The 72,089-nt window shown below is 39.6% G+C and overlaps 2 protein-coding genes across 2 annotated transcripts; one reads left to right on the forward strand and one right to left on the reverse strand.

The window, feature by feature from the left end:
* The first annotated feature begins 24,888 nt into the window (after window positions 1-24,888).
* On the forward strand, window positions 24,889-25,596 carry LOC125591796. Its single transcript, XM_048766651.1, has one exon. The coding sequence runs from the start codon at window positions 24,889-24,891 to the stop codon at window positions 25,594-25,596; it is 708 nt and encodes a 235-aa protein (XP_048622608.1).
* Window positions 25,597-41,838: 16,242 nt separating this feature from the next.
* On the reverse strand, window positions 41,839-43,609 carry LOC125591797. Its single transcript, XM_048766652.1, has 4 exons — window positions 43,078-43,609; window positions 42,780-42,993; window positions 42,377-42,710; window positions 41,839-42,306 (listed from the first exon to the last, which is right to left on the reverse strand). The coding sequence occupies exons 1-4, from the start codon at window positions 43,607-43,609 to the stop codon at window positions 41,839-41,841; spliced, it is 1,548 nt and encodes a 515-aa protein (XP_048622609.1).
* Between the last annotated feature and the right edge of the window lie 28,480 nt (window positions 43,610-72,089).

Here is a 72,089-nt window from a genome sequence, read left to right on the forward strand (position 1 = left end):
TGCTAGAGCTTTGTTTATGAGAAAAAATGTTTCCATTTAAGTTAAAAAAAAATGTTTGCATCGAAATTATTTGAAATAGTCACTTATTTCGTCGGCTCCGTTTCACTTTTGGTTATTACAAAATTATTGGTTTCAGTTTTGATTAAAAAACTAGTTGATCAAAATAAACTTACTTAGACATGTATCGTAGTAAAAGTCTAAAAACCTTTAATTTATCCAGAGTTCTGAATGATATTAAGATTGACTTTCAGTTATTTGTATTGTTTTAGTTGTATTTCCACAGCACAAATGTATATATGATATATACATTTATAAATACTTATCATATATACATTTTTTTTAATGTTCAAAAAAATGTATATATGATAAGTATTTATAAATGAATACCGAAAGATTCCCTTTTGAATATGTGGGCACGTTTATTTAATAAGGTTAAAGGAATTCAAAGAGTAACAATAAAATTAACGTGTTTTAAAAAAGAAACAATAAAATTAACGTGCATTGAAGTTTTTTTTTTTTTTTTTACAGCAAACAGCTATTCTATTACTCAAACTTGAGGTGGCCTGGGAATCCAGACCGGAATAGAACAACCAACAAAACATAAAGATCTATGGAAAGAAAGTGCATTCCTAGCTAGCGAATTTGCAATCTCATTTTGCGTCATTGGTAAGTAGGTGATCTTGAATTCCGAAAAACACAACCGAAGGGTTTGAATGATTTCCAGCTCCGTTGCAAAGTTGGGCCATGCTTGTGGTTCTTGCATCATTGTGATCAGGTCCTTGCAATCCGTCCCAAATCTCTGGCAGGTCGAATGTTGTATCATGCACTCCATTGCCCATCTTAGCGCTTCCAACTCTGAATGTAAAGGTGTTTCACGCCGCGTTAGATTCCTGGAACCCATAAGTTGAATTTTTCCCGTGCTATCCTTCCAGACCCATCCCATTCCACTAAACTGAGCTGTGGAGGTCCACGAGCCATCCACCATACATATCTCACCCAAGCTTACGGCTTGCTCTTCCACTTCGGGCTGTCCCAGTATGGGAGCAGGTATAGTTTCCCTCGCATTATGTCAAGCTTGACACTCACTTTCTGCATACCTAACTAGCTCCAATGGGTCTCTATCGATGCCTCTAAACAACTTATCATTTCTGGCTTTCCAAATGTACCAAATTATCCAAGGATAAGGGTCCCTATCATCTTCTAGCTCCATTATATTATTCTTCCTCCAGAACAAATAATCCATATTAGCGTAAACACTTGGTATCAGAAAGGTTTGAGAGCTCGATGGTGTAGATGATAAGGCCCATGCTTGTAATGCTGGAGGGCATTCAACGATTGCATGAGTAACAGTTTCCTCTGGCTCACCACATCTTGGGCAGTAGTTCTCACATCGCATATTTCGGCGTATTAGATTCCTCGTTACCGCTACATGTAACGTGCATTGAAGTTAAATGGCACATGCAGTGGCATTTGATTATAATATCAATCGATGTTCACAAAGCTATGCTCTGAGCGGATGATAGTGTAGCGCTTGTAACATATAATCAAAATATCATATGGCACAAGCAGTTTACGAATATGTGTTTTTTTTTGTGTGGTTATTTCCTCGGCCGTGGGGGTTATGTTTCCCATTGCGGAATACAAACTCATAATACTCCAGTCCCTTTAACTACTCATACGATTCATCTTTGTTTTTGACTCAAGAATTTTTCACCCAGTTCACGGCCGTAGTTCGCTACATCTGGGGTGGATCCATGATCCACAGTATCAACTATGAAGTTTCAAAAAACATCTCCGATGTGGTTTACAAGATCATAGACTCTCTCTGTTCCCGAGTATGTAAACCCTAAAGAGTATACAAGAGAATACAAGAGGATTACATGGCTAAGAGCTAAGCTTAGGATTACATATCTATCACTAGCTTACTCTATCTCTCCAAGAGACGCAATGGAAGCTCCCGCCTCCTAGAGGCTCAGCTTGAGCTTGGAGATCCCTGTCGTGATGTCTCCTTCTTTGTATCAGCACTTGACATAATGGGCTTCAACGATTAGGCCCATATGTTGTACGCGTGTAACTTGTGCAAGCCGGCCCAACATTGAACATGTCTGATGGGCTTTGACTAAACCTCACAAAACTCCAACTGTTTGGTCCAAGTCCATAACCCTTACTTTGTGCCGACACCTCTTGATGTTTGAGTAAGCCTGCTCATCTTCTGCATCTCCTTGTCTTCTCTTATTTCTTCTCACCTCTCTCAGCTCCACCTTGAGCCAAGCTTGAAGTTCCTTCATGATCTTCTTTAAACATGCATAAGCTTACACTTATACACCACAACCGCTTAAGTAGATTAAACACTTAAATCCACTTAGCCCCATCAATGAACATAGACATCACGCCTGATGAAAGGTATGCCACAATCCCATTGCCATTCTGAATATCCATCACCTTCATCTATTATCTTGAGTTGCGAACCCAGCTGCTACACTCCAAGTGTCAAGCCCAACTCCTCATTGATGTCGTGTTACTTCATATCTTGTTACTCCTCGTGAACTTATCAACAACACAACCTTGCTGTCAAAATCACGAACCTGTTCAAATGCTTGAACAGAAACCTGAACATCTTTCTGCAAGTTGATTTCTTCTTTGGCCTTTCGATTCCACCCATGTGCACTGAGCCTTGAATCAAATTCCTTGAATACTGTGCAACAACCTTCGAACCACATATGCTTCAGACCTGAAACAACCTCTGATTCTCTACTTGTTTAAAACACTCTAGCCTTGAACACGTTTTGTACCGCTGTTACCCAGAACAGAACCCGCCATCCAACCATCACTGCTGGACAGACTCTCGACACAACCATTGTTCACCCTTAATGTTGTTAACAGAAATTGTTACCACGTAATTCTCCTGGAATCAACTGCAAACCCTTGAAGTCACTCATGCTCCATATCTCTGAAACAATCTTTGACTTACCCTTGATGTTCTTGACCAGATTACACTTGAGCATCACTTTGTACCACTACTATCACAAGTAGGTCACACCGCCTAAAGCCACATGATTAGGAAGACATTCGACACAAATATCATTGCTTCACCATCTGATCGGCAACAACAGAACCCCACTAACCGATTTTGACCCCACTGCTAGTTAAATGAACTGGAGCCTCATATCATCTAATCCATGATACGCCTTGGCTCTCCTCACGAGCTGCTTGTTATATCTTATCTAGAATCCCTGATATCATTCTTTTACTCAGCTGTGAAATCATTATCTCAATACCCTTCTTGTATTAAGATGTCGCCAAACACCGAAACATGTGCATCACCATCAACGACTTGAACACGCCTGTTAGTCATTGAACCCGCCAGTAGCCTGATGAGTACCTGGCCATCGATGAGTATCTGGCCATTTGCTAATGGACTTTCCTGAGGACACTGCCTCAATATTCCATGTGATACGACCATATATCCAGAACCACACTTGTTTTGTTCCCTTAAATGCAATCGGCTTTTCCTTGCATTTAAACCTTCATGAAAACTTCTTTCAGTTCCATGACTTGAGCTTAAGATGAGCCTGCTTGTGGAGAACAAGTCTTACCCTTCATGAGATGGACAAACTGTGAGACAATTCCCTGCAATCCCTGCAATGTCTTCTAACAGTTTCTTACTTTGCTTCATCTCACCATTCTTCATCTTCACTGCTCAATATTTCAGTATCTCTTGATACTTACTTCCCTTCAGTTTAACCAAGTACCTCACCACGTGTTATCTTGCATCATACTCGGCTATGATTTCGTGGTCCTCTGTATCAACCTCACTGCAGTGTACTCATGATACAAATGCCGATTTCACTTGTTTTGCCTACAAGTTACTTTATGTAAGACTCCTCTTACAAATCTCCTTATGATGCGCCTTGTACTTGTTAACTGACCTTGACACTCCTGGCCTTGACATACTGAACATATCAACGACCTTCTTGTCATGGAATAACATTTCCTTTCAGCTCTTACTCTCTTGAGCTGACCATGTTGCTAACCGAAACTTTTATCCTTCAGCTGAACCAATCAAGACATCTTCTAACCAGTGACTCACTCCACCTGGAATCAGATTATATATATATCCCTAATGCATCAATCCTTATATAATCACAGTGGCTCCACCTGAATCAAATAACCCTTTAGAAGTACCATGTCTCTGTCACTAAGTTTCTGCAACTGTTCATTATTCATGTCGGTCTTTCACTGTATCTCTCATCATCCAATTCTGTGATGCTCCTGAGATACTCCCTTACAGCTTCTCTCGTGTCAAAACTCGAACCCATGACGAGTTTCTCAAGCTGTAATCATACATGAACCCTGACTTGTTCAAGCATGAAATTCCGAACCGGTCAAGTCTGCAAATTTCTCCTTTTGCTTATGAGCTTCGATTATTGTCCGAGAGCTCCACCTTGACACTTATGGTCGTGACACCAGACTGGTGTTCCTTACTCCTCTTCTGAGTCTATTCATCTTGAATTTCCGACTTAGGCATCCACGATGATTCCTCTAAGGTATAACTCACACACGCTTCTACTAGCTGTGGTAGCGACTTTCTGCTTCTTGAACAAGTGCTGATGACTGTTGTCTCATACCCTTTATCCTCAGGATTACAACCAGTCGTAACAACCTGTTCAACCCGCTTCCGCCTGCACATTTTTCTCTGCCTTTGACCAGAATCTTCAAGCTAAGTCTAACCTTGAATCGCCTTTTCCCTTTAGGTTATTCATGTCACTCACACGACATCACTAAAGCTACTACATTCTGTTACCACAAATAGCCATTTGCTCCAACATACCCTTGTGTAGGCTTTTACACACTTTGTCATTGCTCTAGTTGCTTCTTCGTGGAGGTACAACCTATTCCTGCCACACTGACTTGTGACTATTCTGGCTTTCTTCTTACAGCCAGAAACTTTCCGTGTCACTCTCACGACCTCACTAAAGCTGCTACATGCTGTTACCAAAAATAGCCATTTGCTCCATCATATACTTGTGTAGGATTTTACACACTTTTCCCTTGCTCTAGTTTCCTATTCGTGGAGGTACACACTGTTTCAGTCACACTAACTTGGTGACTCTTCTGGCTTTCATCTATCTGCCGGAAACCTTTCCTCTTATGCACCCACAAACCTGACTTGAACTGACCCAAAACAAATCACCTTTGTTTTGTCATATTGTTTTCACACGACAACCAACTGTGCAGCTGCAAGATCCGTTGGTCATCTTTCGCTAAGATAACCTGCATTCCTTGTGATCTCTGAAAAAACCTTCAGTCCCTGTGAGATTGATGACCTTTGATTCCATCTCCTTAAGTCTAACTTTGACTTAATGTGAGTCTGTCTTCCCTTGAGATATCCTCCATCCCAAATGACTCAAATCAACCTCCAACACTGCTGATCACAAACACGCCCACCTGTGCAGTCTTCTTGTTGCAGCTTACACTGTCTTCCCTTTCTTGCGTATATCGTTGCATCGCTTGCAAGTCTCTCATCATGATTTCACCAACCTGAAACCACCACGTGCTTTGAGATCATCCTCTGTGAACGTTTCTTCCTTTGTTTTTGGCGCCGTTGTTGCCTACCACAAGCGAACGCCATCTGCTTTCTCTTACGCTACCTGTTCAACGTCATCTTTGGTTTGTCATACTTAATGCGATCGTGACTACAAATCTACTGATTCTTCTTCTCCAGAATTTCCACCTGATGTCGATGCTAACTTGAAGCTCCTGCAGAACCTAAATCACCATTGCCTCAAACCAGAAGCCCATAGACACCAAAGTCCTCATCCTGAGAATTTCCTTTGTAACAATCTGAATGAACACCTTGCCTTGAACATCACCTTGAACCGCTGATGTTGCCAACAGATCCCGCCGCTTAGCTCAACTTGCTAAGAAGACGTTCGATGCAAAGAATCTTTGCTCAACCTCTGCTCAAACAAATCATTACCTCTGCAACCGTGATACCCTGTAGACCCATTTGTTTCCCCCTCATATGCCCTGAGAAGCCAAAACAAACTACTACTGAATCCCATGCAGAAAACCCAAAACATACATGTTTCCATCCTAAATCAATCTCGATTTGACACTGCCACCTGTTCAGCCAAACTCTGCCTTGAACAAGTAAACTCCTTGTTCTCGTAGATCCATCCCAGCAGAAATCTATGTGTTACGCCAAACACATATCTACTTAGAAAACCACACTGCATTCCCTCTGAAAATAGCAGTCTTGTAGTATCTTGTTCTCTGAACTTCTACCCGACTGTAGACTCTCATAATCACACATAGACAAACCCGCATGAGTCGATCTCCTTCAACCCTTCTGCAACACCCTTCACGCTAACTAAAGAATATCATATGAAACAGCCATGAAACACTCATATCATTCAAGGTTCTAAGGCGTCCCCTAGTTCCAAGAATTCCATGAGATACCGAGCTGAAATAACCACATATATTAGAACACCATCTACAACTGATATACCATGTAGAGATAACCCAAGAACACCGTGAAATCTCTCACTGAATCTTCAGACAATCCCATACAAAACCAGTGCGAAACCCCTTGTGTTCCACTATGCTTTCAGTTCCAATAACTTGCAGAATATGAAGAAATCCGAAACTCCAATGCATGTAGTCACACACACCTTGTGCCTTGTGACTGCAGATCGAAGACAACTCTGAAACCTTTCTTTCTTATGCTAGCAGCCTGTCACCATCTTATCTTGTGAGTAACTCGAAGTCCTTCTCACACAGTAGCAGATTCTTGCACCCCTGGAGAACTCTAGAGAAACCCTGATCTCATAACTAGAAATCATCTCAACCGATTCAACTGACTCGTGAATCCTTCCTCCATAAACTTGTGTAGCTGCAGCGAAGAACGTCCAACAGTTTTCCTTCTTCTCTTGTAAACCGAAAGTCTCTTTCACCTGATCTTGTAACTCGGTCTATCCTCTGATTTTTAACTTAATCAGATTTCCACATGTGTAGAACCACATGACCACCAACTTCCATTAAACCTTGCGAGTTTCTTCTGTCTCGCTTGGAAGCTTCTTCATATGTCTCTCCTCCTCGAGACGTGGACTCCATGAATCAATGAGCCTATGCTCTGATACCACTTGTGGGGGTTATGTTTCTCACTTGTTGCAGAATACAAGCTCATAATACCCCTGTCTCTTTCAGTACTCATACGTTTCATCCTTGTTCATGACTCAAGAATTTTTCACCCAGTTCACGGCCGCAGCTCGCTACATCTGGGGTGGATCCATAATCCACAACATCCACTATGAAGTATCGGAAAACACGTCCGATGTGGTTTACAAGATCATAGACTCTCTCTGTTCCTGGGTATGTAAAACCTAGAGAGTATAAAAGAGAATACAAGAGAAGTACATGGCTAAGAGCTAAGCCTAGGATTACATATCTATCACTAGCTTACTCTATCTCTCCAAGAGACGCCATGAAAGCTCCCGCCTCCTAGAGGCTCAGCTTGAGCTTGGAGATCCATGTCGTGATGTCTCCTTCTTTCAGCACTTGACCTAATGGGCTTCAACGATTATGTCCATATGTTGTCCGTGCGTAACTTGTGCAAGCCGGCCCAACATTGAACATATCTAATGGGCTTTGACCAAACCTCACATCGACAATAAACACAAATTGATTCTCATATTTGAAATATCTTAAACCGAATTTACAAAACTTGGTTTTTTTGTGAAATAGATTAAATTAAATTAAATTCAAAAATTAAATTTATTTTATATGCTTTTATGATTTAAAAATAATTATAAATTTGAATTACTTTAGATTCAAACATTAAAAAGTATTGTGCACCAAAAACATTAAAAAAGTATTGTAACTAGAATACATGCCGAGTACGTAAGAATTCCTTTTCGAGACCCTTATGCACCTAAATATATAGTGCATAAAAACATGTTATTTTATAGAGAGAAAAAAAACTAATCTGCTCCTTGATTCGGAAATATAATTTCCCGGTAAACTTTTAAATATAAATATTAGAGCGTTGAATTGAATATATGTGTAACATGATTAGGTTCGTTGTTTGTTTATCACTCATTTGGAGGCCCCCTCGACCTCGAGACACGGTGAATTTAATTATTTCCTTACAACTTGAAAGTAGTTAATTCTTTTATGTTGGTTATCTCATCCATAAGTCACTATATATACATGAACTAATTAAACAAATGCAACAAAACATATTGCCTGCAATGCAAGAATACGAATCCGTACGATTAGGATGGATGTTTATTCGTTGTATCTAACCAATGTGACATTAATAGCAATCACGTATAAATTAATTCAGTTTTACTCTTCACCATATACATATTTTATCAGCGAGAAGAAATAGATGAAAAAGAAAGACCCAAAATCGTTTTTAAAATGAATTTGAAAGAAATATCGTCGCAGAAAGCAAAAGGAAAAAAAAAAACGAATCTTCAAATGACAAAATAATTTTTTTTTGATTATTCAAAACTGGATATAATATTTGGATGGATTTAAGACGGCTTGACCGATGGGAAACGAACTTAAACTCAACTTTTATTGGAATTTGAAATTTGGTCGTTATGTTGTTTTCAAAATTCCAAATATTGTGGGGTGTGTTCACGAGACTATAGCATTGCTAGGAGGCGAATGGAATTAAAGCATGATTGTTTGATCGGGAAACAGTACGGAACGAGAGAACGTTCAGTTTTTAGATGTGGACAAAGCAAAGACTTCTTATTAATGGTCAGAAGAGCGTTTCGTTGGTTACAAGGAAAGGAGATGCGTAAAAGAAGGGTACCGGAACCTAGAAGGCTTTGCCGGAGAGATACAACAAGGCGAGATAACAAAGGTAAAACCCTAATCTAGCCGCCCAGTGAGTATCAGTGATTTCAGATCCTTTTCTCGTTGCGTCTCCTTCTCTTTATATAGTTGACCTCGTGCTCTCCCATGACCTAGTTTGCATCGTCTTCGTGGGCTTCTAACTCGCTGGACCGAAAAGCCCATGCTGTCTCAAGAGGCCGTTAAGTCGGGGACGCTTAGCCGGGAAGTCGACCGAAAGCTTTCCCACGTTACGCCGAGAGACACGCGTTTTGAGCCATCATGCCGAGCCACCGTTTCGTCCTGAGTGAGCTGGACCGTCTGTTCTTCGGGCCTTGAGGGATGTCGAATTCACCCTCTACAGTAAGTCCCCCCAGTTCATCGAGATAAACGTCCTGTTGAACTTGATGAATTTAGAAGGTTAATGGCTTGGAAGAACAGACGGGTCGCCTCGAAGATACATTATCGGATCGGGCATCGCGAGGGACCGTTAAGTATTTCGCTCTGTCGGGCGGTTTGATTAAATCTTAGCCAAACCTGTTTTGGTTTGGTTAGATCCGATTCTGCCCCAACCGCTGGTTCGACTTGGAGTCGGGGCCGGTTATTTTGGGAAGCCGAATCGACGTTTCGATTTCTTAGGCGGCTATAACTGTTCCTAGGCCCACGTAGATATCATGATGACGCCTCTGGGAAGCACCCCATCTCTCCCCTATAAATACTTGCTCGTTTCTCATTCCCTCTATTCTTCTCCGCGTTATCCAGGTACTTTTTCTCTCTTTCCCTCCACTTCTCTCTCTAGGTTGTTGTTGTAACATAGATAGCGATATGTCGCCTGGGGGAGGTTATCTCGCGAACATAAAGGGAAAGAGGTCGCGACCGTATCTCGTCCCTTGAGGGACGCGAGCGAGGTTCCACTCAAGGAGTTCGAATGGGTTCATCACGACGCGATGATGGACACCGGGAGCCTGGATCTGTCTCAAAGGATCCTAGTTTCCGAGTCTGCGCGTTCATTCCGTCAGGAAGTAAGGGGAAACCAAGCCGAGCCGCAGGCTTGCGAGAGAGACGGTTCTGGCGGTGCGAGAGGCGGGGTCCTTCCTGCCGACTATATGCCGACGTGCTACTATCCTGGGGAGATCTTCGAGGAACTGCCGGTGGTAGCTCCCGAGTTTCTGCGCTCTCCAGATGTGAGTGGTCAGGCTTGGGAGAACGTTATGAAGACACAGTCAACTCCTAACAGCGTGAAGAGGCTCCTGAGGGAACGCCGTGGATTTGGGGTGACTTTCTTGATTCCCTCGGCGAGCCAAAGGCCTTGGTCGCCGCCAGTTGGGTATCAATGTGTCTACGAATCCTATTTTCCGGACGATACGAAGCTTTGGTTCCCAATTCCCCGACTAGTCACGGCATACGCGAGGCGCCGAGACGCAGCGATAAGTCAGTTTTTGAACGGTTCGTGGCATATTGCAGTTGCTTTGATGGTTATGGCTGCCGAGATCGATGTCTCGCTGAGCGTTCGTACCTTCGAAGAGTTGATGTCCGTCAGTTCGTTAGAGGACGGCCTTCTATCGATAAAAATGCGGCCAAGCTACAACGTGATAGGGGGGCATCCTAATAAGACGCTCGATTGGCAGAGGTCTTATTTCTTCGTTAAATGCGATGATTCTGCCTTCGAGGACCCTCCAGACGATGACTACCGTGTCTTGTGGAGCACTTTGCTTGGTAGAACACTTTCGTTAACTCGCATTATTTCTTCGCATACTAACTGCCTTCTATTTTTGTTGTCTTTTTTCTTTGCAGCCGACCATCCGACTTCTCGCGAATACCCGGAAGAATTTCTTGCGAACGCTCGTGCTGTCGCGAGACTCGCTCAAGAGCACTGGGGGAATATTTCTTGGGAAAGGGTTCGCCGTTCGATCGATCGTATTTCCAGAAGTAGGTCCATTTTTTTTTTATATGTCCCACTGTGGGCTTTTACTCTCTCCTTGGTGAATGAGTCTTTTCTCTCTATATATCCTTTGCAGGGGATTGGGATTCGAGTTACCTTTCGTCGATTAACAAGACCAAGAGACGTATCTCGCTGTTCACCGATGAAGAGCATAAGAAGATCAACGCAGCAAGGAAGATGAGGGGCCTTCCGGATCTGAGTGCTATGATGGCGGCAGAGCTTGGATTGTCAAGTGCTGAGCCGTTGGTGCCTTCTAACGAGTTGGCGACTGACGAAGCGACCCTCGCGTGTTCTGACCATCACGAATCCTCGCTTGGTGTTGTTGCCGTTGCTCCTAAGAAGAAGAAGAGAGAGCCCATGACGAGCCGCCTGTCAATGATGATCTCGAGACTCATCCGGAGGAAGGCGATCGTTCGGAGGCTGCGGAGCCGTTGATGAAGAAGAGAAAGAAGAAGAAGCAACTATCTTTGGAGGATAACGTCACGGGTCAAGACAGCGAAATTGCCCGCCCTTCTACTCCATCTGACCCGACTGACGGGCTCTCTCTTAACTTGGCCCTAGCGGTAAACCTCGGAATGTCTCGCCCGAGGTTCCGCTGTAGAAGAAAAGGTCGAAGCAAACTGGTGAGCAGGGGACGACCAAGTGCCAGGTTCCCCCCGTTGCTGTTTCATCGAACCTTGGGACGTCGGTCCCCGGTTCATCGACTGGTGGTATTCCGATCGTTAGGAAGACTTTGAGAGTCGAGTTTCCTGACCGTGTTTCGTTTGAGTATGACGGGCCAACTCCTCTCGTCTATGCTCCACACAAATGCACGGAACTGGTTAGTCAGATCAATTGCGGCCCAAAGCCCTTTCCGCCAGTCGCTGACTTGATCTTTAAGAATGAGTATGTTGATGCTGCTCGCACCAAGTTATTGGTAAGACTTTCCTTTGGCTCTTTCGTTTCTTCTCTTACATACTTATTTTGTCTCTTAAGTGCTTTGGTTTTCGTGTCTCGCAGTGTGACGGGGTTTCGAACTTCGTCGTCGAGAAATATGACTCTGCGCTGAAAGAAGCGCTTGCTGAGTAAGAGAAGCTGAAGAAGACAGTGGTGAGTAAGAGCAGACTTCTCCGTCCAAGGAAGGCGGAATGGCAGGAGGAGTTTGAGAGGATGGCCGAGAAGGTAAATCGCGCGGTTGCTCGGAGGAAAGCTCTGAAGAAGAGAGCCAACGCAGCTGAAGAGGAGCTTTCCGTTGCTCGTTCTACTATCGAGGCTCTGGAGCTGCAGAAGACCAATCTTATGGAAGAGATAGGAGCCAAGGCCGCGAAGCATAAGAAAGAACTGGACCGCCTTAGGGACTTGCGTATTTACGAGGTTACGAAGGAGAGGGTGAGGGTCGAGACCGAGATGATTGCAAAATCTAACAAGCATTTCGGGAATCTGCGCGAGTGGTGGACCCGCTGTGGACCTTTCGATACGGCGCGGTTGCTTCAAAGTCAAGCGTTCGGGACTAAGAGCTGCCTCGAGGCTTTAAAGGCTGGTGGCCGCGACATTCCTCAAGAGACTATCGACATGTTCGCAGCTAGAGAAAAACAGTTTGAAGAGGAAGCTTTGAAGCTTGATCCTGGCGAGATCCCGGAGACTGATTTGGTCCTTTCTCCACTTCGCCTCGACTCTCAGTTCGTCGACATGCGAGCTTTCGTGGGTCTCGACCCGCATGGGTCTAACATACGCTTGATCGATCCAAGGACTGTTGGGGTACTCCAAAGTCCCGCTGATCGTCCTGGAACCTCCGCCGCTCCCTCTCATTCCGTGGGAGATGATTCGTCAAAGACTGGCGCGCCTGCTCTTGACTCGCGAGCCGTTGATGAGGGAGTAAAATCTGTTGGGAACCAGGATGGGAACAATGTTCTTGAGATCTCCGATTCTTCCGTTTCTGATTCGGAGGATGGTCAGGGTCGAGGATCGGACAAAGTCGACGCTGGCGAGGAGGTCGACGGGGCGTAGAGTGGGGAGATAATCGAAGATCAAGCGAACCCCTCCGAGAGTCAGCTTGAGGTTCATGGGGGAGAGGCGATAGCTCATGTTGAGAGCGTCGATGCGGATCAACCAGTGCGTATCACCCTTCCCAAACCACCTCTCGACAGCGATGCCATAGCGCAGGAACAGGCTAGGGACGAGGAATGACTCTGTTGTCCTTCTTACTATGAAAGAACCTTGCTTTTTTTCTTTTTCTTTTCTTTATGTATTATGACTCGATCCATTGCGGTCTCTCGTTTGTTAAGACTCTGTCTATTTCTTCTCGTTTATGAATTCCACTTTACTTATATTGCTTCCTGGTCATTCGATAACTCTGGGAGTCGTAGTCCGAGAAGGCGTAGGTTTTACGCTGGTTTTTAGGAAACTCAGTAGACGTTTCGACCGTAAGTGATTATAGAGTATGTGATTCATGCCGTATCGAGACAATGATATAGTCGTTTCTCGACGTTGGCTCGTACGGACTGCGAATTCAACAACTCGTGGTCAGGTGTCGTTGGGTCGTTTATCAAGCTTCCTGGTTTCCTCGAGGTCGTATGCCGATTGGATACGAGTGAAAATAGGATAACTTCAGACCGTGAAAGATATTTTTTTTTAAACGACAACGGTTCCCAACTCGACTTCAAAGTAATTTCTAAGCGTTCGGTTGGCCAAAACCCTACTTAGTAAATTATGAAATGGTTAGGAGTCATCATTTCGGACGTATCAGTGAATACTGTGATACGACCGGATACCCGCGAGTATGTGTCTGATCAGGAAATACTTGGCTGTGGGGTGCGAGTGCCGGTACGTTTGTCTCGAGGTGCCGGGGCGAATCTCATGTAGGCATCGCATGGATTGCGCAACTTCTCGGGGAAGTGTTTTTTTTTGTTACGGCTGGACCCTTTAAGGCTGCCAACGTACCTCCTTTGTAGAGGATCAAGCCATTCGTAGTTCTTTGTTTTCCGAGTAAAAGTGTTCTTTGTTCACTTGCCATTCGTAGTTTTTTTTTTTATTTTTAGCAAGTGAACGTGACCGTTGGTCGTTCAGTTTTGGAAGAGTCGGAGATGCTTTGAGTTCCAGGCTCGTGGCACCGCTTCGCCGGTTGAAGTTTCGAGGTGGTAGACTCCAGGTTTCACGACCTCGATGATCTTGTAGGGTCCTTCCCAGTTGGCTCCGAGTTTTCCGGCTTTCCATTCCCTAGTGTTTTTGAACACCTTCTGGAGGACCAGATTTCCCAATTCGAGGGGGCGGGACTTAACCTTCTTGTTGTAGTAGCTTTCGATCTGGTGCTGATAGTTTTGGATTCGAAGCAATGCTTGGTCGCGTCTTTCTTCTATATCATCCAGTGTGTCGAGGAGCATACCTTGGTTAAGTTCGATGTTCTGCGGCATTTTGGAACGTCGTAAACTCGTCACGTTTACCTCAGCAGGTGCCATTGCTTCGACCCCATGGGCCATCGAGAAGGGGGTGGCTTTCGTTGCTCCGCGAGGTGTTGTTCTATGGGACCAGAGGACCCCATCTAGTTCGTCGGCCCAGCTACCCTTCTTCAAGTCGAGTCGTTTCTTGAGTCCGTCGATGATTGTCTTGTTAGTGGACTCGGCTTGACCGTTGCTCTGCGGGTTTCTCGGTGTGGACATGTTGAGCCGAATTCTCCATCTGTCGCAGAACTCTTTGAAGTTGTGGGAGATAAATTGGGATCCGTTGTCTGTGACTATCTCATATGGGAGCCCGTGCCTATAGATGATGTTTTTCCAGACGAACTTCTGCACCTCCTTGTCGGTAATGCTGGCGTAGGCTTCTGCTTCCACCCATTTAGTGAAGTAATCTGTTAAGACTAGGATGAACCGCTTCTGTCGAGAGCTCCGCATTGGCCCGATGATATCCATTCCCCATCGCATGAAGGGGTATGGCGCCGTCAAGGTATGGAGCAATTCAGTCGGGCTGCGTATGGTTGAAGCGTGTCGCTGGCACTTATCGCATTTCTTGACATAGGATTCGCAATCTGCGTTCATTGTTGGCCAATAGAAACCAAGGCTTTTCACTTTTAGTGCGAGAGCTCGTCTTCCTGAATGATTGCCTGCTGCTCCTTCATGTGTTTCGGCCATGACCAGCCTTGTTTCGTCTCCAAAGATACACCTAAGGAGTACTTTAGTTGCAGTCCATCGATGGAGTGTTCCATCCATGACGACGTAATGCGCACTGCGTCTTTTGAGTCGTCTTGCTTCCCATTTCTCTGTAGGTGGTATCCCGTCGGATAGGTAAGCGATGAATTCCTTTCGCCAATCTTCGAGTTTCCCTACCGTTGTGCGAGGTTCCCCTTTGTTGATGTCCATGGCGTCGGTGATAGATGCTGCAATGGCAAGTTGTTCCGTCGGTGGGCTGAAGCTTAGCTTTTCAAGCCTATGTATTGGGATTGTCCTTTTCACCTGATCGTGTAGCTTACTCCCAAGGGCTGGGAGTGCGTCTGCACATACGTTCTCTCCACGAGAGACTTTCGTTAGCTCGAAGAATTCAAAATCTTGTGTAAGATCTTTGACGAGTTTCAAGTAAGCATCCATTCTGTCGTTCCTCACGTCGTAGTCTCCGATAAATTGACTCACCACGAGTTGGGAGTCACAGTATGCATTGACTCGTCTAGCTTTTACTGCTTTTACGAGACGAAGGCCTACGATGAGAGACTCGTATTCGGCTTCGTTGTTGGACGCCGGAAAATCAAAACTGAACGACTGTCGGATTAGTTCGCCTGTCCGACCTCGGGCTTCGACAGAACTGGAGGTGTCGTTAGGTAATGCTTGAGTTGATTGAAGGCTTACTCGCATTTTTCGTCCCACACGAATCTCTTATTTCCTCGTAGGAGTTCATAGAACGGGAGGTACTTGTCTGTGGATCTTGAGATGAACCTGTTTAGTGCCGCAATCCTTCCGGTTAAACGTTGAACCTCACGGATGTTCTTCGGGCTAGGGAGATCGAGGATTGCCGTTATTTGTTTTGGGTTTGCTTCGATGCCTCGCTGGGTGACAATGTAACCTAGGAACTCTCCAGGCGTGATGCCGAAGGTGCATTTCGCCGGGTTGAGCTTCATCCCGTACTCGTTCAACGTTTTGAAGCAGTCTCGTAAATGGTTGAGATGGACCTTGGAACGAAGTGATTTGACCAGCATATCATCAATGTAAACTTTCATAGTGTTTCCGAGTTTGTCGGCAAACATTCTATTGACCAGACGCTGGAAAGTCGCTCCTGCGTTCTTTAGGCCGAAAGGCATGACCTTGTAGCAATATGTCCCTTAGTCCGTTATAAACACCGTTTTCTCGCGATCGTCCGTATGCATCATGATTTGATTGTACCCGGAAAAAGCGTCCATAAATGTTAGGAGCTCGTTGCCGGCAGTCGACTCCACCAGACGGTCGATATGCGGGAGAGGGTAACTGTCTTTTGGACATGCTTTGTTCAAATCCGTGAAGTCAACACAAATGCGCCATTTCCCGTTTTTCTTTTTAACAACGACGTGATTTGCTAGCCACTACGGGTACCGTACTTCGGAAATGAAACCTGCGTCGAGCAACCTGTCAACTCCCTCATTTACGGCTTTGGACCGTTCGGGTCCGAGCTTCCCCTCTTCTGTCAAATAGGCCTAAACGTCGGATCAACGTTTATTTCGTGAGATGTTATTGCGGGGTCTATACCCTTCATATCAGAAGTTACCCATGCAAAGGTTGAGGCATTCTCTTTGAGGAAATAAATGATTAATGACTGCAGATCGTCGGAGAGATAAGCGCCAATGCGCACGACCTTCGATGGGTCAGCTCCATCGATGGGAACCTCGTGGATTTCTTCCTTCTGAGGGTAGATCTTATGTATTGGTTTGGTGACGGCGTTGACGAGAGAAGGTGATTGTTGTAGCTTGATCGCGGCGATAAGTCGCTCTCTCGCGGCCCGTTGGTCCCCGCGGATCATCTGCGTCGTTCCATCTTTCCCAGGGAACTTAACGCATTGGTGGTAGGTGGAGGGAATGGCTTTCATGGAGTGTAACCAAGGCGTTCCGAGGATTGCGTTGTAGGGCGCCCTAGCCCGGATAACAGAGAACTTAACAGTGCGGGTCACATCACCTGCGTAAACTGGGAGACGAATTGTCCCAATCATCTGTTCCGAGGAGCCATTGAATCCCGTGAGAGTGCGTGAGGAGGGCTTCATGTCGCGCAGGACGACTCCCATCTTATCGAGCGTGTCCCGAAAGATAAGGTCGACTGAGCTGCCTGTGTCGACAAGAACCTTCGTGACCTGGCATTCGCCAATTCCGATATCGATTAGGAGTGGGTCGTTATGTGGCATGCTGATGCCGTGAGTGTTGGCCGCCGAGAAAGAGATTTGATAGTCTACTTCGACTTGCGAAGGGCACTTTTGGGCGGTGATGGCTTGCCGCCTGTAATCTTTAACTGCTCTTACCGAATCCCCGCAAGGAGGTGAACCACCCATTATGACGTTGAGGTGCGGGGTGTTCGTAACTTTCATCAATTCCCGTTGCGCTTGTCGTTTCGCTTCGAGGCACGGTCGCAAATCATGTTGCTTGGGCTGACTAAGCTTGGCGCGCAAGTCTTCGGCTTTGGAGTTGATCTGCTCACGTAAATCTGCGGGCTGAGGTTGAAGGTGTAGAGCAGCTGCGGTGCGGGTAGTCTTTCTTGCTTTAGACTCGTCGAGGGACGTCCTGAGGTCTTCCTCGTTCTTTTGTACCATTTCGGCGTCCCGCTTCAGAAATGTGCGTAGGTCCTTGGAATCTGTTTTTCGGCCCAATTTTTCGCGCAAGTCCGTTGGTACTGGCGGAATTTCGTCATCCGAGGAATCAGCCTGTCGGGGGAGTATCACTTCCACCCGTCGCCGGTTCTTAGGTGATTCTTCATCAGTTGATTCGCCTTCGAGGTTGAGATTGTTTACTGTGGCTTTCTCTGGATTAGTTTGCTCTTCTCTCTGAGGGGCTTTTGCTTGAGACTTCTGAATCTTCTTCTCTTTGTTTTTGCTCCAACTCTTATTGTTTTTCGGCTTCTGCGGAGATTCAATCTTGATTTTCCCGCTTTCGATGGATTTGAGGAAGTGTCCGTATAAGACTTTGCAATCCTTCGTATCATGTGATTTGACCTCATGATAGGAACACCATTTACTCGGCTCGACGGCGTTCGAGTTTGCTGGTTCGGGGGAGCTAGACTTTGGCTGGCTGGTATCTCGATCCCAATGATTCCATCCCTTCTCTCGCGCCATTGCGGCGGAACCCGATGGTTCTCCGTCGTCTATAGCATTCATGTAGCCCTTCTTCTGGTTAGGCTTGCCACTTGTGGAAAGTTGGCGCGGTTCTTGACGAGCGTCGTTCGTCCGGGCGGGAGTCTGTTTTCCTGCAGCTTCTTTGGCCGCCTTGGCCCTAGTATCCTCCTCCATTCGAATGAAGTTATTGGATCGAGCGATGGCATCTGGTACTGATCTCGTCGGGTGTCGGTAAAGAACAGCCCGAAATGGTGACTTAATGTGGAGGGTGTTCATCAACGTCTCCACGGCTATATGATCTGGTACGTCGACTTTCGAGAAAATGGATTTGAACTTCTCCATAAAATCTCTCAAGCTCTGCCCGTTTGCGTGGTTGAGATTCCAAAGATCCGTGGTGGTGGCTTCTTGTCGAGTGAACATGATGTAATTTTTGAGGAAAGCCGCCGAGAGGTCGTGAAAACTATCAACGGAGTTCTCCTGAAGACCGGTGAACCAGTTAAGAGCGATACCTTCAAGGGTTTCAACGAAAAGTTGACAAAAGCCGACGTCTTTTTCCTCATCAGAGAGGTTCGCGCGTCGCATCGCGATATTGAAGGATGTGACGTGAGCAGAAGGGTCGGATACACCGTCGAAGGTTGGAAGACGGAGCTTTTCCATCTTTCGGAGGTGGACCTTCGTTATCTTTTCGGTGAACGGTGTCCGGAGAGATTCTGCTAGGACTCGCTTGATCTGAGGGGCGGACGTGGTGACATGATGAATCTTGGAGTTTATATCCAGCACCGACTGTTTCAGCACGGCGAGCTCGTTTATCGTCTGCACATCAAGACCAACCGGAGTTTGGGCCACGTCATCATCGGCGACATCTTGGTTGGCAGTCTGCGTTGGTGCTGCACCAGTCACTCTCTCTGTATTAAACAAATGTCTTCGGTACTGCACCGTCGAAGCTTCCACGTTCGCAGCGAGGGGGGCTAGGATCTTTGCGAACGCTGCGATTTGGTCGGTCGCCGCTTTCTGGGCTGCATCTTGCTGCGCAAGGCGCGCCATGATAGTTTCTATTGAAGCGGGTTGGAGTGGTGTCGGAGTCACGGGGAAAGACGCCGGTGTTACTTCAGCGGCTTCACGATCTTCTCCAGAGGAAGAGCCGTCGTTACTCGTCGCCATCTTGTCGACATTACTTTGCTAAAGGCCCCACGGTGGGCGCCAACTGTTTGATCAGGAAACGGTACGGAACGAGAGAACGTTCAGTTTTTAGATGTGGGCAAAGCAAAGACGTCTTATTAATGGTCAGAAGAGCGTTTTGTTGGTTACAAGGATAGGAGATGCGTAAAAGAAGGGTACCGGAGCCTAGAATGCTTTGCCGGAGAGATACAACAAGGCGAGATAACAAAGGTAAAACCCTAATCTAGCCGCCCAATGAGTATCAGTGATTTCGGATCCTTTTCTCGTTGCGTCTCCTTCTCTTTATATAGTTGACCTCGTGCTCTCCCATGACCTAGTTTGCATCGTCTTCGTGGGCTTCTAACTCGCTGGACCGAGAAGCCGATGCTGTCTCGAGAGGCCGTTAAGTCGGGGACGCTTAGCCGGGAAGTCGACCGAAAGCTTTCCCACGTTACGCCGAGAGACGCGCGTTTCGAGCCATCATGCCGAGCCACCGTTTCGTCCTGAGTGGGCTGGGCCATCTGTTCTTCGGGCCTTGAGGGATGTCGAATTCACCCTCTAGAATGATTGACCAGAAGGCCGAGAAAACAAAAGAAGAAATAGTATACTCTCTCTCTTTTATTTTAAGTGTCATTTTGGGTCTTTGCACACAAATTAAGAAAACAATTAATTTTGTATATTTTCTATATAAAAACACAATTACTTATACACCTAACCATATTTCAACTAATAGGAAAATAAATTACTAAATAAAATTAAAATATTTTCCATTGAAAATAAAAAACGATACTTATTTTGTAACGAAATAAATTCTCTACAACCACATTTGATATGAAACGGATGGAGTATTGTTTAATTTTGAGTCTAGTTAATGAGGAGCGATTTAAGGTCTAATATGATATTTAATGAGCTTAGAAAAGGGTGAAAGTAGGAGTGAACACAATTACTCGTTACTTGTGTTTGTCTCGTATTCACTAGTACTACTTGATCGGTACTTGAACTGTTAAGTTGAGTACTTGGTCTGATCAACTCTAATATCAGGTAATCTATTTAAATTACTTGCAAGTACAAGATAAATATAAAAATAAAATTAACTATTTGGTGTTGCTCGGCTTATTACTCGTTTTTTATTAATGAAAAAATAAACAATTTTCTAAATCATAATAAAATAATTTGTTTATATATTTATTTTTATATGTGAATCAAACATAAGTGATATATATATAACCCTCTTAGAGTTTTCCTTCTTATATATAATATTTCCCAAATTAACTAAAACATAGAAAAAATAATGAACTATTCATTATATATAATAAAGTTATTTAGCTTTAAATTATAATGTATGCTCAACTAATTTATAAATATTATCAAATAAATTGAAAATAATTTATAAGTAACAGATAATAAAATAAGACAAATAATTTCCAAGTCTGTCATTTTTAGTAAGTACTTAGAAACTGCAAATACTTGTTTTTAACAAACAAAATATAAGTAAAAAAATTTACTACCCGTACAAGCTAAGTCGAGTACCAAGTATATCGAAAATACCAAATATTCGTCTTGCGTTCACTCAAATTTAATCATGTTTTTGATAAGATCTCATTGTTTTTTTGGTTGAGTCTGGGATGAAGTGAAAGTTTTGGTCGGTCCAAAAGTTAGGTTTCTGACTTTATGGTCTCTACTACCATTCCTGCGTCTATCGTCCCACCGAATGTTGCCATCTCCAAACAATAATATATATATATACGAGACTACGACGTAGTATTTTCCTTACATACGACACATTTCTAAACTGCCAGTACCATGACAGTCCTGAAATATCAGAGGTCTTATTCAATTATTTATAAAAAATTTTATCAATTTTCTAACACCAAAATCTTATTTTTTATTCTTAACAAATAAAATTAATGAACCTGATGATATACATCGGGATTAGAAAGGTGCTAATTAAGCACTCCGGATTCAAAACTTACCAACTCAGATTTATTCGCTTGTGTTGCGGGTCAATATAAATACCTAATTCACAGTACGAACAACCGAACCTGTCTGGCGCCAGTGGACAAGCTCTATGGGACTAATCGGTTGGGCTTCGATCCACCGGATCTCCCAAATTTAAAGAAAACATAAATTTTATTTCAGTTTTGGTATTAAATGTATTCATACGTAGATTATAATAGCATAAAATTTAATTAGTAACTGAATTTTCTTTTTATTTTATTTGAATTTAAATTCTTATACATAATTATATATATTATTGTTTTTACAAAAATTAGAGGTCCCCACAAAGTGAAGGTCCCATTGAACTGTTTCAAATAATTGTTCAAAGTTCCAAAATACATTCCTATTTCTAACTGCAAATGTTACTATAGAAAACATCCACTTCAGCTCACTATATTTTCGCTTCTAAATATATACATACATATATTAGAATTTTTTCTGCGTCATATGCAGAAATAATTATTTTAAATATAATATTATTTTATTTTAAAATATATTTGTGTTTTACATTTTAACATAATTATTTTTATATTCTAGTTTCACCGGTTTGAAAAAATAATTTATAAACTTAATTATATGTATTCTTGTTTTTTTTATTTGAAATTAAGGTATACGATATATTTAGATAAATAGTTATTAAATAAAATATAAATAATATTTTTATTATCTTATATAATGTACTTTTAATTCAATTGTAGCTTAATTAAAATTAAATTTCACTAGTAAAATATTATATTATAATAACTTTTAGATTTTTGTATGTTTTAGTTAAAATACATTAAACTAGTAAAAATTAAAATTAATTTGTTAATTAATCTATTGAAAAAATTAATTTAAATAAAAATGTAATCATTAAGTCTTAACAAAAAATATATTTGATTAGTATTGTTTTATTTTTGTATTTGTTAACGCACATCTACAATTAACTTTAATGATATACATATATTTTTATAACATATGATTTATACGTTTGTGATGTAGAAATTTTCTATATTTGTATTTATTTAGTTTAATTCATTATTAATGTGATATATATATATGATGTAGAATTTTTTATACTTGTAATTATATTTTGGTTACTTTTTTATTAATGTGATATATGAGTTATTAGGTATTATCATATTTTAAAAATCTTGCAAGAAAATGTATTGTATAAAGAAAAGTTACTTTAATGGAGATATATGAGTCATTACTATCATACTATTATTTGAGAACACGCTCAAGTAAAAACTTTATAATTTGATTGGCTTACTATTTCACAATGGTGACATGGCTTTTTGATTGGCTCAGTGTTAAACCGTTTTTAATTTTGCGTGATTACCTTCCCTAAACCGTTTTCAATTACCGCTTTAAATCAATCTCGGTTTCTATTTAATATATTCTCTGGTTATGTTATGCTAATCAAACCTCTCTCTGTTAGTATCCTCTAATATCGATTAGGTATCTAACTATTGAATTGTTTCGAATCATATATTTTAAACCTTATTGTACATACAAAAATAGTTGGTTACACAACACTACATACTATGTGAATCCATTGTGAAACATATATGTTTATGTTAAATTTGAACATGTAAACGGGTTTATGATTTTTAACAGTTTACATTTTATGTTGTTTAGGGTGTAGGGTTTAGAGTTTGGGGTTTCGTGTTCCATATTGTTAGGTTTTAATATTTAGTGTATATGTATAGGATATGATGTTCCATGCGAGCCCTATATTATGTCGTCTATAAATTTTTTGGTTGACTGATAACACATATAATTTTAAATTCTGTTTTGATATTGTATCCAAACATCAGTCGATCAAATCTTTTAAAGAAGAAAGTTCGGCACATACGGAATGCTATACACGAATATTCCTATAATGTATTTGAAATTCGTTAAATTAATTTAAAATTATTAATTGATTCTTCTCGAGGAAGTTTCACCTTCTTAATCTTTCCTATATAATGAATCGGTGTTCCTTCCTAATAGAGTGCATTTTTTTGTGACAATTAATCAAGATCCTTTTATAATTGCTCTCTGTATTTTATTGCTCTTCATTCTTGTACTAATCATTCATATCTAATGCAAATGAATAATTTTGATCGTCTACGTTGAATACAAAACAAGTGAGAAGGTAATGGATAATAAAGTGAGTTATTTGGTATGCATATGTTTAATATTTATATGTTTGATCTATACTGAATGACAAACATATCAAATAATGCAGTGAGTACTCTTGTCGTTTACTATATTGACCATTAATATTGATCTAATTCCCTCGATTATTATGTATTCTATCATTCTTGCAATAATCATTCCTTTCTAAAACAGATTAATCTTGATTACTCTGGATACGAAATGATTGAAAAGGCAATGGATAATGAAGTTAATACTATGCTTTCTAATTTATTTATGTTACTATTTGATCTAATTCCCTCGATTATTGTTCATTCTATAATTCATGCACTAAGCATTCCTTGCTTACACAGATTAATCTTGATCACGATGGATACGAAACGAATGAGAAGGAATGGATAATGAAATTAGTACTCTGCCCTTCTAATTTATTTTCGTTAATTATTTGTTCTAAATCCCTCAATTATTGTGTATTCTATCATTCATGGATTACTCATTCATTGCTAACAGAGATTAAGCTTGATTACGATGAATACGAAACGAGTGAGAAAGCCATGGATAATGAAGTTAGTTCTCTGACTTTCTAATTTATTTCTGTTAATATTATATCGATCACATCATTCTATCGATTGTCATATTATACATATTTAAATTAACATATTTTATTATCCACAGATTTGTATAATAATAATTGTAGATTAATGATTTTTTGATCTAATGCAGAAGAATGTAAAACATTATGAAGAGAAAGCAAATATTGAGCTAACTGATCCTCAAACTATTTTTTGCCAAAAAGAGTAAAAAGGAAATGATTCAGCATGTGAGCAAAAAAAGATCCATATGTTTTCAAAATTAATGGAGAAACATACAATGTCTTTTCTGAAAACTTATCCAAAGATTGCCAGCGTATAAAATTCTTGCATCTCTACAAATTGTCTACTAGGATTTCATATGTTACAACTTATGATTTTCATGTATTTTCCAGTAGTATTTTTCCAGTTCTTATTTTTATTTATCATAAAAAGTTACTTGTCGAAGATGGTGTGTATTTGGACTACCTTTACTAATAAATTGTTCGTACAAGAGCATCCATTTGTAATCTCCATTGATCGTTTATATTATTCGTATAAAAATCTTCATTGATCCTTTATACAACACAACACAACCAGTATATTCCGTTTAAGGGTTAGTTCAATGTCAGGTATAATAGTAATTTTATATTTTGCTTCAGTTCGCCACTTAGTTTGATACTATTTTCACATTTACAACCTATGACACAATATTATCACACACAAAAATACTATTAAAATTGCTAACCATACTATAAAACTTGCCTTCCATATCTTATCAGGAAGGGTTTCATATGGATGATAAAAGAGAATACACAGGGAGGGTCTTGGATGTGGAAGAAGATTCTAAAATATAGAGAGACTGCCAAGAAGTTATACAGGGTGGAGTTGAATAATGGAAGAAGAGCTTCTTTTTGGTTTGAAACTTGGTCCTCTCTCGGCTGCATTTGGGATCTTTTAAATGGAAGGGAGCAGTTTGATTTTGGCATTCCCTTAAATTCGACTATGGAAGAATGCAGGAGGCATCGTAGAAGGAACCATCGAGTTGTTCTGTTGAATAGAATAGAGGATGAGATTGAGAAGTATAAAGAAACTTGGGGTTTAGAAGAAGATATTTCATTATGGATGGATGGTAAAGGGAAATTTAAACGAGTTTTTTCATCAAGGGAGACTTGGGAGATTATTAGAGAGAGGCATGCTCCCTGTAGTTGGAGTACAGTGGTGTGGTTCAAGCATGCCACACCTAAATTTTCTTTCATCTTATGGATGGCAATGCATGACAGGCTTTCAACGGGGGATCACATGAGGTTTTGGAATGAGAATGTGGATACTTCTTGCGTTCTATGTCAGGATCCGATTGAAACAAAGGAGCACTTATTCTTTGAATGTTCTTTCTCCACTCTGATATGGCAGAAGCTGATGGAGAGACTTTTGGGTAATGAGTTTACAGTGAAATGGGAGGAGCTGATTGTGCTCTGTACAAGGGCAGTGAGGACGGAAATACAGAGATTTATAGTCAAGTATGCTTTGCAACTAACTGCATATAGCATATGGAGGGAAAGAAACAAAATGAGGCATGGAGAAACTGCTCTATCTCATGATTTGTTGACTACGATGATAGAGAAGGATATGAGGAATAGGCTTTATACAATACAAAGGCAAGGTGATTCAGATTTGGAGGGGGGATTGAGATATTGGTTCAGTACAAGATAGAAGAAATTGGAGAAGAAGACAAATTTTCTTTGCTTTCTAGTACTTTTCTCTTTACACATTCATAAAACATTTTGTTTTTTTTTTTTTTTTTTTTTTCATCAAATACAGACTCATACTGACTCTGTGAACCACTCCGGTAGATTTTGATCCATGTGAACGAAAAACGACGGTTGTTTTCTGGCACTGCGTACTAGGCTATCCGCTCTTGAATTTTGCGTCCTTGGTACATAGATAATCTCCGAACGTGTGAAAACCTCTTTCAGGGACTTAATATCTTCCAAATAACTTGCAAATGCGGGCCATTATTCTGGTTCCGAAACCATCTTCACCAACTGAGAACAATCCGTTGCAAATGTAACCTGAAACTGGCGTAAATTTTTCATACATTCCATTGCCCAAAGTAGTGCTTCTATCTCCGCATGTAGAGGGGATAGACAAGCTCGGACATTCCTTGCTCCTAACAACCCATCAAAGCCTTCTAAAGTACTTAGCCAACCTTGCCCAGAGAAAACTTCATTCTCCTTCCAAGAACCATCTGTAAAACACCATCTCCCCGGAATTGATGGGAGAGTCGTAACCTCAGCATGGGACCCTATCCTGGTCTCGGTCAATACATGTGCATCAGCCCAAAGTGTTGACTCTGTTTCTGCCAATTTGAGCGTGTCTCTTGGATCCATGTCCATATTACTGAACACTTTATTGTTCCTTCCTTTCCAAATATACCAAAGTATCCATGCAAATTGATGGTCCTCCATCGGTGGAGAGACTCTCCAGAAGAGATGATCCATATTTGTAAAAAGGGAGCTCGTTGGGAACATAGTTGGATTTGATGGTATCTTGGAGAGAGCCCAAACCTGAAGTGCAGGAGGACATTCAAAAAACACATGATTGATCGATTCCTCTTCCGCTCCGCAACGTGCACAGCAGGTGTCACCTTGTATTCCTCTCGCTTTCAGATTCTTCTTGACAGCTATACAACCTGTAACCAATTGCCATAGGAAATGTTTTAACTTTGGGGGGGCACCGTATTTTCCAGCAGAAAGCCTTCAAAACATCAACCGTGGGTCCAAACATTAAAGGTGGTCTTTCCCTGTCTGGATAAACCCGTTCGATCTGATATCCTGATTTAACCGTATACTTCCCATTGTTTGTGAAATGCCATCCATCCCTGTCCACCATTTGGGTTTTACTCAGTGGTATACTTTCTATAATTTTTACATCTTGGGGATCCATCATAGCCCTGAGTGCATGCGAATTCCATGTCCGCGAAGTAGAGTCAATAAGAGAATCCACTGTGAGGTTTGGATAGAAAATGTTGATTTTTATTTGCTGGTCTCGGGCGAGTGGTTGGGAGCCATGGATCGTTCCATACAGATATAGATGATCCTGATCCCACCCTTTTGATTAGTCCTTTGCTTACCAGAGATCTAGTAGAAACTATACTCCGCCAACCATATGACTGAGAATAAGAGCGAATCGGTTCCAGGGGTGATGCATTCCTGTAATACTGTCCCTTAAAAACCTGGGAAAATAATGTATTTGGCTTCTCGATCAAGCGCCACAATTGTTTACCAAGCATTGCTGTATTAAAATCTGTAATATCCTTAAAACCTAAACCCCCAGCTTCCTTATCATGACACACTTTATCCCATGATTTCCAGTGCATACCTCTTGTCCTTCCCCCTGGGCTCCACCAGAATTGTGCGACCGCGGTCGTCAGTTTTTTAGTTGTTGCCTTAGGTAGACGGCAAACAGACATCACATGGTTTGGTAATGCTGTTACCACATATTTAATAATCACTTCCTTTCCTCCCTTTGTGAAGAACTTAAAAGTTCAACCATTAACCCTATTATTTAGCCGGTCCTGCACAAAGCTAAAAACCTGTATCTTGGATCCTCCCAAATTTTCTGGAAGACCTAGATAAGATCCCATACCTCCAAGATTCTGAATTTCCAATATATCTCTTAAGTCTTGTCTAGTTGATTCCTCAATATTGTGCCCGAATTGGATAGAGGACTTATCAAAGTTTATAAGCTGACCTGATACAACCTCATATTCTTTTAAAATCCTAAGGATAGTATGGCATTCCTCTTTCAGAGCTTTACAGAAAAAAAGACTATCATCCGCAAAAAGCAAATGAGATATCGATGGACATGCTCTAGCTACCTTCATGCCCGTCAAAAGTTTCCCTCTTTCCGCCTTTTTAATATTTGCAATTAGAGCCTCAGTACACATGATAAATAAATAAGGTGATAAAAGATCCCCTTGTCGTAAACCACTATGTGGAACGATAAGGACCCGTGGCTGTCCATTAAGTAGGACCCGATATTGAACCGATGATATACACTCCATCATTAATGTAATCCAATGAAAATTTTAAAATCCCATTCCACTCTATCATAAGCTTTACTCATGTCCGTTTTAATTGCCATATATTTTCCTTTGCACACCTTATTCGTCCGTAATCCATGAAACATTTCCTGAGGAATAAGAATATTATCAGAGATTAACCTTCCTGGCACAAAAGCTGATTGAGTTTCTGAAATAAGAGAAGGTAGACATATCTTCAATCTCTGACACAGAACATTTGAAATAATTTTATACCCAACATTACACAGACTAATCGGCCTCAGTTCTGTCATCCTTGTAGGCCTCTCCGTTTTTGGAATCATACAAATATTAGTAATATTTAACCTCGGATCCAATGTTCCAGTAACCCAAAAATTATTCACCATGTCCACCAAGTCCTTCTTAATAATATGCCAGGAGTGTTGAAAGAAAAGAGCTGTCATACCATCCGGTCCTGGTGCCTTCTCTGGATGCATCATAAAAAGGGCTTCTCTGACCTCATCCTCTGATGCTACTCTTAATAGACGTTGGTTCATCTGAGGAGTAATACCCGGTGATACCTCTGTGAGAAAGTCATCAAAATCCGTTGGAGAAGTGGTAGTGAAAAGCTCTTCAAAATAGTCCACTGCCACTTTTTCCACACCCATATCTTCCGTAATCCAATTTCCCAAAGCATCATATAAACCCACAATCCGATTAGGTACCCGTCGTTGCTTAGTCAAAGCATGATAGAATTTTATATTGAGATCCCCCGATGTATACCACTTATTCCTACTCTTTTGGTGCCAATACTCCTCTTCATCTTTATATGCATCTTGCAACTTCTTTGAGACCTCGATAATATCCTCCTGAGATCTAGAATTATCTATTTGTACCTCTTCAAGAGCTTTTTGTAACTCATTAATTTTGTCCTTCCCATAAGGAGGATTATTTTTCAGCCATTTAGCAATTTCATGTCGACAATTACTAATTTTTTCCACTATCCCATTTTCCCTTGTTGCACTATAATCTGACCAGTCCATTGTAATTGATTCCAAAAGACCTTCTTGTCCAATCCATCTTTTATCAAACCAAAATTGCCGTTTTCTCCTAGTGACTTTATCATCCAGATAAGCCACAACGGGGCGATGATCAGAAGCCACCATCCCTAAGTATTCTGTATAAGAACATGGAAACAAAGTATGCCACTCCTCATTTGCTAAAGCTCGATCTAGACGACATCTTACCGTAACTGCCCCTTTTCCTTTTCCCCTTCTCCCTTGCCATGACATTTTATTTCCCCGTGCCGGAAATTCCAATAACCCAGTATTCCTTATCATATTATTAAAAGGAATAAAAGAATCCGCACTTCGCAGTGATCCTCCATCCTTTTCATGATTTCCAGTAATCTCATTTAAATCCCCAATGATGAACCATGGTTCTGAACGTGCAGGCCCATATCTCATCAAACGTTCCCACACTTGTTCACTTAATTTTGGAACAGGATCACCATACACAAACGTAAGATAAACCGTCTTTCCGTGGGTCACCGCTTCCACATCGATCATTCTATTACTAGAATATAAGACTTGGACCTGAGAATCATTGTTGTAAAAAAGCGGTAAACCACCATTCCTTCCCATTGGATCAACCGTGAACAAATTATCAAATCCAATATGTGCTTGGAAATCTTGAAAAAATTTTGAGTCTTGTTTTGTTTCAGATAAAAATAAAAAATCCGGTTTATGTTTATACCATATCTCTCTTAGATAGCTCATAGTCTACTTGCTTCCCATGCCTCTACAATTCCAACTAATCACTCTCATTTAAAAATATAAGTAAAAACTCCCAAGAGTTTAGCGAAATTAGGTTTGATGATACCCTGAAATCCCAACCACCAAGAAGCAATAAGCCACCGAACTCCCAAATTAACCGTCATAGTAAACAGCTTCAATATGAAAAAAATAGACCCTTGCTCCATTCCAAGTATATAAATTATGTCCAGCTCAACCTCACCCTTTAAATTGGGTCCAATAAAAACCATAATAGAGAAACCAAACATATAAACTATAATAAAGAAACCAAACAGATAAATCATACGCTTCACGTACGACATATATAAGTCTGTGGAAGCTCCTGAACCAATAACAATGACTTAACCGTATGTTCCCAAAACGAGCACTTTAAGCCTCTCCAAAGAAACTCTCTGCAACTGGTTTAAAGAGACCAGCCGCAGGCCTCGAGTCCGTGCAGCGAAAGCGTTCTGCTCTGTCCCGAGCCACATCCCAAAACCAACAAACCACATATGTACCAACTCCTTTATTTCCCTCCCATGAACATCAAATTGCATAAGTAAAAAATTCTGATCCCTTCGTTGCAACGATTTGAAACAAATCCAAACACCAAAGTTAACAAATTTATTCCATGCATTCCAACTCCCAAGCAAACTACAAACTAGTAAGCACCCTTTTAAAACCCAAACATACCATATTTGGCTCCCATAAAGTCCAAAACATCCATGTAAAACTGCATTAGTAAACATTACCCAAAAGATTAAAAATATGAAAACAAAATGTACGGAACCACTAAGACACATAATCCTTTTAACCCAATCATGAGATAAGAAAAAATCCTCCTCATTAGCACCCTGAGACCATCGCATTAACCCCATGTCATTCAAAGCAGACCCCACACCCATTACAGTGACCATTGTCACTTGGTCGAACTGGCTCCTCTCCATATTCTTGTCTAATGAGGACGTTGAAGAGACCAGTTCCCCTCCTTCTCCGATCTTGATCCTTACCACAGTACAAAATACATACCACATGTTTTGACTTAATGAGGTCATACTACCAGAAATGTCATCCCGTGCTGACCATAGGAGCCTACAGTTTCGAGTCAAGTCCTCTGCGGCCCCTAGTTTAAATCCAAACACAAATAAGTCTGTATATTTCCATTGCTCTTGTACACAGCCAGAGGAACCATCAACATTATTCTCCTTGACTTTGCACAACCAAAAACATCGTAGACCAGAGACCCATGAACCAAAAACACCAATTTTATTCCTTAAAAAAAACACAACCGAAACTCTACACCAATACAAAAAATTCAAACGACTACTTAACCATAAACACCAGATATTGCTCAGTGAACTTATTGAAAAAACAGAAATAAAACAACCATAACTGAAAACCATCACACAAACCCGCGCGGGTTTGTGTGATGTAAAGGTCTTTTTTTTAGTTTAAATTTAACATTTCAATTCAAAAAAAAAAAAAAACTTGCCTTCTGATCTAACAAACAGTATAATCATTTAGTTTAATTTTATTGTTTTATGTATTTTTCAATAATGTATTTTTAAATAATGCTCACTGTAAAAGAATATATTGACTTTCTATATGAAATTTAAAATTTTCCAAACCTATTAAATTAGTTTCCTAAATAAATTGATTTTGTTTCTGTAACCGCCAATCATAGTATGATTTGAGAACACCACCGTTATTCGCTCACACATAAGTAATTAATTTGTAACAATATATATTGAAATCCCAAATATCTCGGATATACACAGATTTGTCATATACGCTTTTTTAAAGTATTTTAAACCTCTTTTAAATGTATCTTCTAGTGTAAGCTTTTACCTCAGATAATTGCCCTATAAATCACACTGATTTTGCTTCATAAATCATATCAGTCCTTAAACGATCATAAGTATAATATCTTGCTCTATACCATTGTTTCTTTTCAAACGTTGCCATTCAATTTTTTACTCCTTTGTGTTTCTTAATTTCTTCAATCTGTTGATACCATTTATTTGAAATATTTCTGTTGCAGATGGAGGATCAGAACAACTTCGAAGGCCAAACATGTGACAAGGCAATGGACTATGCATTGTTTAATATTTCAGATGGAAAATACCCGAAAAGTTTGACGGAAAGAATTTTCGGATTTGGCAATGAGAGCTGCAACTTTATTTATCCCATTTGAGGATAAAAGTTGGATAAGTACCTTTCTGAGGATAAACCAGTTAATCATGTTGCATGTTGGTAACACTGGTATCATTGTACTAGGGGTTAAAGATGTGTGGATCCATGTTGATATATGTGTAAAGGAGTGATATTAGGCCGACTAATCTACTACCCCTTTTATGCATTATATTCACAGGAAAAAACTGCTAAGGCATTGTGGTTATATTTGGAGAAGAGCCATAAAGCAGATGTTATGAGGCGTCAACATTTTGCGACTGCAAAATTCTTACACTTCTAAATCCTGGACTCTAAACCTATTGTTCAACAAATTGAGAAATTTCACTCGATATGCTGCGATTTGAGTTATGAGGGTATTTCGCTTTGCAATACTTTTATTGTAAATTGTTTGATCGAGAAACTTCCTGCGAGTTTGGTTAATTTCAGGACTTATTTACAGCGTATTCGAGGTAGGTTAACGTCTTTGGAAGATATACTCATTCGGATAAAGTTTGAAAATCTAAACAAGAACCTCAAGGAAAATCAATCATGTTCCATTCGTGATGAGAAGTTAGAAGCCAACACAACACACAGTTCAAAAAAATTGGTGCTACTGATAAGAAATCTAAAGGAATTTGTCACAAATGTGGAAAACATTACTATGTTTACTATTATTTAAATTTCTATTATGCGGTTCTAGTTGTTTCTATTTCTTTATATTGCCAATTAAGATTTTATTATTTAATAATAATTCCCTCATTTATTGTTTATTTTAAATTAGTGTTTGATTGATAAAATAGAAAGGAATCAATAACAAAGAAATGTTGACTAAATCATACAAAATAAGTATTTAGACCGACACGAAATGATTATTCACCCTTAATTTAAATGGGTTTAAATAACATCAACGAGTACACGAAATGATTGTTCGCCCTTAATTTAAGTGTTTTATTTGATCTTCATCATACTATATATAGGGCCGGTGTAGTCATATTGACTATAAACTTTCATAAACTTCTCTGTTTTATATTCTACTGGAGACATCTTTGTTTTAGGGCATTCTTCTGTTCCTGAATTACTATGTTATATTTTTTCGTTACTCCATTTTACATTCCATTTTGGAATCAAATATGAAGTGGGGTTGGAGATGTTCTTTGAAAGCTAATAAGTCTGACGTTAAGCTGTTATACTATAACCTGTGAAATTTTAAAAATCTTTTCTATATGAATACTTGGTTGTTTTATTCATGTACCCCTGCAGATTGAATTTTTACATTTTCATATTTTAACTTACCTCGTGATTGATTATGTATTTGTAAAAGTCGAATCATGTGGGGTTACCATAGTATAGTTATAAAGTGTTTTAATAGATTTATGACTGGTAGTGATGAATATATTTTGCATTTAAACATTTATTGTTTCTATGTTTTTACTGCAATAGTACGAAAACTGATAGAAATATATGTCGATGATTTCGGTGCAATTGGTATGCATACATTCATTTTCTACTCTATTATTATTAATTTTTTTTACCTCTCTTTAAATTAATGTAACATTATACGTCAAAAATTTGCTTCAATATATAAACAACTAGAATTATTGTCAAGATTTTGAAAAGATGATATGTGATTGGCAACTTAAGAAAGGAATGAAGTTTCTTCTATCCGATGAAAATGTTAGTTTCTTCAAATATACATTACTTAATCATCTATAAATACTAATAATTTTGTTTTTAATTTTTCTAGGGTTACAAAATTGTTGCCTTACAAAAAATTAAATTACAGTGGCTTGATGTTAAATGGAGTAGTTTTTGGGAACTTGGCGCAAGAATTTTATAACGCATGGACCTCATCTTCTATAAAGAAAATTATTTGCATCTTTACCTATTGGAAATTAAAATTCCTTCAGAATCTAGCTATTTATTAAAACGTTAACTTATCTTATTAATTTTTTTTATTAATATACAATTTCACAGTGATGTAAATAAAATTTCAAATGTAATGCTTATTCACAGTATCGCATTGAATGAGAAAGTAAGTATAGTCGACAAAGAAGAACCATCTACCGCGTAGTTATAGAGTATCAATTATGCTTTTTGATTTTACTTTAAAAGTTTGGTTATGCTGTCTCAGACTAATAAATTTTGTTTTTCTGTATTAAATTAAAAACATAAATTATCGTGTTACAATGCAGTGGAAATTGAAAATTCTTGTTTTACACAAAAGAGTATAATAGCTATCATAGGTAGTTACAATAATTACAAAGATGAACAAATTGAAACGAAAACATAATTCATCAGAAAATGATCTATCTCTTTAAGCATATTGTAATGATTAAATATATTGACGTATTCAGAAAACAACCAAGTGGTCAAATCGATTGAAGTTTAAAAGAGTAGTAAAATCATGTTGAAGCCAATTATTTTTCATAATCAAACTTTAAAATTAAGATATTTAATTTATTACTGTAGATACAACACATTAAAAACATAGTTTATTAAATTCCATATATTGTCGTTTTATATATTACATCTCCAAATTTTTAGTTTATATATTTTCATCCTAAATTTGACTATCAGTGGATTTACAACTTTGATGATTTTCCATAATATACTCATCTACTATTTTTACAACACATTTAACTGCATATTTAATGATGAAATGCTTTGAAAACAATGTTCGTAAATATATTAAATTATTTATATAAAGATTGTCACAATACATGTTAACAACTTTTTTTTTTTCTTAAAATCGAAGAAAAGCAAAAGAAAGCAGTTTGAGATTTTGGCTACATTTACTCTTATTTATTGTCCACAATCTATGTGTTCAATTCCAGTTTAGTTTTGCTACATTTACCCTTATTTATTTATTTTTGGAATATTTATTTATCATCATTTCAAAATTTCTATAAAATCAATCCAATTTTTCTTGTTATAAACGAAAGTTATCAAAATTAAATTATACTATTATACAATATAGGATCATGTCTAATTAATATATGAATATAATTTAATGCTTTATTAAATGAAAATTGAACCGAAATATACATAGAATATTTACATTTTCCTTTTCAAAATATTCTATTATAAATAGTATACATTCATCACAATTGTTACGTTACAAACTTCTACAAGAAAAAAGGAAAAGACCATGACTTCGTTTCGACTTTCAGATCTGACCTTAGAGTTTTCAGAGTTTGAAATTTGGATCGAAATTTCAAAAGATTGGGAAACGGATACAACTGCGAAAATGTCTGACATACATCTCATTCTTGCTGATGAAGAAGTAAGTTTCGAATTATAATTTATTCTAACACTTACAAAGAGTATTTTACTGTATTATTATATCCTAATATCATATCTTTTAAACATAAAATATGTATAAATAAAGGGATGCAAAATCGAAGCAACTACCCCAAAAAATATTTCAAAAATTATGAGGTTCTTCGTCATGCAGAGGATGAATGGAGATTAGTCTATAAATTTGAAGTGGTTCCTAATGATGGAGATAAAAGAAATACCAACAACATACCAAATAAAATTCATTGATCAAACTGGGTGGATTGGATTGACGTTTGTTGTAAAACATCCATGTATGATTTTGTTTTTTATGATAAAGTTATACAGTGTAGTTTGAACTCCATCTATATCATCGGTACGTCAAATTGTTTTTCTACCTAATATGAACTAAATGTCCTTTTTTTTTGCTTAACTATTGAAGATATTTTTTCAATATCATTGTAGACTTGGTAGGAATCCTAACCTATGTTGGACTGCCTTATTATACTTAAGACTCGCCGCATAACCTTTTGTTTGGGGATTATGTATCTTTTGTCGATTTCAAGATAAAAGATGCAAGGTATGATCTTATTCATAGAATATTTTAATTTATTTTTCTGCTGCATTTAAATATGTCGATTCTGTGGTTTCAACGAATTTGATTGTTTTCAAATTTTTAGTGATGTAGAGCTTCAATGTCAAGTTTCTGGAATGCTTGGAGTGGAATTTACACTCAAGAATTTTTAGAGATGGATGAATGGCCTTAAAACATATGTTCCTCTGATGTTTTGGCGGATTAACTACAACTTAGGAGGTTTAAAAAATATTGTGAATTAATATTTTTTTTTATTTTTATGAAGCTTCTCCATTGTTTGATATGCTTATTATTTTGTATAATTATTGGGTACGCCAAGAATTACAGACAGAGGAGAGTGCTTTAGATTCATCACTGATCCACCATGGATTAGTGAAGTATTTAATGTATCTGGTCTGTAATAATTTTTAAAACCTGATTAAAGGGAGGTGAGAGTCCACTTTAAACCCCTCCAAAATATTTATAAAATATTGTTGATGTTTAGGTGTCTTTTTATTATAATTATCGTATTATGCAATAATTAATTTAGAAGTGGTGAAGGAAATATATAATTCCTAATAATTATATTTCCAAAATTCACTAACTTTAAAAAGTTGATATATATTAATCACTTTTTTGTAATATTTTGAAATGAAATCTATTTCAAGCTTCATTTCTTAAATAAACAATTGAAGATAGGTGTTTTTGATGCGGTTTTTAAAGAAACATTTATTATAATAAGTTAAATTCACTTTTAAGTCATTATCTTCGTCATCTTCTAAAATATAATTCCTTATAATTACTATTATATAAATTTATAGATAATATAATATTGATTAATTACAGCTTAAATATGTTGAATCTATCTAAATATTTCATTTAAATTTTTTAATTATAATAAGTTAAATTCATTAGGTTTTTATTTTGGTAATAATGTGAACATTGGTACTCGCTCACATTTAAACGTTTTGCCATAATTAAAAAATTAAAGCCGTTCAAAACTATCATATCAAACGCTTCTATCAAATATTTTAAAAATCATATTCCTTCTCATACATAAAGAAACCACAGAGGTTATTGCAAACTCTAAAAGCGAACTTAATAACGCACAACAATACCCTAATTTCAGATCTGAGTGAATCATCGAATAATGTGGAAATGTGGGCAAAAATACTATGAGTATGAGAAACTATAACTCCTCATAATTTGAAAGAGTGACATCTTATTATGGCTGACTCAAATGTAAGTTATAATTTTGTTTAGTGTTTATTTTTCGGTGGGTTATTGTTTAATATATATCATTTTATGATCATGAATTATTAGGGTTGCAGAATCGAAATTATAGTCCTTAATAATTTAATTGATAAGCAATATTTGGCTCTTTCAATGAAGATCGATGGAGGGTATTCAGACGATTCGAATTGACACCATGCGTTGGTTTGATAAGGAATACTTCACATGTATTCCAAATCAAATTTGTTGAACGTGCTCAAGTATTTTATGGGTTTTCACTTAGTGAAAGCCTAATGTTTGAACGTGTCCATTCCAACAAGTTCTCCAAATGAATATTGATAACACTTATCCAATCGGTATGTTTTCCCATCTTTTTATTTTGGAAATTTTTATTAGGAATTTATATCTTATGTATTAGTAACATAATTTATATCCTAATAATTATCGACTTTTGTAGACTTGTTTGGGCGGGTTACAACATTAGAAACTTTAACTCAGTCTGTGGATGATCCCTATGAGGAGATTTTTGGTGTACCTTCACTACAAGAAAACACAACATTGACGACGGCGAAATTCGTAGTAAGTTCGTCGTAAAATAGGCTTTACGAGGAATTAGCGAGGAAACAAGTTCCGTCGTTATTCGTTCGTCGTAACGCATATTTCCTCGCCAATTCGTCGTAAACTAGCGAGAAACACATTTCGTCGTAAAGACAAAGAAAACTATGAACGTCTTCTTCACTCGACCACCAAAACTCTTTCGATTTCCCACCGATTCACCCAATCTGGGTAAAGATGACTGGAACACCAGCAACAGCATATGTTGGCGCGACACCACCATCATCATATCTTCTTTGAGCTTTTTTCCGGGTACGTACTTTTGACGCAAAGTAGTACAATGTGAAGTGAGAAGTTTCTTCCGTCAAACTTCCAGCAATTATAGAACCTTCAACTTTTGCGAGGTTTTTTACTTTTCCCATCAAATATTTCATGGCTCGCTCATACTGATACATCCATCCGTAATGTACAGGTCCACGAAGCAATGCCTCATATGGGAGGTGGACAGCTAGATGCTCCATGACGTCAAAAAATCCCGGAGGAAATATCTTCTCCAAGTTGCACAATAAGATGGGAATGTTCTCGTGAAGTTGTTCCACGACTTCTTCTTTAAGAGTGCGTGTGCTCTGGTCCCTGAAAAATGCTCAAATGCTTTGTATATTCCAAAAAAAATTAAACACATTAGTAGTCATATATTATTGCAAACTAAACCATTATAAAATTAATGCGTTATAATATACTACCTGCAAGTGATTCATGTATGTTTGTTGGAAGTAGCTCCGCAAATGCAAAGGGAAGTAGTCGTTGCATAAAGACATGACAACCATGACTCTTCATCCCGGAGAACTTTTGACCATTTTCAACACATCTAGACAGATTTGAAACATACCCATCGGAGAACTTCACTTCTGATGCCACCCAGTCGAACAACACCAACTTTTTTTCTGAAGACAATCTGAATATCGGAACGGGAACTTGTCCATTGCTTTTTATATGTAACTCACTTCTTGAGCAAATATCCGGCAAGTCCAACCTCGATTTTATGTTGTCTTTTGTCTTCCCTGGGACATTCAATATTGTATTCATGATGTTCTCAAAGAAATTCTTCTCTATATGCATCACATCGAGGTTGTGTCGAAGAAGAAGATCCTTCCAATATGGCAACTCCCAAAATATACTCTTCTTGTGCCAGTTGTGCCGAACACCGTAAAAATCAGGCATATTACCGGGGACATGCCAATTACCACCACGAGGAACTGTTTCCAAAGCTCCATAGCAATCGATTTGCGCTTCAATTTGTTCTCCAGTTAGATATGGAGGAGGAGTGTCTCTCACAACCCTTTTGTGCCTAAACAATTTCTTGTTTCTTCGGTACGGATGGCCAATGGGAAGAAATCGACGGTGACAATCGAACCAACTTGTCTTCTTACCATTCTTCAGTTGAAACGCATATGTCGTTCCATTACAATATGTACAAGGTAATCTCCCATGTGTAGTCTATACAGACAACATTCCATAGGCAGGAAAGTCACTTATAGTCCACAAAAGCATCGCTCACATCGTAAAATTCGTCTTCGTTGAGCAGTCATACGTCCTCACCCCTGTTGACCACAAATCCTTCAACTCTTTTATCAGTGGTTGTAGGAAAACATCCAGAGACCTTTTTGGATGGTTCGGACCAGGCATTAATATGGTCAAGAATAGCAACTCCCGTTGCATGCACATCTTCGGTGGCAGGTTGTATGGCGTAAGAAAGACTGGCCACAATGAATATTGTCTCCCTGACATTCCGAATGGACTAAATCCATCTGTGCATAATCCGAGATACACATTCCGGCTATTGCTAGCCAATTCCGGATGTATTTTGTTAAAATGTTTCCAGGCTATTGCATCTGATGGATGAGTCATCTCACCATCCGTCTGAGTATGCTCGGCATGCCATCTCATCCCTCCGGCAGTGTGCTCAGATTGGTACAATCTTTTCAATCTATCTGTAATTGGAAGGTACCACATCCTTTGGTACGGTACCCTATTACGTCCTCATCCTTGTGGCTTGAATCGTGGTTTCTTGCAGAATCGACATTCTTCTATCGTCTCATCATCTCCCCAGTAAGAAGATCATGCAATTGTCGATGCAAACGTCTATCATCTCCAAAGGCAACCCAAGACTATAAACCAGTTTCTGAATCTCATAATAAGAATCAGCAGACACATTGTCTTCCGACAAATACTCTTTAAACAAGTCTGCCCATTCATTCATGCAACTTTCAGGTAGATTGTGATCATTTTTAATATTCATCATTCTAGCAGCCAACGAAAATTTAGAGAGACCTTCTCTACAACCACTGTAAAGTGGCTGATTCGCAGCATCTAACATTTCATAAAACTTTTTTGCATCCATGTTAAGTTCTTCATCTTCATCATGAGCTACGAATGCATCAGCTACCATATCATGAAATCTATCATAATCTACCATATGCTCCTCATGATGGTAACTATGTTCATTATGCAAATGATGATCAACTGGTTCTTCCTGAAAATTGCTATTACTACAACTAGCTTCATTCTCATAACTATAACCTTCTCCATGTTGAAACCAGATATAGTAATTTGGCGTGAAACCTCTATTTATTAAATGCTTCCAAACATTTTCATGATTTGCCAATTTCGAATTGTTGCATTTCCGACAAGGACAGAACATCTTACCGCTTACTTGGGCGAGCGGTGTAGAATCTGCTTGATGCATAAATGTCTCCAGCCCTTCGAGGTATTCTTTCGTCACTCTCCAGTTAGCATCTCTGTGCATATACATCCACCTACGCAACTCGAAAATATTACCGGAGCCCGATATTATTTTTTCTTTCACGTTTTTTTTTCTTGTTTGTGTGTTTAAAATGATGTTCAAACGTCCATATTTATAGAAAATTTTCGAATCTGGTAGTTGAAATTTTAATAGGAATTTATGACGAAATTTAGTTAGGTAGCCGAAACAAAAAACGTGTTACAACTACAAAGTTGGTGGACTCGAAATTTTGTCGTTAAGTAAACGTAAAATATTTCCTCGTAAAGTAGACGCTATTGTTACGTCGAGTTTACGAGGAAACCATTTTTCCTCGTAAAAACCACGTTATGTTACGTCGTTTTTACGAGGAAATCGTTTCGTCATTATTTTATGAAGAACTAAAGTTGATTTTAAATTTCCTCGTAAGATACTCGTAAAGTTGACGTAAATTTACGAGGATTAATTTTCCTTGTTACTTTTCGTCGCTATAGTTGTGTTTTTTTGTAGTGCTTGGACTAAAATTAATTTTAAGCTGATGGATGATAGGTAATTACTATTCTTAGTTTGAGTAACTCATATACGTCAAATAAACTTCTTTTTAAAATTAAAATTCATCTTATATGTATGTCACTAACAATATTACACAGTGGGTATGAGTTGGAATGCGAAGCTGCCAGATAGCTTGCCCGAGATTATGAAAGGTCGTTGAGTAAATACCATCCAACCTTCTTAGCTTTGCGTTTCTGGCGAGTAAAATACATTGATCAAGGTGAAATTTTAAACCATTTAAATATTACTAACATCTATTTAACATAATCTTTTTTTTTTGTCAACCATTTAACATAGTCTTTAAGAGATTTACATAGTTGTCAATTTTCAGAAAAAGCCATGATCATAGACATAGGACAATGTGCTAAATTCGAATTCGATCCAACATGGATTCAATAGTTATGTTATGATTATTACATATTGTTTGTATATATGTTAAGTACTTAATTTTTTGGAAGTGATTGTCCTTTTTAAAACTCATGTATTATAAACTAACTTATATTATAACTTATCTAAAATTTTGTTAGAGTATGTGATATAGCAATTTAACATGTGTAATTTAAATATAATAATTTTCTACCTTTATAATATTGATCCTAATGACACAGTTATTTTCGTGATAGGATTGGCCCATGGCGGTATCACTCGTGAGACTAATTAACCCATTAAATCACTCGAACTTTGATATACCATATTAATAACTTTATACTAATACAAATACATAATCCTCCGAATATAATATGACTCTTTATAATTCGTAATATCATATTCTACGTGATATTATGGGTGACATACCAGATGTATAACAAAACACGTAATATATGAATAATAGAAACAACTCATCATGAGTAAGCATAGAAATGTAAACATCAAACTAAGTGGATAGTGAATCCTAATAACCTGAGACTTGAGTAAGATCGAGCTCGGAGATCGACCAATCCGGAACGGCGGCGGAGGCGACAAGATCCTCGCAGTCTCCTTACATTCCCTTTAATCGAGCAAGCTCCGCATCCATAGTCAGGCCCCCATCCTTGAGCTTGGTCAGGAGATCGATGTTGGCGGTCACTTCTTGCAGCCGGATCTCAGCAGGCACTTCCTTCTTCTTGCTTGCCCGCCTATCCTTCAAAGATTCAAGAACTTCCCGATACTTAGCCGCGATATCGCGACGAGCAATACGAGAAGCGCGGCGAATGTCCAGATCTCTCTCGACCTTGAGCGCCGCAATTCTTTCCCTTTGAGCAACCATCTGGGACGTGAGAGCCTTGTTCTCCAGATGAACTCTCCTCCAGATCTTTTCGGCATCCTTCTTCCCTTCTCGCTTGGTGACTTCGAGCTCCTTCGAAAGCGTCTTGATCTCAAAACCAATGCTCTCAATTTTCTTGTCGTTCCGAGAAGCCATGACATGATCTTCCATCGTCACGACATATTCATTAGAAGCTTCCATCGCCTAAGAAGAAATCGAAATGAGAAAATACCACAAAACAGCTTTTCAAATAGAATGAAGGTGAGAAACGAACCTTAGAGCTTGCCACAGCAACCTTGGTGTAGGCTTCCCTCTCGACTGGGGAAGCGAGAGATGGGAGACGGCAACCCGCAGACCTCATGCGACCAGCGAGGGAAATTAGGTTGCTTTGGGCGGCAAACGAAGAACCATCTCCCTCAGAAACAAACCTAGGATGAGACGGACCGGGCAAGGCACCCTCTGATGACCAACGTCGCTTGCGAGTCGCAGCCACAGTCTCATCTTCTGAGCCAGAACTCAACAAGACAGGAGGTCGATTCTCTCCGGAAACATCTTTGTCGTCGGAATCATGAATCGAGATCAAGGGAGATTTTCCGGAAGCTCGGCCCCTCGATGCAGACCCAGAAGTTCAGAACGACGACCTCTTCACAAGCTGTCTAGTTAGCCGATCTGAAGACTGGGTCTGAACAGAAGGAGTCTCTACGACCTCCTGGGAATGTTCGGCCTCGTCTTCAGACTCCTCAACCAAAGGAGCTCTGTCGGTCCTCACCGGAAAGGCGAAGACAGTTTGAATCCGAGTTTGATCAATAGTAGACCAGTTCGAATGACCTCTCCGAAGGACCCTCATCAGACCACGGATCTCATCTGACATTGAAGAGCTTCCAGAAGGAACTGAATCAAACGAAGATAAATGAAAAGTTTAAGTCTTCGACTCCCAAAAAAAAATCATCAACACATGGGCAAAAGAAAACTAACCGATATTCTCGGCCCAACGCTGGGGAAGTTCGGAGAAGTCGAAGTTATCCATAGATGCTCGATCCATTTTGAAAACAAAAAATTGCTCGCGCCACTTCTCGTCGCGATAAGGGATGTCCTCGATGACGTGGCTACCTGGGCGCGGAGACACGAGGAAAGTACCAGGGTTCTTCTTATTCCGCTTCAACAGAACGAGCTGAGGAAACTCGCTAAGACCAAAAGCAAGACCCTCCTCCCTGGCCTTAACCAAGAAGGCGACAAGATGCCTAAGAAATTTTGGGAGAAGTTGGGTAAGCGATAACCCAAGCTCCGCCAGGACCTCGGGTATTGTCTCCGGGATCGGGAAGATAAGACCGCATGAGTGAAAGAAAGAAAGATAGGCTCCGTAGTAGCCTTCTCTCACGGTTTCAGGAGTCTCATGCGTACTGACCAAGTCAAGGATGACGGAACGATCAACCCCATACACCTTATAAAGGTTCTCAAGATCATCGAATGTAGTAGTCGGATGAGGGAAATTGAAAGACGAACACATCTTGAGCTCAAAGAACATAAAGATTCAGAGCAAAGGAGAAAGAGACGAGAAAGAAGAAGCGGAGGTGAGGCAAAAAGAAGATCCTCTACGTATATATAAGCCACCTTAACGGCTCTATCATCGCTATCAAGAAAAGCAATTATGACCTAGCCTATGCCCTAGCTGCGGCTAAAGTAGCCGTTACCGATTAAAATAATAATAATAATAAAAACCGCGCCAACGAACGACTTTTTTCGAAAACGATCATTAAAACCGAATCTGAGTGATATCGGTTACCAAACGACAAGACACAGGTCAAAATATAACCGTCATTTTTCCTTTTCGATCAAATGAAAAGAGGCTGGGGGACAAATGTTGGACCCAATTTTGGTCAATACCATAATGAGCCGCGATTAAAGGCATGGGCCTTTAAGGGCTGGAGCCCGTAGCAAGAATACGAGCTTGAGAAGGAGTCGTCGAGGTTGCGGAGATCGTGCAACAAGAAACTGAGATCGCGGAGCTACCACAGAGATCTCGAAGTCAACTTACTATAAAGGAAGATGAGTGGAAACAGAGGAGGACACGTTGAAAACCCTAGAGAGAGCTACACACTTACATCGATCTTGTTGTCTTCCCACTTTTAGATTCTTTCTTTACCGATCTCGTTTGTATCACTCGATCTAGTTCAATTCATTGTATTTGATCTTATTCATCAATAAAGTCCATTTTCACCTACTGAAAACTATTTAACATTGTTGTGTTCTAAAGATATCGTTGCCTACATCATTTGTCTTCCCTAGATCAAACCCCGATCACTATCAAATATATAGTGTAGATTTTAGGTTCTACAGTCGTGTACATAAGATGTTAAGCGTATATGTGTACGAAAATTGTAGCTTACATGTGTACGTAACAAAGGTTGTGTACACGCATACTCTGAAAGTGGTGTACGCATCTGTGCAAGTACTTGTATGTGATACTGTTGTTTTGGTTTTCTTGAAGTTGCTTGTCAAACCAATGATGGAGATTTGTGGGAGCCACAAGGAAAGGTGTGGTGTTTGAGATGAAGAAATTCTTGATAAAAAGGTCGATTTCATGCTTAATTTGTTGAAGGAATGACATGTGTTTACAAAGGCTCACTAGGGTGGGGGTGATGCAGTGGACCCACTATTCGTGTATAGCGAGAAAGCAAAGACCAACAAAAGGAAACACAAGGGTGGTGGTTGTGAAGAACCGGTTGGAAAACAACAGAGGATGAGTGGACAAGGGTTTGGTTGTCCCCTCTGTATTTACACTGATGGTGTGTATGGAGTGAACTTTAGTATGTTTTCATAAGGCATGTGGACCTATTTTGGTGTGGAATTAGGAATGAGTATTATGTATTAACGCATGTGGATCTATTTGTAGTATTGTTTTCATAAGGCATGTGGACCTATTTGTGACTTTCATAAGGGTATTATGTTTTGTTTGGTTGATTCACATGTTCCAGATTTACAGCGTACACAAAACATGTGTACATTGTAAATGGGTACATGTGTACTTGTTTACTTGTGTACATGTGTATATTATTTAAGCGATGTACAAGTAGAATGATATGTGTACATTATAAAGCAGAGGGTTTGTACAGATTGATGGGGATATGATTTGTGTACATCATGTACATACTGGTGTACATATGATATGTGTATATTATAAAGCAGTGTCCGCAAACTAGTGTGTACGTAATAGAGTTGTTTGTTTTATTTACAAGTGTATGTTTTGTTTGATAGGTGTACATATTATCTGTGTACATGTGTACGTTTTGTTTGAAAGATAAAGACACATTAGAGATTTGTTGGGTTCAGTGTCATTGTATACATTGTGGCATGGTTAGTGAAAAAAATGAAATATACGTCTTTGGTGGGAGATCAAATGAAAGAAAACTCCAAATGTGAATAGGCAAACGATTTGTATATTTGAACTGCTTGGGGGTACGTATTATTTGTGGACATATGTACCATCCTGATTTATTACGTACACACATGGTTGCATACAATGATTTATACCGTACACATGTACACCATCATATGTACACCAAACATATGATATGTGTACATGTGTACATATTAAGTTTTAGACTTTCAAGTTTTAGACTTTGTGTTAACTAGATGTAACATGTTTTAGACTTTCAAGTTTTGTTTGATAGATGTACACATGATCTATGTACATTATAAAGCAGTGTCCGCAAACTAGTGTGTATGTAATAGAACTATACGTTTTATTTACAAGTGTACATTTTGTTTGATAGGTGTATATATGATATGTGTACATGTGTACGTTTTGTTTGATAGATAAAGACACATTAGAGATTTGTTGGATTCAATATCATTGTGTACATTTTGGCATGGTTAGTAAAAAAAATTGGGAGATTAAATAAAAGAAAACTCCAGATATGAATAAGCAAACAATTTGTATATTTGAACTGTTGTGGGGTACATATGATTTGTGGACATATGTACCCCCCCTGATTTATTACGTACACACCTAGTTGCATACACTGCTTTATAACATACAGATGTACACATATCATATGTACACCAAACATATGATATGTGTAAATATTAAGTCTTAGACTTTCAAGTTTTAGACTTTGGTTTAACTAGATGTACACACGTTTTAGACTTTCAAGTTTTGTTTGATAGCTGTACACACGTTTTAGACTTTCAAGTTTTGTTTGATAGATGTACACATGTTAGAGAAAGGTATATGATTCTCATCAACTTGAATACTTTGCTATTTGACTCCATTGGTCTCGAAAATGACAAACAAGTTGATGCTTTGGTGTGATGCTTTGGTGTGATGCTAGGTGATGGAAGAAGAAATAGACAGCCCCGTCATTTGTTAGTATAACTGGTGGTGTTGTGAGTCCGGTAGCAAGCTCTTTGGTATTAGGAGACGAATAACTCAAGACAGCTGGAGGGGGCGGATCCGCGAAGGTGAAGAACTCCTTTGCGACGTTGTTTTGTAATTTAAGTAAGCTCATGCCGGGACGGACTGGTACAATCCTTGGCATCTTTTTTTATCAATTGCAAATTTCCAGAGGGAGTCGATGGAGGTCCACTCTAAAAAAATAACCATGTAGTGACCTGCCATTGGGGACTTGCAAGTAAAAAGAGAAAAAGATTAGATTACAGCATAAGCCTAATTGTTAAGGAGTTATCATTAAATGAGTTTTGAGAACAGACTAGGATATTAGCAGCAGTAATCTAATGGAGATGGAGGCAGAAGATGATTAAGGTTTGATTTGCAGAAAATCCAAACAAGCAAAAAAAAGTGAATATCGAAGATGAAGAAAGATTTTACAGCATAATTTAATTTGGGCCCTTGGAATAAAAAGTATAAAGTAAATTCAAATGCTGGAGAGAGAGAGACATGTATCAGTCTTGTCAAACGAAACGTGTGTGGTGTGTGTTCATTCCTGCTGAAATGCTTGTTTAGTTACACAACTGTTTAGTTTCAATGTAACGAAGTTATTTGGTAAAGGGAAGTTGTTAGGAGAAAGTGTGTTCGTAGAAAAAACTGTCTTATTATGTTAATAAAAACTTAAAGCTGTTTTTGAATGTAATATTTTCTTTTTAAAAAATAGATCATAGACCTTCTCTTCTATGTGTCACCTTCTCATTGATCTAACACTTTATGTTTAAAAAATGAATACTATAATTAAATAATTTGTTTGAGATACTTACTAAATATAAACCATTGTTGATGTTCTTAGAGCATGATTCGTGTAGCATCTTCTAGAAGCTTTTTTCCTAATTTTATATTAATAATTTGTTCTAATTTGATGATAATAGTTAATATTAATTTTTATAGTATATTTGGAGATATTTGGAGCAAGCACCCGAGATGACCATCGAGCTCGACAATCGGTCGATATTGGAGAGTAAGAATTGATCGATATGCATGTCTTGGTATCGATCGACAGCGAAGCGCGCAGAAAGCCTGTTTGGTCACAGCCGACTTGAAGCCCAAGACTTCACTATTTTACAAGATTACCCCTGACGAGTTTTACCCTAATTATATAAGCTTTGCCGCCATGTTAGAGGCAAAATGTGCTTTCATTGTTTTACTATTTTCACAGCAAAGGTTTTTAGGATTTTGATAGAATGGAGAGAAGATCCAAAGTTATAATTTGTGAGTGGGACTCCATTAATATCTATTTACTATTCTAATGAAGTTTTTATAATTAACTGCTATTATGAATTGCTTAGCCATGTCTGAGTAGTTCCATTGTTAGATTTTAGGGTTTAAATAGGTTAGGAGGGATTAGCCCCAAGTATAGATTGCTGAGTTGTGATAATCATCTTTAGGATTGTTCATTAATGCATATGTCTAGATTAGCTACCTAGGACCTGCCCTTGGATTGATTGATAAAAGCGAGAGCTTTATTCTCATCCTGAAAACATTCTAATAGAACTATGTTTCTTGCTATGAGCAAGGCGAGAGCTGATCTAGTGAGCTTAGTAACCCTTCATTCAACTTGCGCATAAAGCTTGACAAGAACGCGTCGATCGATATCACACTTGAATAATCGATCGACGGTGCAAAAGGTGTATGGATCGATATCCCTATAGGATTATCGATCGACACTTTCTATTGATCAAAATAACGACAGTTGAGATCATTAGATCTAGTTAATAGACAAGTCAATACATGCGAGAGCTGATTGACTTGTTGATCAAGTAGTTGAGCTTTACATTATCATGCATGCAACTCATTAGGCATCTGTAGGATTATAATTCCAATTTTCCTGAATAAAACCCCTAACTCTAGCTATTTCCTTTTTAAAGCACCAAAACCTCAAACCTGCTATTGAACAAATACTTGTTCAATATAAAAACTGCAATTTACATTTAAAAACTCTAAAAACATTCTTGCTTAACAAATCATATTAGATTTCTTAGGTTCTCTAGCTCCCTGTGAATTCGATCCCTAAGTACTACAACTCGACCTTTTATTTGAGAGAGTATAAATTACTCCTTAGGGTAATTTGAGTGGTATCAAATTTGGCACCGTTGCCGGAGAGCTTTGATCGCCTATTTATCTAATTTTTGTTAAGTTTCTGACATAAAATTTTTCTTGGATTTTCAAGTACATGCCGAGCAGTACCAGGAGCAACAAGGAAACTCAACTGCTATTCTCAACAGATCCTGCAAGTTTGGAAAGTTCGATCCGCAAGGAAGCGCACTCCTCATCGACCGACAACACCACTTGTGTGTTGCTCGATTCTGCTCAACCACCGTCGACCCAGACACTAGTTCCGTCGACCGATACTCGCTCACCACTGTCGACCGACAACACTCACCTTCCGTCGACCAACATCCTTCATCCGACATCGATCGATATTCCATCTCGGACATCGATCGATATTTCATCTCGGACATCGATCGATATTCCATCTCGGACATCGATCGATACTGAGCCGTGAGGTATGGTTGCGCCTTTGATACTTGTACGCGACAACAATGGAGACCTGCATGACCAGGAGGGTCATCTGCATAATGCAGCAGGTCAGAGAATAAATGCTCAGGGGGCTGTACATGTACTACTTTACCTGATGCTACTGCTACAGGTACTACTTTACCTGCATGTGATGAAACACCACGTGAATGCCATCATTGAGGATGATTTTTGGCAAGTGGTGAAGGAAGAGAAGCTGCAAGAAGGAGATTTCGAGGTAGAAAGTTTGATGAGTTTCAGCGGATCGCAATGGTGTCGATCGACGCCAGACCTCGAACATCGATTGACATACACCAGTCCATATCGATCGACAGGACCTCCAGAGCATAGATCGACGACGCCTACGGAGTCAACCGCCTCTTGCAATGCCGTGAAGATTCTAACTCACGAGAAGTTTGCAGCAAAACACCTACATCCGCCCAGCCCTGATGAAGTCAGAATCGCTCGACGAGCTGATACATCCATCGATCGACACAGAGAATTCTCCATCGATCGACACTTAGAGGCCGCCATCGATTGACAACCTCCAGCGCCTATCGATCGACGAGCACCTATTACCTACCGAGTGCAGATGCCAAAGATAGATGTTACACGACTTAATGCACTCAGGCCCAAACCCAAACCTTCAGAATACCCACCAGAGCCCGTCAGTACACTTTCAGATGATGGAGAAGATCCTATGGAAGCGGATAGGGTTCCTAGTGGAAGAACCCTAAAGAGAAGAAAGGAAAAAGTGGCGAAATATCTGAAGAGGGGGGCCAATGATACGGAAAAGGAAAGTTTCCGGAAGAGAGTCTTCAGGATTCCTATAGATAAGCCATTCGAAGATGCTTATTATACCCATAGATTGTGGATGTTCTTCAGAGAAACCAGAGAGAAAGAAGAAGACATCACGAGAATGTTCTATGAAGCTAGAGAAAAGATGAGGATGAGGATTACATTGAAGAAGAAGAGTGATCCTGGGCAATTTGCAATACCATGCACGGTGAAGGGTATTGAGTTCCCACATGCCTTGTACGACACAAGAGCATCAGTAAGCATCCTACCTAGGGTTATGGCAGACCATCTGGGTCTGCAGGTGGAGCCTTCGCAGGAATTATTCACTTTTGTGGATTGTTCCCAGAAGAACTCAGGAGGAATTGTGAGAGACCTAGAGGTGCAGATTGGTAATGCCCTAGTTCCAGTTGATTTTCATGTCTTGGACATCAAGTTAAACTGGAACTCCTCTCTACTACTTGGGAGAGCTTTCTTGTCAATAGTGGGAGCAGTGTGCAACTTGCAAACCAACTAGTTGTGTCTAACACTCATCGATCCTAATGCCCACTATGACCCTATCCCAGTCAAGACGCCACAGACGATCTCCAGAAGAATCAATGATCCAGGAATCATTGCAGCTTGTCACTGTGGAGCTGAGTACGAATCTGACTACTCATCATCGATCGACACTCATCCAGTTACATCGATCGACAATGCACACAGAAAATCGACCGACACACACAAAGAAGAATCGGTCGACACTTATCCAGATGAGTGGGAGAAAGACTACTACAACCCCACTATTGCCGCTTACACCAGACAAAATATGCATACAGACGAGTATGATGAAGACTATGAGGAGGAACGAGCTACTGAGTACGAAGCCATCCTTGATGAGGAAGATAAACTCTTACATCATTCCTCTTGGAAACGGAATGCACCATTGATCGACATGACGAGCTGGCCATCGATCGACACTCAACCTCAACAACGATGCCGAAAGCGAGCATCGACCGACACTGCCTACTACAAATCGGTCGACACTGACTTCAACCGTGCACGAGAAGGAGACTACACGATTGGCAGTTGGGAAGATGAACACCACCACGAGAGATTCACAGTAGAAACAGCATCCTACACACCAGGAGCAGATAAACTACAAGATAGTTTCACAGACGAGGAGCTGCTCAACATGCAAAGACGCGATAAAGCAGATCAGATTCAAGCAGAAGCTGCTTGGGAAAGAACTCGTTTCAGCCATCCGATCGACGCCCGTCATCAACAATCGGTCGACACTCGTAATTAACAATCAATCAAAATACGTCACCCATAATCGATTGACAACAACGTTGCAACATCGATCGATAACCGTCCAATACCGAAAATCACTGTAAGCGAAAAAGATAAATTAGATAACCAGTATCTAACTCCAGACGAATTTGGTATTTTTAGGGACCCTGATGGCTACGCAAAAGCAACAGACGGACGCACACTACACGTATCTCGAGAAGATATCACAGATATCCTTCAGACAGCTAATGGAGCAGACAATCTGTTTATGCATCAACGCAGCAATCCAGAACAGAAGGCTACAAAGGAGTGCTATGACACAGCTGGTGGCATAGACAACAGCTTCATACAACGATCTCGCCATACAACTCAACCATCGATCGACGTTGACGTCCCAACATCGGTCGACAGACAACCAGAATTCGGCACAAGAGCTTATGACCTCTATAGTAACAGGAAATTCTACTGGGAAGAGAAAGATGAGTTTGGAGTCTATAGAGATGATCAGAGATACGCCAAAGATCTAGATGGAAACACCATTCGTCTTCACAACACGGATATCAGAAGAGTTCTGGAAAGAGCTTCTAGAGATGAGCCTAGCTACATATGTCTTCCTGAACATGCTAACCTGTTCACACAGACAAAGCTGGTACCAGAGATCTACACCAAGGACGAGATCAATGAGATGTTCTATGGAGTCTGTGGAGAACACGAGAAGAACAAAGAAGCTTTCCAGATGAAGCTTGATGGTGTCTACTATCCACTGGATGGGAGATGTGATGACATATATTTCCCAATGGATCATAGCATCAGTGCTTTGACATCCAAGATTGAAGCTATACAAAGGGAATTGGTGGAGATTCAGAGTTACATTGCTCGTCGACCAGAAGCATCGTTATCGATCGACAAACACAACAACATATCGACCGACATTCACCATCGAACATCGGTTGACGACACTACAAACCGAGGCCGGCTAGTACCAAAGATGACATCAGACATGTCCGACACACATTACCATGGAGAGGAGATCTCAGCTGACACTTACGCCACACTTAGGAGACATCAGTTCAACCTGGAGAATCTTGAAGAAAGATTGCAGAGGATGGAAAACACAACTGTAACATTGAAAGAAAAATGGCGTAGAGGGGATGAAGCTATGAGAGACTTCACTGTTACATGGTTCAACAAGCGCAAATAAGAGATGGATACTTGCTTTCCAACAAGTCCCAGTTCTCAACTAGCCAAATCACCTCTAAAGTTAAGCTAAATGACTATAACAAAGCGCTGAGTGGGAGGCAACCCACTATTAGATAATATTCATAAAGTTTTTATTAATATACTATTTGTAGAAACCCGTTAAAAAAAAAAAAAAGAGAATGGTCGAGTATCTTTGTGGTGGTCGAGTTGCGGGTGACCATATTGTTCTTGTTTGAACCATGAGTCAAGTATGCCACTAGGCCATGCTTTGAAAATGCCTTAGATTGATCAGATGGATGTTTTGGAACCAAGCACGACGGGATAGAAGCACGACGGGAAAACCCAAAATTGGACGAAAACCCTAATTTCGGTATTATGGAAGTTTCCGATCATGTCGAAGGATCAGGAAATATTTACCGCCAAGGTCAGACTTCAGATTGGAGTTTATTAAAAATATTAAACTCATCTGAACGGGAGCATAAAAATATTCGGGGTTAATCGCGGATCAGAAAATTGCCGGAAGGACCGAAATCAGTCGAATGACCCGAGAGGCTCGAGGTGGCTTGTTGCATGGGATCAGAAAGTGGTGTAAACTTTCCAGCAAGCTGAGTGTCTCCAGAAGCTCGAGGTGTCGCCGTGCATGGAAGCAGTACATGCAGCCTGACATGTAGATGCACGAGGTGGATCGACCAAGCACGAGGTGTCTCCGCGCATGCAACCGAAGCATGCTGATCGCCATGTGTGTGATGCTGTGACGCCTTGCATGAGTTCCATTCATGCAGCCTCTCATCTGGAGGAGTGGTGGCGTCTTGCATGTGTCCTGGACATGCAGCCAGCCATGTGGAGCACGAGGTGCCGCCGCGCATACGTCCGGAGCCATGCGAAGCGACACACGGGCTGCCACAAACCTGAACCTGATTGGTTGATGTCTTCTATAAATACCCCCACTACCCCAGCTCATTTCAACACATCCAGACCTGTCCAAAGTAAGTTAAAAACATGAGAGAAAAGTAGAAAAAGAAAGCAAGTGATTCCGAGCTATTTCGAGAGTTTTAGAAAGTTTTCGAGGTCAGTTCTCTACTGATTTCGAGTCAGCGCCTAAGGAAGGTTCTGTCCAAATGACTTCGTCCAGGCCAGTCAGTTCCTTTGATGATCAAGTGCAGGTACTGTCCGGAGTTAGTTCAGTTCCCCGGGTTCAGATCAGTCGAAGTTCTGCTCGATACTCCGCCGAGGTGTTCGAAGAGCTGTCCAGAAGCTAAAGGAGGGTCTGTCCGAGTCCAGATCAGTCTGTCCAGACCTGTTAGTGTCTACATGGTGAAGCCGAGGTTCTGTCAAAGTCGAGATCAGTTCAGTCCAGTCCAGTCAAGTCGTCCCTTGGGTTTTGGCAAAGTCTCCTCCGATCAACCAGCTGCTTATCGGCAAAGAACACTGTGAGTTATAATCAATTGATTGCTGAGTTGTTTTCATGCAGGATCCCGTTACTTGGAAGTTGGATCATGGCAGGAGTCCGGGTCTAACTGAGTAACGGTTTGACTAGTTAATAATTGAGGTTATGTTGATTGAGTTGATGGCATGCTTGTTATTGCTTGAGAACCGTAGTAGCATGCTAATGGTTAGGTTGATTGGTTAGTTAGCGAATGCGAAAATTCTTAGATGATATCGCTAAGTTGTGGATAGTTAGGTATTCTGGAATTAGTCTTTATGCTAGATTCTGGAATATGATGGATTGTGTTAATTTGCGATTAATACTAGGAACCTTGTGTTATTTTTACCGGGTTTAGTATTAATCATACATTGGCCATATAGCATTTGTGTAACCCACAATGCTAGGCATGTTTGAGGTGAAATGTGTTGATTGTGTGGAGATTAATACTAGGAACCTTGTGTTATTTTTACTGGGTTTAGTATTAACCATATATTGGCCGATAGCATTTGTGCAACCCACAATGCTCGGCATATTGGGGTGAGTTAGTGTTCCTTCAGACCTCGTACCAAGCGGGTTCAAAGAAACCCCTTATTCGCTGGATCGGGAAGACTCAGATAGACGGGGTCATGGCCTATGGCTGAGTGATTACACGACGGAGTAATGTGGCAGTGACCCGAAGGACTGTGGGCTGTCGCGCGGTGACCCGAAGGACTGTGGGCTGCGGTCGGTTGAAAGTTCCTTCTTTTGGCCTTTGTGGTAGGAAGATAGAATATTTCCGATAGTGAAGGAGGGACATAACGTCCCAGGGCCCCAGTTTGTTATATATATTATATCGTGTTTTGGTTTGTTAAACCCTGGTTTAAGTCGAGTTTGAGTTTGGTGATGAGCTAGTAATTAGCATAATGCTAGTTATCTTGCTATCGTTTACCGCTGCGTATCTTCTGATATTGTTTATGTTATTGAGTTGTGCTATTAGGTGAACCTATCGCTTTAGATTGTTTGGGGTGGGATAGCGAGGGGTTGTATTTGTTAGTTGGGGATTGTAACTCGCTGAGTAACATTAGGTTACTCATCCAACTCTGTTGTCCTTTTTGCAGGTCGCTTTAGGTAAGGATGATCAGATAGCTTGGTGCTGGACGTTAGGACCGCCGGAGTAGATTTCATGCCTTTTATAAACGGTATTGCGTTATGTGTTTTGTTGACTCAATTTGGCATTAGGCCGGACCCAGTCTTGAATTATTTATTGTATGAATCTTTCCTAATCAATAAAAGTAATTGTTTTATATGCGCTTCATGAGTACTCTGATATTTGACTAGTTTGGTCTAACACAACGTTAGGTCGTGGTACGGGTTGAAAAGCCTCAGGCCTCGATCTAACGGAAAACGCTAACTCTAGGCACGGGTTGCAAGGCCTTGTGACTTGACGCAGTGGAATGAGTTAGTGCATGAACTGGTCTAGGTCGTGGAGTAAATTATATGACTCTGACCGGATCGTCCCTAATCCGTCACGTAGCGCTTCCGGACCATGGTGTTGGGTTGGACGGTCAGTCATGTTATTTTTTGATTGTTGGCTGGCCGGTTGGCTCATTCATCTCTAACCCTGGGTGTTGGACGGTCGATCGGTCATATTCTTATTTGATTGTTGGCCGGTTGATCGACCATATATCTAGGATGGTTCGGGGGTGTTACAAAGGTGGTATCAGAGCATGGTTTCGTCCATGCTTCTGGAACTCATGATTTAATCGGTTTTAAGTATTTATCGAGTCAAAAAGAGTCACAAAAGGCATTAAGGAAACCGGTCATGTCCAGCGATAGGATTTATTGTTTTTGGAATTAGGATTGAGATAGCGGAATCTAGAACTGCTAGGTTGCTTGGTTAGAATTGTTAGGTTACTGGTTAGTATTGCGATTAGGTTGTTGTTAATATTTGTTGAGTTAGTAGATTATTTGTTAGTTGTCAACTAACTTGCGTGTGAGGTGTTCTTTTGAGTTGCAGCGAGTAAGTGTGTTTGTTGATCGGAACTTTAAGGAATGAAAACCTTGAACTGGAGGGAGTTCGAGGCCAAACCTAAACCCGAAGCGAAAGAGGAGAGACAGATTCAGAGAACTGGGCTGTGGTATGGACTGGACAGATGGGAGGAAACAAGACTTCGTTGGGGAATGACTTCATCAGTATTTGGGAAAAAGGAGATCAAGAAGGATTTGAGGAATCTGGACAAGTTCGTATCATGGGGAATCAGAGTGTTATGGCAGAGCAACAGTAAGAGATGAGCCAGCGATCATTCAACAGAAGACGATTGTGGAGGCCTTGAAGAGGACACTCAAGGAACCGTGGTGGACAGAGTAAAGAGATTAAGGAGACGAGTGGAGAATGTTGTGAAGATGAGCAATTGGGTAACTAAGAATTCGAGGAAGAATTCTATTAAGGGGGGGGGAGAATGTAGAAACCCGTTAAAAAAAAAAAAAAAAAAAGAAAATGGTCGAGTATCTTTGTGGTGGTCGAGTTGCGGGCGGCCAGATTGTTCTTGTTTGAAACATGAGCCAAGTATGACACTAGGCCATGCTTTGACAATGCCTTAGATTGATCAGATGGATGTTTTGGAACCAAGCACGACGGGAAAACCCGAAATTGGACGAAAACCCTAATTTCGGTATTATGGAAGTTTCCGATCAAGCCGAAGGATCAGGAAATATTTACCGCCAAGGTCAGACTTCAGATTGTAGTTTATTAAAAATATTAAACTCATCTGAACGGGCGCAGAAAAATATTCGGGGTTAATCGCGGATCAAAAAATTGCCGGAAGTACCAAAATCAGTCGAATGACCCGAGAGGCTCGAGGTGGCTTGTTGCATGGGATCAGAACGTGGTGTCAACTGTCCAGCAAGCTGAGTGTCTCCAGAAGCTCGAGGTGTCGCCGTGCATGGAAGCAGTACATGCAGCCTGACAAGTAGAAGCACGAGGTGGATCGACCAAGCACGAGGTGTCTCCGCGCATGCAACCGAAGCATACTGATCGCCATGTGTGTGATTCTGTGGCGCCTTGCATGAGTTCCAGTCATGCATCCTGACATCTGGTGGAGTGGTGGCATCCTGCATGTATCCTGGACATGCAGCCAGCCATGTGGAGCACGAGGTGCCGCCGCGCATGCGTCCGGAGCCATGCGAAGCGACACACGGGCTGCCACCAACCAGAACCTGATTGGTTGCTGTCTTCTATAAATACCCCCACGACCCCAGCTCATTTCAACACATCCAGACCTGTCCAAACTATGTTAAAAAAAGTGAGAGAAAAGTAGAAAAAGAAAGCAAGTGATTCCGAGCTATTTCGAGAGTTTTAGAAAGTTTTCGAGGTCAGTTCTCTACTGATTTCGAGTCAGCGCCTAAGGAAGGTTCTGTCCAAATGACTTCGTCCAGACCAGTCAGTTCTTTTGATGATCAAGTGGAGGTACTGTCCGGAGTTAGTTCAGTTCCACGGGTTCAGATCAGTCGAAGTTCTGCTCGATACTCCGCCGAGATGTTCGAAGAGCTGTCCAGAAGCTAAAGGAGGGTCTGTCCGAGTCCAGATCAGTCCGTCCAGACCTGTTAGTGTCTACATGGTGAAACCGAGGTTTTGTCAGAGTCGAGATCAGTTCAGTCCAGTCCAGTCAAGTCGTCCCTTGGGTTTTGGCAAAGTCTCCTCCGATCAACCAGCTGCTTATCGGCAAAGAACACTGTGAGTTATAATCAATTGATTGCTGAGTTGTTTTCATGCTGGATCCCATTACTTGGAAGTTGGATCATGGCAGGAGGCCGGGTCTAACTGAGTAACGGTTTGACTAGTTAATAATTGAGGTTATGTTGATTAAGTTGATGGCATGCTTGTTATTGCTTGAGAACTGTAGTAGCATGCTAATGGTTAGGTTGATTGGTTAGTTAGCGAATGCGGAATTCTTAGATGATATCGCTAAGTTGTGGATAGTTAGGTATTCTGGAATTAGTCTTTATGCTAGATTCTGGAATACGAAGGATTGTGTTAATTTGCGATTAATACTAGGAACCTTGTGTTATTTTTACCGGGTTTAATATTAATCATATATTGGCCATATAGCATTTGTGTAACCCACAATGCTAGGCATGTTTGAGGTGAAATGTGTTGATTGTGTGGAGATTAATACTAGGAACCTTGTGTTATTTTTACCGGGTTTAGTATTAATCATATATTGGCCGATAGCATTTGTGTAACCCGCAATGCTAGGCATATTGGAGTGAGTTAGTGTTCCTTCAGACCTTGTACCCATCGGGTTCAAGGAAACCCCTTATTCGCTGGATCGGGACGACTCAGATAGACGGGGTCATGGCCTATGGCTGAGTGATTACATGACGGTGTAATGTGGCAGTGACCCGAAGGACTGTGGGCTGTCGCGCTGTGATCCGAAGGACTGTGGGCTGTCGCGCTGTGATCCGAAGGACTGTGGGCCGCGGTCGGTTGAAAGTTCTTTTTTCTGGCCTTTGTGGTAGGAATATAGGATATTGCCGATAGTGAAGGAGGAACATAACGTCCCAGGGCCCGAGTTTGTTATATATATTATATCGTGTTTTGGGTTGTTAAACCATGGTTTAAGTCGAGTTTGAGTTTGGTGATGAGCTAGTATTTAGCATAATGCTAGTTATCTTGCTATCGTTTACCGCTGCGTAACTTCTGATATTGTTTTATGTTATTGAATTGTGCTATTAGGTGAACCTCTCGCTTTACATTTTTTTGGGTGGGATAGCGAGGGGTTGTATTTGTTAGTTGGGATTGTAACTCGCTGAGTAACATTTGGTCACTCATCCAACTCTGTTGTCCTTTTTGCAGGTTGCTTTAGGTAAGGATGATCGGATAGCTTGGTGCTGGACGTTAGGACCGCCGGAGTAGATTTCATGCCTTTTGTAAACGGTATTGCGTTATGTGTTTTGTTGACTCGATTTGGCATTAGGCCGGGCCCAGTCTTGAATTATTCATTGTATGAATGTTTCCTAAATCAATAAAAGTAATTGGTTTATATGCGCTTCATGAGTACTCTGATATTTGACTAGTCCGGTCTAACACAACGTTAGGTCGTGGTACGGGTTGAAAAGCCTTAGGCCTTGATCTAACAGAAAACGCTAACTCTAGGCACGGGTTGCAAAGCTTCGTGCCTTGACGCAGCGGGATGAGTTAGTGCATGAACTGGTCTAGGTCGTGGAGTAAATTATATGACTCTGATTTGATTGTTGGCCGGTTGATCGACCATATGTCTAGGACGGTTCGGGGGTGTTACACTATTTATGTTGGTTTTTAATTATTCCAGGGTCATAAAAAAAAAAGAACCAAGTAGACGATTGCCATCAGTCTTATTAATATGTTTTCAAAATGAAGTTATTATTGAGTCAAGAAGGGGATTATGAACTTTTAGATTTTGCTAGATATCTAACCACTCTTTAGCACCATTCTAGACTTACTGATTGCAGATAGTACTAAAGATACTAAAGTGGATCAACCTGTCAACTATCCACTCTTGCTAAGATTGTTTTGGAGGAACCAAAGTTGACCTCCAACACTAAACTTGACACAACTGCTTGTCTTGGGGCTTGGTATGCATGGGATCGGATTCTTCAAACAAGTCTGGAAGGTAAAGCCTTGTGTATATAGATTTATCACCCTTTCTCTCTCTATTTTCGAATTTATAGATAGATTATAAAAAAATATTATTATTATAATATATATATATATATATATTTATTTATTAGGAAAGAATTCGAACAGGACTTGGTGGCTACAACCATTAAAGCTTGCTTCATAAGAATTTTATAGGTAAAAGATTAGAACAGGATTTGGTGGCTACAACCACTAAGGCTTGCTTAATAAATAATCATAGGATATAGGTCAAAAAGAAGTGAACAGGATTTAGTGGCAACCACCATTAAGGCTTGATTCATGGAAGTCTGTCCAATTTTGGTCAATGATCTTGCTAATATAAGCAGACTTTGACTAGGAGAGAAAATTAGTAGAGAGGGAGGATAGGAACTAATGTTTACCTGCAGGTCCAGATACTTGTTTGAGAATCCTTGCATCCTGTGATCGATACTCCCAAGGTTAAGCCTTCACTTTTATTTTATGCTAAGAAATGAAGTTGGTAGAGGGGAATGAAAGACAAGATTTGCTAAGTTGTTGGCTAGATGATTTTGGTTGCTAAGCTAGGATATGGTATAATGTACTTTTGTGATTAGGACCTCTTAGATGTGGATTGCAATATTGTAGAGGTGATGATTTTAAGTTTTAAATCATGTGAGTCCATGCTGTTTTTAAAACCTCTTTCAGAGAGACTGCCTGTTTGTTTTGCTTGAGGACAAGCAAAAGGGTAAGTCTGGAGGAGTTGATAGACTATGGATTTGACCCATTTTCATCCATAGTTTATAGGTGTTTTTACTAATAAGTATTATATTATAGAGTCTATTTATTATATTTATAAGATCAGAAGTGTTTTGGAGATAAGTGATGATTTTGGAGCATTTTGGAGATATTTGGAGAAAGAACCCGAGATGACCATCGAGCTCGAGAATCAGTCGATATTGGAGAGTAAGAATCGATCGATACGCATGTCTTGGTATCGATCGACAGCGAAGCACGTAGAAAGCCCGTTTGGTCACAGCCGACTCGAAGCCCAAGACTTCACCATTTTACAAGATTACCCCTGACGAGTTTTACCCTAATTATATAAGCTTTGCCGCCATGTTAGAGGCAAAGTGTACTTTCATTGTTTTACTATTTTCACCGCAAAAGTTTTTAGAATTTTGATAGATTGGAGAGAAGATCCAAAGTTATAATTTGTGATTGGAACTCCATTAATATCTATTTACTATTCTAATGAAGTTTTTATACTTAACTGCTGTTATGAATTGATTAGCCATGTCTGAGTAGTTCTATTGTTAGATTTTAAGGTTTAAATAGGTTAGGAGGGATTAGCTCCAACTATAGATTGCTGAGTTGTGATAATCATCTTTAGGATTGTTCATTAATGCATGTGTCTAGATTAGCTACCTAGAACCTGCCCTTGGATTGATTGATAAAAGCGAGAGCTTTATTCCCATCCTGAAAACATTCTAATAGAACTATGTTTCTTGCTATGAGCAAGGCGAAAGCTGATCTAGTGAGCTTAGTAAGCCTTCATTCAACCTGCGCATAAAGCTTGACTAGAGCGCGTCGATCGATATCACACTTGAATAATCGATCGACGGTGCAAAAGGTGTATCGATCGATATCCCTATAGGATTATCGATCGACACTTTCTATTGATCAAAATAACGACAGTTGAGATCATTAGATCTAGTTAATAGACAAGTCAATACATACGAGAGCTGATTGACTTGTTGATCAAGTAGTTGAGATTTACATTATCATGCATGCAACTCATTAGGCATCTGTAGGATTATAATTCCAATTTTCCTAAATAAAAACCCTAAGTCTAGCTATTTCCTTTTTAAAGCACCAAAACCTCAAACTTGCTATTGAACAAGTACTTGTTCAATATAAAAACTGAAATTTACATTTGAAAACTCAAAACATTCTTGTTTAACAAATCATATTAGATTCCTTAGGTTCTCTAGCTCCATGTGAATTCGATCCCTAAGTACTACAACTCGACATCTTATTTGAGAGAGTATAAATCACTCCTTAGGGTAATTTGAGTGGTATCGGTAAGTCCCAACTAAGTAATTCAAGGTGTTTGTGTACAAGTTTTCTTACCGGTTCAGGAAGTCGGTTTTATTGACCAAACCAATATACTTGATCTGTATCCCTCTTTGTATACGTACTTGCACGACTAATCCACACAGAAACGTCGTCCTAAACCACTAAGAAACACAAATACATGTTTATCCATTGATAATTAGTCGAAAGGAGGTATTGGTTTCAGAGCCGGGCTTGACCCAATTGTTTTGAATCAATTCAATGGAACCTTCACTTCATGGCTCCTCCAACTTTTGAAAATTTTGTAATATATATGTGTATTAGGTGGTTGTCCACGAATTCACGGATGTAAATTTTATATGAAAATATATATTTTATTTATAATATTGTAATTTTTGAATAATATTTACAAATATTAAGAAAATTAGCGTATAACTACAAATAGTTTCAAAATCAAAAATCTCATTATTATATGTTTATAAGAGTTGTAAGATCCAGTGCTAGTTCAATCCTATTAAGCGACGTTGCTAATTCTTTTTTATTTTTGATCCAATGAATTACAAATTCACTATCATTATCAAAAGTCTATTCTAAAAAAAATTATAATCATCACATTATCTTATCTATTACGTAATTTAAATTTATTGCAAAGTAATTCTTAGTCAAAAAGTTTTCATAAGTTTTTGTCAAATTTCCAAACATTCTGTCTCACATAGTTTTTATTCAATGTTTAATACAAAACTCACAATCGATTAACCAAACAATTTGATCTTGAAACTCTTTTCAATCATTTCATTATCTTATCAAACATGATTCATTTTATTAACATGGACTCAACCACATGAGGATGGAAATCTAGTCGTGCAAGGGAGAAGAAAGGAATTGTGGATAGAATTCATTGGTGCAGACATGAGATTTCTGTCTGAAGGAAACATAACCCACCATATGGAAAGGAGAAAATCGAGTCTCTCCAACAGGTTCTTGAGAAAATTCAGAATGATTTTACAAAATCTAATGAAGAGGTCCTGGAGGTTTCGCGGAAGTTACAAGAAGCGTATCGAGAAGCGGAACAATATTGGGAACAAAAAAGTAGAACTAAGTGGCATACCTGTGGGGACAGAAATACAAAATTTTGTCATGCTTTGACAAAACAAAGGCGTATTCAGAATAGAATTATCGGACTTCATAATGAGGAGGGAAATTGGGTGAACTCAGATCCGAAAGTGGAAGAAGTGGCGGTTAAATATTTTACTGATTTTCTTTGTACATCGTCGCCAACGGAGTTCGATGGTTTTTTGGAAAAGGTACCGACCTTAGTGACGGAAGCCCAGAATCTTCGGCTGATGGCCTCTGCCACGGAAGATGAGGTAAAGGCTGCACTATTTTTGATGAATCCGGAAAGAGCACCAGGTCCCGACGGAATGACTGCGCTTTTTTACCAACAGTGTTGGTCAATAATTAAGAATGATGTGGTTACCATGTCAATGATTTTCTGAGAACTGGGTGTTTTGATGGTAGACTTAATTTGACGAATATTTGTCTTATTCCGAAGATAGAGAGACCAAATCGAATGACCGAACTTAGACCTATCAGTTTGTGTAATGTTGGGTATAAAATAATTTCAAAGGTGTTATTATGTCAGAGGTTAAAAGGCTTGTTACCAAATTTTATTTCGGAGACCCAATCTGCATTTGTCTCTGGAAGGCTAATTTCGGATAATATCCTCATTACGCAGGAAATGTTCCATGGGTTACGTACTAATAACTCGTGTAAGGAAAAGTTTTTAGCAATTAAGATGGATATGAGTAAGGCGTATGATAGGGTTGAATGGTCTTTTTTACAGCGACTTCTGTTGAAAATGAGTTTTGTATGGAGTGGGTAGCTTTGATGATGCAGTGTATATCATCAGTTAGTTATAAGGTTTTGTTAAACGGGCAACCAAAAGGACTTATAGTTCCAGAGAGAGGTCTGAGGTAAGGGGACCCGTTGTCTCAATATTTATTTATCTTGTGTACGGAAGCCCTTATTGCAAATATTCGGAAGGAAGAGAGGGTGAAACGGTTAACATGGCTAAAAATAGCACGGGCGAGTCCACCAATTTCTCATCTATTATTTGCGGATGACAATTTTTTTTTGTAAGGCGATGGTGGAAGAATGTAGTGTCATTCTAAAACTACTCAAAGATTAAGAAATGGTGTCAGGACAACAAATTAATTTTTCGAAATCATCGATACAGTTTGGGCATAAGGTTCCTAATAGTCTAAGATCGGACATACATAATCTATTGGGTATTACGAATCTTGGAGGAATGGGGAATTATTTGGGGATCCCGGAGAGTTTAGGAGGATCTAAAATACAGATTTTCGGTTTTTTAAATGAGAGGGTAAACAATAAAGTGAATAGTTGGACAGTTCACTTTCTTACAAGAGCAAGCAAAGATGTTTTAATAAAATCAGCAGCCTCACCTATGCCAACATTTGTGATGTCATGTTTCAGACTCCCTAAAGGGGTTACCAAAAAAGTTACGAGTACTTTAGCTCATTTCTGGTGGAGTAGTGTGAATAATAAAAAGGGTATTCATTGGTATTCATGGGATAAAGTCTGCACACATAAAGAAGAGGGGTGACTGAGCTTTAGAGATCTGCAAGACTCTTATACAGTTTTATTGGCTAAACAATTATGGCGTTTGATAGATAAACCGAAATGTTTATTTTCAAAGGTTTTCAAAGGTCGATATTTTCGGCATACTAATCCTCTGGATGATCACAGATCTTACTCATCTTCTAATGGATGGAGAAGTATATGTTCAGCTAAACCTCTGGTTAAAAAAAGGCTAATCAAAAGAGTGGGAACCGGGCATTCAATTTCCGTATGAAATGATCCCTGGATTCCTGCTCCTCGCCCGAGGTCAGCACTACGAAAAACTCAATCTCAAATTTTAAATCAGTCTCTTGTGGTGGGAGATCTTATAAATCCCATTGATTGTTCCTGGAATGGGGATCTGCTGGATGCATATTTTCATCCAGACGATGTGAAGATCATTCGCGGTATAGCAGTTAGCCGGACACAAAGGCCAGATACGTACGGCTGGATGTTTACAGAATCCGGTAATTACTCGGTTAAATCAGGTTTTAGGACTGAATATTTATACCCAGATCGGGGCCCAAGAATGATAAGTTATGGACCAAATATTAAACCACTTTTGGCGTTTTCATGAAAACTTAAATGCTCCCCGAAACTAAGGCACTTCGTTTGGCAAGTTTTATCTGGGACACTACCAGTGTCAAAGAATCTGAAGGCCTGCGGCATAGAGTGTGATCTTTGGTGTTGTATTTGTGGGGTAGAGGAGGAATCTATTTATCATGTTATCTTTGAATATCCACCAGCATTACAAACTTGGGCTTTATCTTGGATCTCTTCCCCTCCCGGAATATTTCCGTCATCATCAGTTTTTACCAGTTTGGACTATCTTTTTTGGAGGCTTCAAAGGAGGTTGATGATTTGGATTATTTTCCATGGATTATGTGGTAGAAATGACAAAGTTTATACTAATAAGAATGGGAATCCTCAAGAAATTCTGCGCAGAGCAGAAGTAGAAGGAACACTTTGGGCTGAGGCGCAACTTTTGGTACAATAGCATCGTGGGTATTCTCAGCCAGATGTTAGCTGGCAGACAATGTGATGCATCCTAGATTCGGACAGGATCACTCAACGGGACTTTGGATATGAACTCGCCAAAGATGGGAGAACTTGGTGGTTTGAAAGGCGACAAAAAAGGTTGAGGAAAGACCTCTTGATACTGCCGGCTTCGATTGTGGTTTGGAATGTTACGTCAAGACCAACAAGGGAAGATTTGTTTACTTGGAGAATCACTCGACAAGAAACAAAGACTGTTCTAAGCGAAGAACAAATAGATAAACTCATAAACTTAAAGGGAAAATCGATTGATTGATTATGAGAAAGAGTTTACATATTTATACTACTTGTGGTCAAAGAAAGACATTAATAAAACACTTAGGAAATAACAAAGTTGACTGGAAATGTTGAAAGACAATCAAATAAAATCTTCAGATCAGATCTGGTCAAAGTGACTCTTCGGCTGATGTCCAGATTCATCCGGCCAAGTTGGAGATGTCGCGGTAAGGAGCTGGACGAAGGCGGGACGGCCTGGACAATCCACCGGGTGATCGTGCAGTGCACTGATGCGGCCTAAGTCTTCAGATAGCTTGATGATTCGTGCCTTAGAGAAATCTGAATGATGAAGTCGAAGAGAGTGTTGGACATGAGAGATAGTCCTTTGGTTCAGTCTTTAGGACACTTGGTTCGCGCCAAACGGACCAAGAGAGAGAAGTCGTGATCATTTTGGGAAACCTCACGATCCAAGTCATGTCTGGCTCAGCGGTTGTCTTTGGCTTGTCGAGATGGCTGGAAAGGACAAGCTCTGGTACGGTCAGTTTGGATATCTGGTCGTGGATCTGGCCGAAGCTCAATTCCGAATGTAAGCGGGTCGAGACGGTACACAGCTCAATCGTCCTGGTCGGCACGGCTGGATAGACGAACCTTGGCTGAGTTGTTCTGATCGGCCTGATCTTTGTTCTGGTCCGGTTCCATGTACTGATCCATGGACTGAGGCGCATCACAATGGGATCTCCAAGAGTCGGCTATGTCGATGGGGTGTGGAGGGAACAAGATATTTTCACCGGACAGGGTTGGTACTGCCGGAAAATGGATTCGGAGGACGTAATGATGGGGGCAATGAATCTTCGACGAAGCCTATCACGCTTGCATGCTGAATGTAAAGCCCTGATTTGGACAATGGAGTGTATGAAGACCCTGCAGTTCTCAGATGTAGTATTTGTGACGGATTGTTCTCAATTGGTGAAGATGGTATCCTCACCTGAAGAATGGCCAGCGTTTGCTACACACATGGAAGAATTCTGCCGCAGTAAGACTTTCTTCCCTAACTTCAAGATCAGACATATTCCAAGGGTAAAAAACACAATGGTGGAGAAGCTTGCACGTGGTGCGAGGAATTCTCCTTCAGCTATATTATATGTCGATTCACTTCCCCGGTTTGGCTATCTGAACTGATGGTTTCATAGGCTAATAGTCTCTTATGTTGTAAAAAAAAAAACACTTTTTCGGGTACAAAGATATATTCTATCAGCAGCATATGTGTAATTAATGGGTATTTAAATAATAACAAATATCAGTGAAATTGCATATTCAATTATCACATTAAGTTCTCTAACAGGTATTCCACACCGTCTTCATATTAGTCATCTTCTTCAAGCCTCTTTTTTCTTTTTTGTTTTCTCTTTATCATTACTCTCTTTCTTCACGTTTAATATGCATTGGTAATGCCTTCCTATTTTTCCTTACATAGTTTTTTTTTTGACAAATATTTCCATAACACAAACCTCACAATTAACACACCAAAGAATCCATCTTAAAACACTCCATGCAGGCATCACATTATCTTATTTACCATACTACAATCTCTCTGACTTAGATGCAAAACACTTTATAATTGTAAAGTTCTCAGATGTTCAGTTGAATATAATCCGTCAATTTTTAAGACTTGTACATTCAGTGACCAACATATGTATAATTTGGTGTACGTTAAAATAATCACACATTTATGTCGATATGTAGTTATCACATTCACTTTTTAATTTAAATGCTTAACATTTTTATTGTTTATATCTCATTTTCTCCAAATTTAACAGTTTTACTATCAGTATATGTTTTTCTGGTTGATTTTTTTATCTTGGTTTTTTCAGAAATATCTTTGGTCATTCTTGCTTTCATCGATATTAGATAATCTTCTCAAACATATTACAAAGTAGCTCTCTAATTATCAGCATAAAATCAATGGCGTCTAATTGAATCAAGATAACTATACCTCTTTGAGAAGACCAATATTCTTTTTGTATTCTTCTCCTTCGTGAAATATGAATTCCACAATAAAAATTATATTTGCATCTCTTGTGGCTTCAAATTGTATATTTGATTGTTGTGCATCCAACTAACATACCTTTAAAGTTTAAACACACATATATTGTGGGTGAATATAAAACATGTTATTATAGGTTTAAGTCAATTAGTTAGTTAAAATATGCATTGTATTGCTGTAATTAGTAATATAAATATAAGTATATTTTATATATTGTCTATAATATCATATATGTTTATGTATATTCTAAGTTTTTATAACATAATCTAAAATAATTGTTCAATAATTAAAATTACATCAAATTATCTATATTTAAAATTTGTTTGAAATTTTTTAATTGTTGTTGGCAACATGTAGGATTAGTTTTTTAGATCTTAATTAAATAAAAAAAATTAAAATACCAACCACTAATAAAATTAGAAGATTAGGTGGTGTTATTCGTTATAAATATTAAACTCAAACTCCAACCGATTTAAAATGTTTAATATTTTGAACGTTTCATTAATGATTTGTGATATTTTGTTACAATCAATACCAACGAACTGTAAAGTAGGAAATATTTAAAATTATTATTAGTTATCAATTTAAATATGTCAAATTTTACAATGATCCACTATTTATTTAAATATATAGCAGTATATATTCAAAGTAATGTAATTCCTTCTTGTATTTACGATATAGTTAAATACAACAAGTAATGTAATTCCTTCTTGTATTTACGATATAGTTAAATACAACATTAAAAGCATTGAAGTATCATATTCAAGTTATACTATTTTAGTCTTCTAACATGCACTCCATAAATGTATAACTATGAAAAAGGTTCAAATGTCACTACAATAAAACAGCGATATTATGACGAACATTCCGACGGAAAATGAAATCCTCGGAATATACCGAGGAATTTCCGAGGAAATTCCGAGGAAACTACAGTCCGTCGGAATATTCCGAGGAAATTCCGAGGAAAACTGTGTTCCTCAGAAAAAACCGATGAATTCCGAGGAAATATTATAGCCGTTGGAGAGCCGTTGAGGGATTTTACAAAATTCCGAGGAAATTCCGACGAACTAGTTTTTTCCGTCGGAATTCCGTCGGAATTTCCTCGGTATGTCGGCAGGATTTAAACTATAAATACAAGCACTCCTCTTCCTCTTCATTCACTTCATATCTTCATCCTCCCTCTTACTCTATTTACACACGAATTTGATTCATAAAAAATATGTCTTCTTCAAATTATTTTCGTTCTTGGATCGATCGACCTCATTTGGATCCGAACACGAGATTGCTTACGGAAGAATACCAACGAGGTATAACCGAATTCATGGGGTTAGTTCACCGACAACCGGAAGCAAAAACAGGTATGTTAAGATGTCCTTGCTCTAATTGTAAAAATAGAAAGGTTATTAAAGAGTGGGATGTTTGGACTCATCTATATTTGAGTGGGTTTACACGAAGTTACAAAATTTGGTATCATCATGGGGAAACTGATTATGAACATGGTAGTACTAGTGAACCTCAGCCAGCGGTTAGATTAGAAGAACCAATTAGAACGGATGTAGATTATGGTGTAGGTACTGAGCAGATGGTAAATGATCATTTTAGAGGGGAAGATTTACCCAATGCAGAAGCTAGGAGATTTTATGATATGTTGGATGCTGGAAAGCAACCATTGTACGAAGGTTGCAGAGATGGTCATTCAGCTTTATCATCTGCTACAAGATTGATGGGCATTAAAACAGATTATAATTTGGCTGAAGACTGTGTGGATGCGATTGCTGATTTTGTAAAAGGTATTCTACCCGAGGATAATGTAGCTCCTGGTTCATACTACGAGGTTCAGAAACTCGTAGCTGGTCTTGGTTTATCGTATCAGGTAATAGATGTATGCAGCGACAACTGCATGATTTATTGGAGGGTGGATGAACAGCGGGTTACATGCAAATTTTGTGGAAAGCCTCGTTATAAAGATACGAGTGGAAGAGTTCCAGTGCCATATAAAAGGATGTGGTATTTACCTTTGACGGAAAGGTTGCAGAGGTTGTATCTGTCTGAACGCACAGCGCAACCAATGAGATGGCATGCGGAGCACTCAACAGATGGTGAGATCAGACATCCTTCAGATGCAAAAGCGTGGAAGCATTTCCAATCAAAGTATCCCGACTTTGCGTATGAGAGAAGAAATGTCTACCTTGGATTATGTACTGATGGTTTCAGTCCGTTTGGCAAGAGTGGAAGACAGTATTCTCTATGGCCCGTCATTCTTACACCATACAACCTCCCCCCAAACTTGTGCTTGCGACGAGAGTTTTTGTTTCTCTCGATTCTCGTTCCCGGACCAGAGCATCCTAAGAGATCACTTGATGTGTTTCTTCAGCCACTAATATATGAGTTGCAACAACTATGGGCTCAAGGTGCTGAAACATACGATGTTTCGTGTAAAGAAAACTTTCAAATGCGGGCAGTACTAATGTGGACAATAAGTGATTTTCCAGCATATGGTATGTTGTCTGGATGGACAACGCATGGAAGGCTATCATGTCCATATTGTCAAGATAACACTGATGCTTTCCAACTAAAGCACGGAAGGAAAACGTGTTGGTTTGACTGTCACAGGAGATTCCTACCACCTGATCATCCATATCGTAGGAGTAGGAATTTGTTTACGAAGAACAAGAGGGTGTTTGACAGTCCACCTCCGGAAATTTGTGGGAAAGATTTGAAGATACAACTAAGAGATTTTGGTGCAGAAAGGACGCCAGAAGTCGGTGGACATGAGCGTTTTCCGGTAGATGCTGTTGGAGAACTACATAACTGGCACAAAAAAAGTATTTTCTGGGATCTGCCATACTGGGAGGATCATCTGCTAAGGCATAATTTAGATGTCATGCATATTGAGAAGAACTTTTTTGACAATCTCATGAACACGATCCTTAATGTTCAAGGTAAAACAAAGGATAATTTGAAGTCAAGACTGGATTTAGTCGATATATGTGCTCGTTCAGAACTTCATGTTGATGAGAATGGTAGGGCTCCTTTTCCCATATACCGACTTGATGCAGCGGGAAAAGATGCGTTCTTTGATTGGATTTCAAACGATGTGGAATTTCCAGACGGTTACGCATCAAATTTGCGTAACTGTATCGACAGAAAGGAAGGAAAGTTTACTGGCTTGAAAAGCCACGATTGCCATGTAATGATGCAGCGCCTCCTTCCGTTCGCCTTCAAGGAACTATTACCACGAAATGTTCATGAAGCAATTGCAGGGATAAGTGGTTTCTTCCGCGATTTATGCACGAGATCAGTGACTCTTGAAGGTATTGAAAATTTGAAGACTAACATAGCCGTGATTCAGTGCAACCTTGAGAAGATATTTCCTCCCTCATTTTTTGATGTTATGGAGCATCTTGTTATTCACCTGGCAAGAGAATTGGAACTTGGTGGTCCTGTGCAGTATAGATGGATGTATCTGTATGAGCGGTATATGTTCCATTTGAAGAAGATGGTGAAAAATTTAAGTAGGGTGGAAGGTTCTATAGTCGCACAGATGATCAATGAAGAAACTTCAAACTTTGCCGAGTACTACTTTCCAGCAGAAGTTCAGACCAAAAACAGAAGACCTGCTCGGCATGATGATAGAGGCGAACGGGCAACATATCATGTTACGGTTCCAGACATTTTCACAGACGTTGGACGACTTAGCGGAAAACCAAAGGACCGTCGACTTACTGAGCAGGAGCGCAGTCATTTGCAAACATATTTGCTCACCAACTGCGAAGACGTTCTTCAATATGAGAGGTAAATAAATGAGCTTACAAATTTTTATTTTAACAAGTTGAAATTTAAATCTTAATTAATTACATTATTGTCATCATATACAGGATTTTCATGGCAGAAAAGCGGTTCGAGTATAGATACGCCACAGAGGACGAACTAGAAGAAATGAAGCAGAGAGAATTTACTGGATGGATGTTTACTTATGTGAGTGCTTTAAACAAATTAAAATATATTTTATCACATATTTATACTAATTCACATTTATTGATATATATATATATATATGTGCTATTAATAGGTGTCTGCTGGTTTGGCCAGAGGTGAAACATTTGACGATTGGATACGTGAGATGGTCGTTGGACCAAACTTTGTTGTGAAGTCATATCCGAGATTTTGTACTCGAGGATATGCATTCACAACTCAGAAGAGGAGACGTTCGAGTACGACTTATGATGCTGGCGTTTGTTCTGCATCAGGAGATGATGTATACTACGGACACATACATGAGATTTTGGAAATCAAGTATTTGGGCATGGTTGGATTGCGCTGTACTGTTTTCTATTGTGATTGGCACGACAACACCCCAGATCGAGGTGTGAGCTGCAATATTATGATCCTTTCATTCTTGCTTCCCAGGCCGATCAGGTAATTAAATGTTAATTATTCAGAATGATTCATCATCATGTGTATTAATTTATAATTTTTCTAAATGTTACAGGTTTGTTATATCAAGTACCCCCGGGTAAGGAACAGAGATGATCCATGGGTTACTGTTACAAGACTCAACCCGAGAGGCCGAGTTCAGGGAAGTTCTGAGCTGGAAGACCCACTACAACCAAGCACATCCGGCAACTTTAGTGCAGCAGAAGATTTAGCTGGAGTTGGCCTTGTAGTCGATTTAACCGACTTTGGA

The sequence above is a fragment of the Brassica napus genome, chromosome C8 (genome assembly GCF_020379485.1).
Source record: "Brassica napus cultivar Da-Ae chromosome C8, Da-Ae, whole genome shotgun sequence".
Classification (NCBI taxonomy): domain Eukaryota; kingdom Viridiplantae; phylum Streptophyta; class Magnoliopsida; order Brassicales; family Brassicaceae; genus Brassica; species Brassica napus.

Bases quoted from the DNA above. Each gene is read 5' to 3' on its own strand.
- LOC125591797 (XM_048766652.1), bottom strand. From the start codon at position 43,609: ATGTGTTCGTCTTTCAATTTCCCTCATCCGACTACTACATTCGATGAT. The intron at 42,994-43,077 runs GTTAGTTTTCTT...CGTTTGATTCAG, and splicing joins GCGTTGGGCCGAGAATATCG to TTCCTTCTGGAAGCTCTTCA. The intron at 42,307-42,376 runs GTTCGTTTCTCA...ATTTCTTCTTAG, and splicing joins TTGCTGTGGCAAGCTCTAAG to GCGATGGAAGCTTCTAATGA.
- LOC125591796 (XM_048766651.1), top strand. From the start codon at position 24,889: ATGGAAGAATGCAGGAGGCATCGTAGAAGGAACCATCGAGTTGTTCTG.